Source organism: Lycium barbarum, chromosome 2, assembly GCF_019175385.1.
Source record: "Lycium barbarum isolate Lr01 chromosome 2, ASM1917538v2, whole genome shotgun sequence".
In the NCBI taxonomy this organism is placed as follows: domain Eukaryota; kingdom Viridiplantae; phylum Streptophyta; class Magnoliopsida; order Solanales; family Solanaceae; genus Lycium; species Lycium barbarum.
The window spans coordinates 115,403,594-115,475,682 of record NC_083338.1 but is presented as its reverse complement, the minus strand read 5'-3'; the positions used below and the strand labels follow the sequence as shown (position 1 = coordinate 115,475,682).

The 72,089-nt window shown below is 40.3% G+C and overlaps 1 non-coding gene across 1 annotated transcript; it reads right to left on the bottom strand.

Moving 5' to 3' along the window:
* Positions 1-60,570: 60,570 nt before the first annotated feature.
* LOC132629522 (small nucleolar RNA R71) lies at positions 60,571-60,676 on the bottom strand. The gene has a single exon (XR_009578293.1). It is a non-coding gene; the product is annotated as a small nucleolar RNA R71 (small nucleolar RNA).
* Between the last annotated feature and the right edge of the window lie 11,413 nt (positions 60,677-72,089).

Here is a 72,089-nt window from a genome sequence, read left to right as displayed (position 1 = left end):
GACGGTAATAACTAGCCAAACCCACAAAACTACGAATCTCAGTAACAGTAGTGGGCCTCGCCCAACCCCTCACAACCTCAATCTTCTATGGATAAACCATAAACCCATCTTTAGACACGACATGGCCTAAGAATGCTACAGACTCCAACAAGAGCTCACACTTAGAAAACTTAGCAAACATACTATGTTTCTTCAACAACCTAAGAATAGAACGAAGATGCCTCTCATATTCCTTCCTACTCTTGGAATACACCAAGATGTCATCAATGAACACAATCATAAAGGAATCCAGGAATGGCCTAAAGATGCCATTCATCGAAGTCATAAATGTAGCCGAGGCGCATTGGTAAGCCCAAAAAGACATCACTAAAAACTCATAGTGGCCATATTTCATCCAAAATGCTGTCTTTAGAATATCCTCTGCCCTGATCTTCAACTGGTGATAGCCGAAACGCAAATCAATCTTCAAAAACACTGAAGCACCTTGAAGCTGGTCTAATAGATCATCAATATGAGGCCTACGACACTTGTTCCGAATAGTGAACATGTTCCACTGGCGGTAATCAATATACATCCTCATGGTCCCATCTTTCTTCTTCACAAATAACACAGGAGCACCCCAAGGGGAGACACTCGGTCTAATGAACCCCTTGCTCAACAAATCCTGTAACTACTCCTTAAGCTCCCTCAACTCAGCAAGTGCCATCCGCTATGGCAGAATAGAGATAGGGCGAGTGCCCGGATCCAAGTCAATATAGAAATCAATGTCACTATCGGGTGGCATACCCGGCAGATCCGACGGAAATACCTCCACGAACTAGCTCACAAGAGGGATAGACTCAAGAGGTGGAGATGCAACAATCGTATCACAAACATGAGCTAAATATGCCAAACACCCATTACTTACTAACTTCTTCGCCCGAAGGAAGGAAATGATCTTCTTCGGAGTGAAACTAGAAGTATCCCTCCACTCGAGCCTAGGAATGCCCGGCATGTCTAAGGTGACTGTCTTGGCGTGATAATCCAAGATCGTGTGATAAGAAGAAAGCTAGGACATACCCAATATAACATCAAAGTCCACCATATCGAGAATCATCAAATCTACCCAAGTGTCGTACCCTATAAAAGTAACCAAACAAGATCAGTAAACTCGATCAACAATGACAAAATCTCCAACCGAGGTAGACACATGAATAGGTATATTTATGCTATCACAAGGAAAATCCTAAGCAACGGCATGAAATGCAGATACATACGAATAAGTGGATCCAGGATCAAATAACACAAATGTTGCTCTATGACGGACAAAAATGGTTCCTAAAATCATAGCATCTGAGGCCTCTGCCTCGGGCCTACTTGAAAATGAGTAACAATGGGATCCACCATGCCCAGTATGAGACCCCCGTCTCGTACTTTGAGATCCACCTCTAGCTGGCTGAGAACCACCTCTAGAACCATGAGAAGCACTGCGACCTAACTGAGCACTGCCCCTCTAGAAAGTCCCACCTCGACCACCAGATGATGTCGGAGTCCTCGGCATCTGATAATCCTGCCGGAGTCGGGGACATCTCCTAACAACATGCCCAACCTCTTCACAAGAATAATAGGTAATAGGAGACAAATGCTAATACACAGAAGCTGAAGACCCGAATGAAGTAGCCCTGTCCATTGGTCTGGAGAACGAACTCTCAGGAGCTCTCTGCCTGGATGGATACTAGGGGAAGCCTGTAACGCTAAATGCACCGAACGATCGGAATATGGCTAAGGTTGCCTCGAAAACTGATCGGTGTCCCTCGAACCAGAACCCTCAAAACTGCTAGTCTAACGCTGTCTGTTGTCACTACCACCAAAAGCATGGGCCTTAGCGCCCTCAACCATAGAAGCATGCTCGATAATGGACTACAAGGAAGCTCCCATAGACTCCATCTAAAGACAAGGAATCTATAGAGAGCCCACTAGTCCCCCAACAAAACGCCTGATGCTATCAGCCTCAGTCGGGATCAAAGGAGTAGAATAGCGGGCCAAATATAGAAAGTGGGTCACATAGGACTCCAAAGACATGCCCCTATGCTCAAGATGTACAAAATCCTCCCTATGTTCCCCTCGCAAATGTCGGGGCACATACTTCTCGAGGAAGGCCCCGTAAAACTGAGTCCAAGTAAAAGAAGGGGAACCCTCAGGTCTGCAAGCCACTAAATATCTCCACCATGTCTTCGCGTCCCCGCGAAACTGGTAGGACACATAATCAACCCAGTGGGTCTCCACGATCCCCATACGGTGCAGCAACTCGTGCATATCACAATAAACTCATAAGCATCCTCAGATGAAGTACCAGCAAACCTCGGCGGCTATAACTTGTTGAATCTCCCAATAAGGTCCTGATCAGAAGCAGTTATAACAGCGCCCTCCATGGGCCTAATATCATCACCAAGAGCGGGTATCACATCAATGCCAAGAGCCATAGCTGCGGCGGGATGTGATACCCGCGTAGGCCCTTGCTCAGAGGTCTGCGCCCCTACTTTGGTCTGTGACCCCCCACTGGGAGTAGTAACACTAGCTGCCGCCTGATGGGCATTACGATGAAGTAGAATCCTGGCCATAGTGTCATACATGGCCTGATCAGAAGTAACCTCAAGCCTTATCCGTGCTGGGGCCACACCATCCTCTGCGGTCTGGTCTCGATCTGGCTGATCCCCAGGCTTGGGAGATGGAGACCTCTCTTGCCGCTGTTCCACCACAGAAGCCCTGCCCCTGTACGGGGCAACCCCGATGCCTTTCGCTCTGCCACGCCCTCTGGCTGTCAGTCGCCCTTGAGTGCTAGCCGTAACTACGAACTTTAGCACCTGACCTCGGGTCGTAGCTCGAGTCCTCACCATCTGTGACAGAAGAGATAACTGTCAGATGCCAATTGAAATAAAGTAGCACGAAGGAATGAAAGAAGGTGAGATTTTCTAAATTCCCTATAGCCTCTCGCAAATAAGTACGGAGCTCATCGTACCGATCTACGAGGCTCTACTAGACACGCTCTTGTATTATCGACCGAGTAACCTAGGGCTCTGATACCAACATGTCACGACCTAATTTGCCTTAAGCCATGCGGGCACATACCTCTCCTACCTCTGTAAGGGAAGCCTTAACCCAACAATAACTAAGACATAATAATTAAATCAAGCGATGAAATAGAATAAATACGTAAGTCTTACGATATAAATATATATGTAGTAGCAAAGTGCGGAATAATAATAATACCCCCAGGGTCTAGTCTGAATAATACAAGAGCATCCAAACGGGAAAAGTACAAGTCTGGAATAATAATACATAAAGTGTCTATGTCTCTGAATAGAATAGGGCATAAAGATAGAAAAGCCTTCAGAAAAATCTTCAAGGCAATGAATGGCCATGCTCACCCTGGAAACTCGAAGATAATACTGAAGCGACTATCAGCCACGTGTAACAGAAGTCGATCCGACCTGATACTCTGCATTCACAAAGGAATGGAGCAAGTGCAGGTTAGTATAAAACAACAGTACTGGTAGGCATCATCAGTCGACTAAGCATAGCTAACACAATTCAGATAATAAAGCAGATAAGCAGACAAACCAACAAGTATAAAGCAAAAGTAATCGAATCCAAGTGCACGTCGTCGCCTAAGTAAAGCATCTAATCCCAAACATACCAAGTTTGAACGTATCAAGTTCGAATCCTATAATCACCAGTACAACACCAAAACATCTCAAAATCAAGCCATAATGCAATGCAATGCAATAGTTTATAAATGCAATGCAAATGCTGTGTACACATGTACTCCGGACGAAAATATCGACATCTTGGTAGCACAACCCATCGTGACTCGCGAAGTCTATGTGCCACCCGTCTCGAATATTTGCCTAACAGATAGACGGGACCCCGAATCTTTGCCCACGGGGGATTCTCACCGGCACCACTCTGGGGGACTTGCGGAGTCCATGCACTCACTCAATCAACGATTGCAGAAATAACATTGGATATCGGCCATCTCACGTCACTCAAGTAAAATCGAGCCCAGATCATCAAAGTATTTCATCAAATATCATCTGTATCTCAATAGTTCATGAAATGAGAATGTGTGCAATGCATGTATCAACATCAATAATCATGGTCAATATCACATGTACCAACAAAGGGGTACGCCAACAATATATCCGAGTCATAAGTACCAACAGTGGGTACACCATCAATATCATAATCAAGATGATAAACAAAATCCAATATCTATCAACAACTCATGGTATCAATCCAACACAATAGAAAAATCAATCACAACACAACGGGGTGGCTAGCTCCAAACACACAACAGGGCCTAACCTAAGGCAATATCCAACCCAACTTTATACCCAAAGGTTCACATGCTGTCTCCGACAATATAATCTAAATATGTGTTTCGCTATACGAAGTTTCACCAAAGGTAAGCTATAAGCTACCTGGATAGCCGAACCGTAAACACCAACAACTCACTCCTTCGCCTTGCCTTTCCGCTGAGCCTCAGAACCAAAGTAGTTTAGGCATATTTGAAATCTAGATTAGAAATCATGAAGACTTATACTAATATTGCTACTATTCAATTTAGGTCAATATAACCCCAGAAATTGGGGAAACGGGGCCCACAAGGGCAAAAAGGGAAATTCGGAAGCAAATTATCGAATTAAGCACTAGATGATTATAACCCAACCACTAATTGCTAAATTAACCCATAAATTTACCCAATTTCGAATTGAAGCTAAACCCCTAATTTGGGTGTAAACCCTAACTCTTAGATTTCGAAATTTAACACTAAAAATGGAAGATATATGATTAACAAGCTTAGATTCATCAAAATCTAACATAAATACCATCAATTTCATCATTAATCAGCCTAGGGAAAAAGTTCACCAAAGCCCACTTTCATCTTCCATTACTAAGGAATTATTAAAGGAAAAAGGGGAATCTATGGTGATTAGGATTAATGAAATAGAAGCGGGATAACAAGATTTACCTCCAAGAGTTTTCCCAAAATATCTCCAAGAACAGTCCTCAAAGGCTCTAATTTCGAAAAGGAATTAAATGTGGGTCTAAAGGCTTTTAACACTTCATTATTTATACACACTGCTATCACCCACTTTGGCAACGGAGGGATCACTGCAGCGGTCCCTAGACCGCTTCAGCGGCCAAGCCTAAAATGCTTGGACCTCTCCAGCGGCAGTGTTACCGCTCCAGCAGTACTGCTGCCGCGATGCTGGTGCCGCCAAAGCAGGCACCAGACACTAGAAACTTACCCAAGTTTCACAATTTGATCCAATTTTCTAACTAATTCCTGAGGCCATTTGCTCACATACCATACACATAGACACACATAAAAATGCGCTACGAACTCGCCCGTAGCCTCGGAATTTGCAATGGAGGTCTCGTTGACCGAGTCAACCCTCAATACCTTAATTCGAATTTCACAACCCAAGTCTCAAAATGCATCCAGGTGTATTGGGAACCGAACCAAATACACACATAAGTTTTAAACGAACATCCGGACCTCTCAAAATTGACAGAATTTCAAAAAAGGTCTGTTTACCCAAAAGTCAACTTTGGGTCAATTATTTTTCACTTTAAGCCTATATTTGATAAAAGTTACCCGAATCCGATCTAGACACCTCGAGAAGTGTGCCAACGGTCCCCTTGGATATGAGCTAATCAATGCTCGGAAAAGGGCGAAAATGCCGAATAGAGTATAACGAACAAACGGGTCATTACACGACGATAAGAATTACGGACCATAAAATAGAATTGTCATCCGTGAAAATGCAGCTATCCACTATGAAATTGAATTTCTTCAAAATTTAGGTCTTACTGACCTTTATGGATAGTGAAACAGAAACACGGTCTGTAATTCTCGACTGTAGAACAACTCTTCATGCAGACTTTTTTGTTACAGTTATGTAGTGGAATTCGCGGCCCGTATAATGGTTTACGGTCCATGATTCCTGACCATAATTTCTCTTTTCTTGATCATGTTTCTATTGATGTTTGGAGAGGAAATACGGTCCATACAATTTTTCACGAACCGTATAATGCACAGTGAATCCTCCCTTTTGTCTGCCCTTTCTGAACTTCATCTCCTTGGGCCCTTTTTATGCTATTTTCCACGTACTTGCCATTAAATGACCAGAATACCTACAACAAAGTACTTAACATTAGAAACGACACAAAGTTACTTAAAAACAAGTAAAACTTTACGTAAAATGGCATCAAATGTGTCGTAATTTCACGGCACATCAACAACCCAACTTAAAGTATTTGCTTGTCCTCAAGCAACTTAAAACGACGCTTACGATTCCACGACTAACATTCAAGCTTCACAAGGTTATTATGACTACGATGGTGATAGCAATTAGTTGCAGGCATGTATTCGAGGCAAAACTCCCCTCATGTTTCTTTGAAAAATCTAGTGCATCAACTCAAGGTTAAAAGATTAGCCATGCAATTTCAGTTAGTGAGACAATGCTATTAGCTTGAAGGAAGCGGCCAAGAGTACTAGGTCGAGAAGTGTTTCCTGAGCTAAGTGTTGCAATCTATGCGCCCTCACAAAAAGTAAAGAAAGTCCCAATTCACACACATTTACAATGACGCAAAGGACAAAAGACAAAAGATAAGAGAACAACTCACACTCACAAGGATATACAAGTGCACTAATGCGGTACCATAGGCTCATCGTTCTAGTATTTCTCCAGTAATGTAAACACACTTAATTTGAAATCAATTAGGACTTGCGGGACGTAATGCTAAGGATTCTTGGCTAAGATAGGGTAAAATTTTGGAAATAGTGACTCAAAACCTTCTTAAGCGCTACAAATACAAATTCATAAACCCTTCCTTCATGAATGTTCCAATTTTTACCCTTTTTCTAATTTTTTCATTCCACCCTTTTCCTCTTCCCCTTATTCACTAATTTTTATTCATCCATCCTTCATTTTCTTTCTTTTGGTTGTTTTTGGACATGTCAAGGAAGGTTTAATCTTCATTTTCATTCATTCTTCCTTCCTCAGAGCCATTCTTTTTAGTTTTCGCCCTTTCAGCTTCTCCCACATCACTACTTTCCTAACACCCCAAGCCTAAGTTGTACCTTAAACGCACCTAAGGAGGCAGGGTATCAAAAGATGGATACATGACGAACAAAAGGGGGTAAGGCTTTCAACATGGGTGCCAAAGAAAAGGCTATATGCTCAAATGGGGTTGACTTGGGATACTATGAAAGGGTAGGCAGTTTAGGGCACAAAATAGGGTACAAAGAAAGCTTAACGTCCTTTTTCAAACCAAGTGAAGCGTAGGATTTGTCTTTGAAATATTTTTTGGACAAGTTCTAGACTACACTAATGCACACGACTTAATACAAAACCTTACAACACACGGCACATGGATGACTTCACTAATTCAACATTACTTTCCCACCGAGTACTCACAGCATCACTTCATTACAACTTTGATTTTAATACGCACAATGTCACCAAATGAGTCATGCATGCTATTCATTCACCGCTCAAGTATTTATGCAAAATAATTTTTTTGGAGGGTACAATTTTATTTCCAAAACATAAGTAACACAAAAATATGCCATAAAATAAATAAACCAACACCATTGAAGTCATAACACCTTGCTAAACCTGACTAAACAACACACTATCTAAACATTCCAGGTTTAACAGAAATTAAATGCCCTTGGAAAAAGTACCATGGTAAGAAAAGCCGAGGGGAGTACACTAACACATATGTACATGAGATACAAGCAAAACGAGCTACCCCACCCCAACCAAAAGTCATGCATTGTCCCCAATGCATAATAAAGTAAAGGCAGAGGGTAGGAGCTCCCTGGGGCGCACTAGGCGCTGTGATCATCCCGAGGTGTGCCTACCTCGGGAGTGTAGGCTGCAGCTAAGTCAGCAACTGGATTAGTGTCTCCGATAGATGGGGCTGAATAACTAGGGATAGGCAGATCTGCCTATGGAGTAGGAGTGACACCCAAGTGTGCCGGAGTAAGCAGCTAAGGTCTTCTATATATGCACTGCACTAGTAGAAGCTGTAGTATACTGTGCATCAATCCGAGAGTGTTGGATGGCTCTCCTCAACTGGTCACCCTCGTCAACCTTGTCATTATATGGGTCCTCCTTGGTCCTCTTCCTCTTACCCCTGTCATTCTGGAACGGAGGAGACTCCTCTATTAAATTTATAATGGGTCCCACATCAAGCTCCACCTCCGGTAAAGAAATACTCCCAACAACTTCACTCATATCCCTCGCATGAATTGCCAGCATGTCGAATTTCAACTAGTTCAACTCCTCCCGAAATGCCTTCACATTAGAGGCGGGAACTCTTTTTGCTGCCTCTGCTAATCTCAGCTCGAGCCCATCAATTCTCGAGTGAAGTTTTTAGTATAAAAGCTCAATAGACTCCTTCAATGGTTGCAATGCTTTCTTGATCTCTGAATTCACAGACGACCCCAATTGATTCACTACTCTATCCACCTGTTTGATAGCCCGTTCTGTTTTGGATACATACTCTCTGAAAGTATGAATGCCTTGTGTGATTAACCGACTTGATAGAGGGGATGTCTGTGTGGGTTGAGCTGGAGGTGGTGTCAGGCTGGCTGAGGAGGAAGGGGCCTCAAAACTGGATGGTACCTCAGCGGTGGGCGGTGCCTCTGTGGTATCCCTGCCGATGGACATGCTTCAAGCAGTGGCTCAATTTGAGACTCAGTCCGATCTGGCACAGTTTCAGCTACGAGGTCATCAGTAAGGTGTGTACCCTTAAGTTTCTCATATTTTCTCTTCTATATGTCATACACATGCTCGGCTTTGACGATGTAATCTATGAAAGGAATCCGAGGCACCCTTTCCTTGCGAAGTAGCTGAGTGATGAGGCATGGGAAGATCAATGAAGTCTGTGGTTGTGTTACACACACTCGGATTTCTTCAGCAATTAAGAGCCCTAAGTTGATGTTGTACTTTGACATGATGGCCGCCACGAGTACTGCTCTATCTGGAGCGAGCGTATTATCTGCTTGAGTGGGATAGATGCTGTTGGTTTTGACACTCCACCAAAATTTGGCCTCAAGTGTGAGGTCCCTTTTGAAGATTTAAGCCTTTGGGTCGGTGCTTTATGATGGATCTGCTTGGGCTATCACTGAGACTACCCATGATAACTGAGTTAACTTGTCAGCTGTAACAACCGTAAGTTTATAGTTGAGATCATCTGTGTTTGCTAGTGCATCATAATCTACTCAAAAGTAAAAGGAGTTGATAGCCTCTAGTGAGATGTCAATTTATACCCCTCGAAGCTTAATCTTCTCTAACCACTTGGGTTTCTTTTTGCGTTGAGATTTATTTTGAAACTGAGTCACAATTGCCCCATACGAAGCATAAAACTCACGAACCAACACTTGGCAATACTCTCCCAAAGTGTTATTAAGGAAATCCCAATTATAAAGTTGTAAGATATCTCAGACGTTGGGAAATGCCTCTAAATCATGGAAGCTTAAACACTTTTCTTCCCATATGCTTCTCCGTGCCTTCCCCATGTTTTCATCGGTTCTAAACTATGCTCAAACAACTCCTTCGACCCCTCAACAGAGAACCGGATGGCATTTTTAGATCATTCATTCATTCTCACCTTTTAGCCTCTTAGAGTTTTAGGGCTAGCTGATTGGCCACGAACCAGTTGTGTAGGGAGTTTCGATCGGCAGCTCCACTCTAGTGCAGTGCTTTCACTACTAGCACTGGCGACCAATGAAGATGATTCCTCTTCTTCAGACTGGGAGGGTTCATGAACTGACAATGCCCTTTGTCTTGGTTGGCCTTTCCCCTGCCTACCGACTTATTGTAATGCTCCGTTGTTTATTGGATTCTTTGGAGCCATACCTGTTGAGAACAATCGTTAGAATTGAAGAAAACTATTTTTGGTATTTTCTTATAAGTGAAAATAAGAAAAGAATCTAAAGAAAAGAAAAGAAAAGAAAGGAAAAACTAAAACTCAAAGATTTGTTCTTCGGACTCAGGTGGAGCTATTAGGCCGTTAAACATTTAACGGTCCATGAAAATGTATTACAAACCTTTAATCCCATCGTACATCTTGTAACAAAAATGCAATTTTCAGACTTCAATTAACGGTGAAGTTTTACGGTCGGAATTGGTATATAATTTTTTTTCGATTGCTACAGTGAGAGTTATACTTTGTAAAAGGGTTTTACGACCTATTTTATGGTCACTTACCTACGTGACAAAGGGAAAACGTACGGCTCGCAAAACTTACCATAAAAACTTTTACGGTCCGTAAATATGTTAGTGCAATTTCTAATGAATCAAACTTCACTCTACCATTTTACGGTCCATTTTACTGACCATATAATATTTTACGGTCCGTAAAACGGACAACTGTAGCATGAGTATCTTCTCACCTTCACGCCCCAAACCCGACCCTGGATGTAACAGGCATCCGATGTTGTGAACAACATCGGAAGCACCTTATGAATTAATAACAGTGAGTTGCTACTTAATAATCTTTCATTATTTAAATCCAAACAAGTCATAAATAGTTAGATGAAGTCGTGATCACGCTTGTGAATTAACACAGTAGAAGTCTAATATAGATGTAACATCATAAGAACATAGCAATACTCAATGAGTCAACCGCTGACTTCAACACTACCAACAATAATAACATCTATCTGTGGAGCTTCCAAGAACAATAACTAAATAGTCTAGCTTCGGGACGCAGCCCGAAAAATGAAATATGTAACTGAAAATTAGGTTTCCTACTAAAAAGGGTGTGGGCTCACTAATAAGTCTGAAAGTAGCAAGCACTCCTAGTCCGCACGCGTATCACGAACTTTATCCTCAATGTTACCTGACACACCATAAAAAACAACAATGGTACGCCTGAGTATTGGGTAGTCAATGAGTGTCTAAGGGGCAATAGTTAACAAAAACAAAACACGATAAATAAAATTTGTAAAATGGTATCGGTGAAAGACAGTTCAAATCCAGTGATAGAGTAAGCCAGTAACCTTAAAGAAATATAAGAGAATCCAACAAGAACACATCAAGTTAACTCATTACCATTTACCGTGTCAAGTATTTCACTTACGAACTTAATATCACCACAAGCCACTCACATGCATCAAAAAATCAACCACTTGATACTCCGGGCAAAGAAGCCACGGAGGCTAATCATCCTGTGGACTTGCACAAGAATAGATGCACCGTGCTGCATGCCTCCGAGGTCAATTATCCTCTAGAATGACAAAGCAATACTCGTATCGATACGTTAGGATCCATAACGACTAATCGTCCTCTGGGCTAGCACAGCTTGCCCATACAGGCCCAAACACAAACAATTGCAATCATGGCATATAACCGAATCATTAATCGAGGCTTATAGCCGAATTCACTTCTCAGACCATCTTTTCACGATAGAGGTATTTCATGTCACATTCCATTTAGAAATCATGTTCAAATCACCTATTCAATTTCAGGTTCAAGAACATCCATTGAAGGCAGAACACATTTAAAAATCCAGTCTTTTAGAAATAAATTCAATCATACCATAATGGGCAAAACATGTTCATTATTATTTGTTGAATTTTTTTAAGGTTCGATGCGGGCTTGACCCTACATAGCGCATGACCTTATTCCAAATCATCTTACATTCCAAAAATAAATCCAAAAGAAGCATCCACCAAAACAATAGTTTTCAGTCATGTTGTATTCCAAAGAAGGATTTCAAGACACATGTATTCATCCACACACATAGAACAAGAAGAACATACTTTAATACATTTCAATAAAGTTGTCATGCTTCAAAGAAGATTTTGAAAGCGTAGACATACCTCAAATCCAGCTAAAACATAATTCCCAAGGTTCAAAAATCACACTACAATGGTTTTAGATGAGAAAGATTAGAAATTTAATCGTTTCTTCAAGTTTTCTTGAAATTTCCAAAAATAGGGCTTTTCTAAGCCTTAAATCTTGTTTTGAATATTATGGCAATCATTAGTGGATTGTAACCTCTTAGTTTACTCTATATTAGTTCAAACTTCAATAATAATCTCATTAAAAATTAGAAGTCTTACCTTTTGATGAAATCCTACGCGCCCCTCCCTTCTTCTTTCCTTTAGTTTTCAGGAATCTGTGGTTTGGAAAGATGAACTAGTATTAAAGAGTAGTGATTTTGATATTAGATTGATGTAGCAATAATGAGAATTTATCCAGAACTTACCTTAGATGTTTTGGGGAAGATTTAGGCTTTTTTCCTCTCAAAAGGTCGACCAAAACAATGTGGAATGAAAGAGTTAATGAAAAATCACGTCTTGGGGTTTTTATATAGTTGGGGTCATTCTACGGTTGGTTATGCGTCGCAGATGGCCAAGTGGGGATGCACTTCGAAACGCATGTTCAAGACAGAAAACCTGACAATTTTGGGTGGAAATGCGACCAAGAAATGCATCGCATAACGATAAATGCGACCCTATAATGCGATCCGCAATGCATATCGGTCCAGCGAATTGGTCTGCGACCTTTCAGTAAAACGGTTATAGCTTTTGACTCACCGCTCCATTTGAGCTCCATTTTATATAGTTGGAAAGGTATTTCAAGGATCTAAAATTTTATCAAGGAAGTTTTCCCAAATCTGCAACAAATTTTTACGTGGTTGGCCAAGAATTCAGACCCACAGAAACTTAGACGAGTTTAAGAACTCTTACCAACTTGACTACTTGGTCTTGATCTTAAATCAACTATTTCCATCCAAACTCATCTTGATAGGATTCACATGCCTAAAATGTCACATTAATTCTTATTTAATACATTGACACCTAACCCGGATTCACATAGTGTTACGCCTTACTCCATCTTTTTCCAAGTTTTTCAACATTTTGAGTTATAGCACACAAACAAACATCAAACCAACACGAAAATCAAAATCACGCAACATAAAGGTAAAAAATGGGTTGCCTCCCAAGAAGCGCTTGATTTAATGTCGCAGCACGACGGTTTTTACCTTTTCATGGTTTATTGAGGTAGATCACTTCAATTATCTTCACTTAATTTGGCCAACCCAAGTAATGCTTAACTCTTTGCCCATTAACTTTAATTTGATTTCCACTCTAGCACATGATTTGAATTGCTCCATGAGGAAAACTTGTGTGACTTCAAACGGCCCGGACCACTTGGATTTTAGTTTTCTGCAAAATAACCGGAGTATTGAATTGAACAACAAAACCCAATCCCCGGGGCTAAACTCTCTCTTCAAGATCTTCCTATCGTGGAAGTGCTGCATGCATGCCTTGTCAAGTGAAGAGTTCTCATACACTCTAAGTCGGAATTCATCCAGCTCATTTAATTGTTCCTTCCTCACGTTCGAGGCATCACTCTAATCTAGATTCAACTTTTTCAAGGCCCACATTGCCTTGTGCTCAAGTTTCATCGAGAGATGACAAGCTTTACCAAACACCAACGGGTAACGAGACATGCCAATTGGTGTCTTGTAAGCGGTACGGTAGGCCAATAGTAGATCATCCAACTTCCTTGACCAATCAGTCCTATTTGCATTTACCGTTTTTGAAAGGATGACCTTGACCTCCCTATTTGACACTTTGACTTGTCCACTTGTTTGGGGATGATAGGGTGTCGAAACATTATGTTTGACTCCATATTTTTCAAGAAGAGATGCAAACAACCGGTTGTAAAAGTGGGAACCCCCATCGCTAATGATCGCCCTTGGAGTACCAAACCTTGCGAAGATGTTCTTTTTGAAGAATACAGTGACACTCCTTCCTTCATTATTCGGAAGCACCGCGACCTCAACCCACTTGGATACATATTCAACCACAACACAGATGTACTTGTTGTTGTAGGAACTCAAAAACAGACCCATGAAGTCAATACCTCAAACATCAATTAATTTTACTTCAAGAATTGGTGTCATAGGTAACTTATTCCTTCTTGAGATGCCCCCAGGTCTTTGACATTGATCGTAAGCTTTCACAAAGTCATGGGCATCTTGATAGATAGTTGGCCAATAGAAACCACTTTAAAGAATTTTAGCCGCCGTCCTCGAACTACTATGATGGCCACTAACTACAGAAGAATGACAAGCCTTAATAATAGGCATCATCTCAATTTCGGGAATGCACTGCCTTATGATGTTGTCGACAAAAACCCAGGAAAGATATGGTTCATCCCAATAGAACTTTCGAATAACATTCAAGAACTTCTTCTTTTGGTGAAAGTTCATATCTTCCGGCATGATATCACTAGCATGATAATTTGCAAAGTCGGCACACCACAACACCATATCATGTAAACCCGCCATTACTTGCTCATCCAGAAAATATTCATTAATTTCAAGCTTATCTTTTGGTCTCCCCTCTTCTTCAAGTCGTGAAAAATGGTCCACTACTTGATTCTCACACCCCTTTCTATCTTTGACTTCAAAGTACAATTCTTGCAAGAGAAGTACCCAGCGTATCAACCTTGGCTTAGCATCTTTCTTTACCATGAGATATCGAAGAGACACATGATCGGTGTGGACCATAACATGAGTCCCTAACAAATAAGCTCAGAACTTCTCAAATGCATAAACAATGGCAAGCAACTCTTGTTCGGTGACGGTGTAATTCATTTGAGACCTATTAAGAGTCTTACTTGCATAATAGATGGGGTGAAAATTATTCTCTCGCCTTTTCCCAAGCACGACCCCCATAGCAATAACACTTGCATCACACATAAGTTTAAATGGTTTTGACCAATCTGGAGAAAAAATAATCAGAGCCGAAATGGGCTTTTCTTTCAAACATTCAAATGCCTTGAGGTGTGCATCATCGAACACAAACATGGACTCTTTTTCTAACAACTTGCACAACAGATTTCCCACTTTGGAGAAGTCTTTAATGAACCTTCTGTAGAACCCGAAATGACCCAAGAAGCTTTGAACACCCTTGACGGTAATAGGAGGAGGAAGCTTTGAGATGACTTCAAATTTTGCCTTATCAACCTTTATCCTATTTTTCGAAATCTCGTGACCAAGAATAGTTCCTTTCTTCACCATAAAGTGACATTTTTCCCAATTGAGAACCAAATTTTTTTCTTCAAATCTCCTCAAGATTTGGGCTAGATTTTCCAAGCAATGATCAAAAGAATCTCCAACCACGAAAAAGTCATCCATGAAGATTTCAATGGACTCCTCTACCATGTCAGAAAAAATAGACATCATACAACTTTGAAAAGTTGCAGGTGCATTGGACAAACCAAAGGGCATCCTTTTGAAGGCAAACATCCCATAGGGACAAGACAAAGTGGTATTCTATTCTCTTGATCTTTTGGAGCAATGGTAATTTGGTTGTACCCCGAATAGCCATCTAAGAACTAATAGAAAGCCCTCCTCATAAGCTTATCAAGTATTTGGTCCATGAAAGGCATTGGGAAGTGTTCCCTCTTGGCCCAATGATATAGCTTTTGGTAATCCATGCAAACTCTCCAATTGGTAGCCGTGCATGTTGGAATCAACTCATTTTCTCAATAGGAACCACGGTTATACCTCTTTTTTAGGCATACATTGCACCGGGCTTACCCACGGACTATCCAAAATTGGATAAACCACTCCAGCATCTAACCATTGATAATTTCTTTCTTAACCACCTCTTGCATGGGAGGATTCAACCGCTTTTGCTGTTCAACACTTGGCACACATTCTTCATCAAGTTGAATTTTATGAGTGCAAATATTGGGAGGAATTCCTTGGATATCCGCAATAACCCAACCAATTGTTCTTTTGTACTTGCACAATATAACCAACAATCTCTCAATTTGTGCTTCGATTAACCGGGCGAAAATAATAATGGGCAGGTGTTGTTCGGACCAAAAAACGCATACCTCAAATTTTAAGGAAGAGGTTTGAGATCCAAAGTCCGTGGTTCAATGACAGATGGATTTGTGGGAGGAGTTTCTTGGTTTTTTAAATCAAGATCAAGTTTCTTGGGATTGTAGTTGCAAGATCCCAAGCCAACCAAGGCATTTACCATCTCCTCGAATTCTTCATAATTATCCCCATCATAATTCATCAATATGGCCTCCAATACCTTACCAACATATTTTTGCTCAATGGTAGTCTCTACGGCTTCATCAATAGTATCAACAACACTATGCTCATATCCACCGGTTGCTTCATTGATTTCCACACATAAAAAGTGATTTCCTCATCGTTCATACAGAATTTGAGGTCACCCCTTTCTATATCAATAGGAGCTCGACCCGTGGATAAAAATGGTCTTCCTAAAATGATGGGAACTTCAAAATCCTCTTTACAATCAAAGATAACAAAATCGGCCGGAATATGAATCAGTCCACCTTTACAAGCACATTAAAAAGAATTCCCACCGCCCTATTTACGGTTGGATCCACCATTAATAGCCGCATTGTTCTGGATCGGGGAGTGCCCAAACCCAACTTATTGAATATTTCAAGTGCCATCAACTTGATGTTTGCACCAAGGTCACACAAAGCCTTAGAAAATTTTACATCCCAATGGTACATGTAATAGTAAAGGCCTCGGGTCTTCTTTCTTTTGCACTAAAGCCTTTGTGACAATGGAACTACAATGATGCGACGTCCACCGTCTTGAAGCTAGCTTGTCTCCTCTTGGTACCAAGATCTTTCATAAATTTAGCATAGCCCATCAGGTTCTCAAGGGCTTCCACCAATGGTATGCTGATTGAGAGTTGCTTTAACTTTTTGAAGAACTTGATTAATTTTCCATCATCCGCCTTCTTTGATATCCTTTGAGGAAATGGAGGAGGAGGTTTTGGGATGGGCTTTAAATCTGTTGGTACCTTCTCTAGCACTTTCTTCCTTTTGAAGCTTCAACATTTTCGGACACTTATTCAATAACAATGGGCTTTTTAACATTAGCCCATTTCTTCGTCGGAATAACCTCTTCTTCAATAACTATGGGTTCATCAACAATTTCCTCATCATCAATAACCACATCATCTTTCACCAACTTTTCTTCCTCAAGTGTCTTGACACTCCTAGTAGTAATTGCATGACATTTATGCTCACCATCAGTTGCCAAGTTCGCAACAGTGTCCCTAGCAAGTGTGCCCTTTTGCCTTTGATTTAGAGTAGCCGAGATTTGGCTAAGTTGTGATTCCAATTGCTTAATGGAAGTTGACTGAGAACTCACAAGTTTCCCCATACTATTCATGTCATCCTTCACCTCTTTGATAAAGGTGTCAGTTGACACAACCTTTTTCAACACCCTTGATAGCATGTCTTCCATTTTTGAACTAGCAGGATCACTAGCGGATGGTTGGATTGAAATTTGATGGTTCCCTTTTGGTGGGATACAAGGAGTAAAGTGTCACGACCTCGCTAGAGGCCATGACGGGTACCCAATACTAGCTTACCGAGCACCTCTGATCTAACATTCCTTTCTCACTACTAGGTGGGCCACATGGACAATTTATGAATATCTCACTTAAGATAGTTATCAATAGTTACACTCGCAATCATAAGTCAATAAGCTATACCAAAATATTATACAACTAAAGGGATGGACAAAGTTATGAAACATCTATCCACATACGTCTATCTACGAGCGTCTAAATTAGATACACAAATCCATAAGGACGGGGCAGGATTTCACCATGCCTGAGAATATACACAGGAGTAGTACCGATAGGCTGTAGCTCTGGAACAACTGGAGCATGCTCAAGATGCCGCTGATGGTGCTCCTATGGATCAGACGCGTCAACCTTCTTACCTGCGGGCATGAACGCAGCGTCCATAAAAGAAAGGACGTCAGTACGAACAGAGTACTGAGTATGTAAGACATGTATAACAACATATAAAGAATCGTAGAAAACATAAGAAGAGAGTATCACTGTAACTGCTTGCCCTTTAAGGTAGAATCATGCATGCTCATCTTTACCTTTTACACATATTACCAATTCATACATAAACTATCTGAATCAAATAACATCATTAGCCCACGTCCGGGGTAATCATCTCATGCCGCCCACTAATGGTGCTGCCCGTGCCATATAGACACGGTGTTATTATCAAAATCCATAAGCCGCCCACTACGCCCACCGTAGTGTTGCTGCCCGGCTGTATAGGCACGGTGTAATCATCCATAAGCCGCCTACTACGCTCACCGCAGTGGTGCTGCCCAACCGTATAGGCACGGTGTAATCATCATAACATAAGCATGCATAAGAGCCCAATCAAAAGCTATAACTCCATCGGAGTGACGTAAGGTCGGTATCCTCCAATTGTATTATAAAATAATCATGATCGTCGTGTCTCACCTTGAAGGAACTGGCATTATGAGGTGAGACTATCAATGAAGAATAACATCAAGGGAAAACATAGAGTAATATCATAAATCTCATAAAGCGTCAATTCATACGCTTTGGAATCTTTAGAAATAGAGTCATCATCAATGAATAAAATTAAAGATCAAGAAATAGTTCAGCATTCTCATATTCATATTCACATTGAAACCACAAGCTTGGGACCTTTAAACATGAAATCATCATCGTCATCATAATCCTCATAGAAAACATCTCTTCTTTGGTATCATAAAAAACTTATTAAGAATCATGAACATCTAACTTTTGGAGGTAAGAAGAGGATGGAAACATATATGGAATCATAACTTAGGAATCATGCCTTTTGAAAAAAACAGATGAGCCTTAACATACTTTTTTGGCCTCGTATTAGCTACACTTAGCCGTCCGAACTCGTAAATCTACATTCAATAGAATACACACTTTCGTTAGACTCATGTTATATACTTATGCTAGGTTTTCAAATCAAACAATTATATATCCTGTCGAAAATTGGACAGCATCTCCCCTGTTTATATGTCTAGCCCAAAATCTTAATTCAGTAACCAATAACAACAACAACAATGCCAACATCAACCACAATATTCTCACTACCAAAACAGTTCATAAACATCCCATATGGTGTTTATCCCATATTTCCACCAATAAAATCATTTTACAACTATTTAACAGCTCTCTTCGTAAAGAAACCAAAACTAATATAAATAGGGAGAGATTCATACCTTCTTCTTACTAAAATAGCAATATCTTCCGTGTTCACCTAGAATCCGAATCAAATCCACAGCAAAATGATACTACAATCACGACCACGCGCAATCCAAACCTAAACTAATACCCCGTCTCTTGAAAATCACTCACTTTTAGGTTATCCTCGCTCCTCAACTATTTTTCTAGATATTCCTTGGCAAATCTGATGAAAAAATTGGGGTTTTACCCCTTTATATAGGTGGTCAAAGTCGGTGGAACCAAATTAACCATTCTCGCGAACGCGAGGGACTCTTACGAATGCGATGGTTTGGAAATTTCTGGGCCATCGCGAACACGAGGCTCTATCGCGTACGCGTAGGGAAATTCCGCCCAGTCTGACCAGATTTTCGTTCTTCGCTCGATCCACCTCCAATACTTTTGATACCGCTCTTACATGGTCTTAAACCCACATAACCATAACATAGGCATATATACGTTCATATATCCTCAACAATACCCCATGATCATAGTTGGACGACTAACGCCTAGTGACTTCATAACGTACTAAACTTAGAGGTGTAACATAGAGCTACGGTGATTGTTGTAATTGTTATTATAACCACCTTGATTATTGTCCCTCAATTGTGTGTTTCCTTGATCTTTGTTTCAACCTTTATTCCCTTGACCTTGCCACAAAGGTCCTTAATTAGAACCTTGGTAGTTAGGCCGGGAACCCCAGGCGGGATTGTTAATATAATGGGCTTTCTCATCGCAAATTTGGTCGGACTGGGCTTCATCAGCGGAGTTTTAGGAGTGCTCCATTTGATTCGGAGCTTCAGTCTATTTGTATTACTCTTTTGTGTATATACTTGGGCATGGCGTATACTTGTGCATGGCGTCATCCTGCCCCATCCTTAAGTACTCCTATATTCTATATAGAGGCTCGTAGACAGATGTATGTAGCTAGATGGTCCATAACCTTATCAGTTCATATTGTCGTGTAATAATTTGGCAACCTTGTCGGCTTGTGTTTATGGGGATAGTTGTTGATGATTATATAGAGATGTGCCATTATCTTGTGATATATGCCCTTACAGAGTATGGCGCTCATGAGCTAGCTTTATGGCCCACCTAGAAATGATTATGAGATGTATGTTCAGAGGTGCTCAGGAGGTTAGCTCCGTGTGCCCGTCATGGCCTTCCGGTTGGGTTGTGACAAATATGACCATCGACTGAGTTAAATTGTGGATTAGTGACTCTACCTAGGGACAGAACTTGGACTTGTGATTATCAGGTGAGATTATTAAAACTTGACAGACTTGTGGTTCAAAAGCTTCATCTTAGGCTGTGACTCTGTTATGGAATATTTTGTGACTTGGACTTGAGTATGAAGTGCCTATTTGTTTATTCTGTTGATTTTATACTTTTATGCGTGAACTAATCTTAGTCGGCCTATGATGCTTACTGGTACATAGTGTTTGTACTGATACTACCTTGCTGTACCTTTTTTGAGTGCTGATTGCGTTCCAGAGATTTCATCCAGAACACATCATAAGGTAGGTGCTCGCATGATCGGTAATTTGGGTCGTGACACCGGTAAATGACCTCAAATCACAGACTTTCATCTTTCTTTTACGCTATCCGACGGAAACCTCGGAGGCTACATTCCCTCACTTCCATCATTAGTACAATACCCAGGCAGTATCAATGAATCATGGAAATGAGTATGAATATGATGCAATGTAATATCAATAACCAATTCAATCCAAAATAGTACCACCCAGGGCACACAAGTAACATCAATAATAGGACTACACAATAAGCCACAATGAAATCAATCTCATCTCAATACCGAAACAAGTAAAGTACCATAATATCATAGTCATGATACAACACTAGTCACAATTTCTCAATGTCTCAATGTGGCCACGAGCTAATAAGTAAATAGAACAAGATAAGTAAATCAACACAACGGGTGGCTAGCCCCCAAATCATACAACAAGGCCCAACCTAAGACAATATCCAACCTAACTTCGCACCCGAAGGTTTACATGTATTCTTCGATAATATCATCTAAACATACGCTTTGCTAATCGAAGTCTCACCATAAGGTAAACCATAAACTACCTGGAGAGCCGAATAACAAAGTTTCCAAAATCAAACCTTAGTCTTCCCTTTCCTTTGAGCCTCGAGATAATGGAAGTATAAACATATCCGAATCATGAAACTAGAATCAAGAAGAACATCATTCAAACCTTTCTTCTATTCAAGACCCAAATCCCAACATATGGAATGGGGTTTATAAACTAGAAAGATAGAAATTGGAATCTATAGGTCTCAATATGAAATTAATGTTATAGGTGATAAATTAGCATCAGTAATAAACTAGAAGGCTTAACATATTACTTAATTTCATATTCTAGGCAAACCCCCCAAATTTGGGTATAAACCCTAACTTTAAATCTCACCAAATTTGTCACTAGAAATGAAAGAATCATGTTTATATTGTTAGTACTAAATAATTCCATGCTTAATCAAGCTTAATCTACCGACAATTCAAGGTTTTATAATAAACAACTTGTTTAAGAAAGATACCCAAAAACCCTCTCTTATTTTCTAAGTTCTATGGAGTTACTAGCATGAATTCCTACTTAGGAAAGGTAATGGAAGAGATTGAGATTAGAGAACTTACCTTCAAGAGAAATCTGACAAAACCCTTCTGAAATCGCCTCCACGATGCTAAGAAAATATAATATAAGGAATGGGAGGAAATAAGGGTTTCCAAAGATATTTAAATCAGAAAACTGCCAGTTGGTTGCTTTTGCGGTCAATAGGCCGCTATAGCGCAACCACTGTAGCGTTTACCAACCGCTATAGCGTTTACTAGACACCAAAAAATTCTGGTGTCTTCCAAACTTGAAATCGACACCCGGAACCTTCCGGACACAAACCAAATATGCAAATATATATATATATATATATATATATATATATATATATATATATATATAATTATAAACACGCTACGAATGCACTCATGGCCTCGAAATTCCTAATGGAGATCTAGTTGACCAAGTCAACTCCCCAACGGCCTAAAATCAACTTCCCAACACAAGTCGCAATACACATTCGAGTGCATTGGGAATCGAGTCGAGCCCACCAATCAGTCACAAATGATCATCCGGACCTCTCGAAATTGATAGATTTTTGAAAAAGGTTCATTTACCCAAAAGTCAACTGTGAGTCAAACGATTTTCACTTAAAAGCTAAATTTTCCAAAAACTACATCAAAGCCCAAACCAAAGCCTAGGGAACCATGCCACCTGTCCCATCGGGTCAAATAGTACTAATAAGGCTTGAGGACCGGTTAATAGGGGTAAAATTGTTAAAAACACAACAATGACCGAATGGATCGTTACATCAGATACCAATTAAACAATCGCTCATCCTCGAGCGAAGAAAGAGAGTATGAAGACTGATGACAACTAAGGAATCATTATCAAAATCAGGACGATGCCTCCACGGCACGAAGCATACCACAATCGCAGCTCGCTCACCTTATTAGTTAACACTTCGTTAACTTAGTCAAGGGCCCTATTCTCCATGTTACCATACTCAAAATGCTCTCACAATTGATTCCTGAATAAAATAGCCGCTTTTACCGGAACTATCTGATTCGACATAGCCATGCCTCTGAAGCGATCAATAGGTCTCACATACATCCCTCGAAACAGCACAAACCTTTAGACATAAAAACAATCATAGCCTACTCTGAACCGGTAGAATATTCAGATTCCGTGAACCTTTTCTTCACCCTTCTCAACTCATTCATCGAATCACGATTTCTTAGAAGCACATGAACGCACGTCACAAGCCCAAAACCATGACTTACTCTTATCAGAAATAAACCCTTGCTTCATCTGAGAATTCTACGCAATCCATCAAAACTGATCTTACTCACTACCAACATAGCTAGTTCCAAGTCTTTTTAACCTTTAAATCATAATACAGGAACATACCACTGAATACCTTACCAAACCAAATCCGTAAGAAATCATCGAATCACTGTAAAGACATATCACAACCATTGCACCTACTCAATCATTACCAAGCCCATTGTAATGATATACTACCCGAATAACTGTTCTCAATAACAATATCATCAAATTCACTTGCAAGCCCTGATAAAACTCGATAAACCCTTCATACGTGACATCTGAACCGCAACTCATCGAATCCTTACAGGTGATTTACTGGAAACCCATAGATCCTCTTGGGAAGATAACATAGTCCAATAAGCCTAACTCAAATTTTTTTTACCCTGAATGAATGCACCACCCTTGTATACCACCAATAGCCACTCGAACTGACTCCAAATTTTTGAAACAAATCACAGTTCTACCACACATCTGTGGCAGCCAATTCTAATCTTTTACTTACTGGTAAAAAATCCTGTCTGGCACCCTCGACTCCACAAGTTGAGTTCTATACAAGTTGTCAAATTAGTATCGAAGAACTATACCTTATGATTTAAATCTCCATGTTTCTCAACATTTACCCGATACGCAAATCCGATACAACCCCGAACTTTTTGACGCAAAACCTGAAGCCTCATATAATAATTATACAACCATTGGACCTTTCATTGTATCACCTCGATATATCCATAAAAGTTTTGAAAGTATCCAATCTTATAACTGCCGCTCTAAATCTCACGTAATTACTCCCAAGTCCTTAATAAACAAAAACGCTTGCCCAAGCTGTCCATTCAATATTACTCACCACATAATATATTACCACAAGTAAGGTCTCACCTCGAAAATATAACTCTAGTCCTCACATGATAGGGATTCCACAATCTTTTCTCTTAAAGCATTATAACTCATCCACTGTAGAATGTTACAACACTTTCCAACAGTGTACCCCAAGACAATTCTTATAAACCTCAACATGTCGGTTCACTGAAATATGCTTATCACTAGTTTTCGATCCCGAACCTCACGAAATTTTCCTCATATCACTTAGTCTATTTCAGTAGACTTTCTTTCTTAAGCTCACGCAACAATCACATCTCATCTGAATATGCAAGACAACGATGCCACAATCTTAATAGACTCATGTAATCCCAAGATGTACCTCATTCTTGCCAACTCTTGATCAACTACACCTTTTATGGACTCGTCAATTCCTAATTTCTAATCAATTCACGATCATCGATACCGTAATCAATCCTCGAATCGACTCAATCGAACACTGCATAATCAAAAGTCTCGTACACTAGCTGAATCACACCTGGAGATAATATTAGGCCACACACTCTATTCATTATAGTTTTCCCTTAACTCGCTCAACTCTATACTGAAAACTCTCTCAATCCAGCATATAGCATAATCCCAAGTCCGGCGTATCACATTGCCAGTCTTAATAGTATCCCTATATATCTCACTGAAGCGTCCTTTCCCGTCTTTACCCGAATTGCCTTACTTAATTTCCGAATTGTTATCCCGAACTTAACTCGGTCAACCCATCATTGATCTACCGTTTCAAGTATCTATATTTGCTAATATCTTACTCAAATCCTTAACGTTGCTAGTCCTCGAAGAATCATCTCTTACCTCAATTATCGAGCCTGAACACCTTTAACCACTCGCACGACAATTCAATCACACAAGCTGAGTAATAACACCACTAGTAGCGGGATCTAGTCTATTTTACACAATGAATACAGGTTCCCAACCTTAGTCCGCCATTGACCTCTATTAGTCTACGACATAACCTCACCTACCAACTCATCTTTAAAGCCCCAAGTCCACTCCACACTATACAATCGCCACCAAGCTCTCACATCACTAACTCTTGGTTAAATGATTTACTTTCTGCCATTAACCACAAAGACACCAATTAAACTCATCGGTCACACCCTTTTACTGTACGTCATGATATAACACACCTACAATCCAAACACAACTTAAGTACCCATAGTACTTCACCTCAAGTCTTACGAACCTTAATCCCCTGAACCCGATAGCAAGATGTCTCATTGTAATCCTTCTGTTCTCATATTTCATTTCAAATAACTTTATCACTATCAATAAACAAACACTCAAATTCACTCGATCCTCTAAGCTAATCATCCCTCTTAGCTGAACGAACTACAAACAATATCAATACTTCTCCTCAAATCTAAGGTTAACAACCAGTAACTCCCCAAGTCATTAACTCATCGTGTACAGCCATAATTAAAGTGTAGCGACCCATTTTACCATTACTGTGAATTTTGAGAAAAACCCGCAACTTCGACTCTTTAAAAATGTCTTCGACTCAGTTATAATTCTAAAAATCACTAACTTAATTGAACTCATCATGTACGTTGTATGATAGTATTGAACCTGGGCCACTAGGCCCAGTGGAGCCGCCACAGCGACTAAAATGCCGCTACCATTGGTGGCGCTTAGGGTGGGCTTACTGCCAAAGAGGTAAATGGATTGGCCAAGTTCCTGTACCGCCTTAGACGTGCCGTCGAAGCTTTTCTCAAACCGCTATAGTGGTGACATAAAGTGATTTTCCCTATATAAGAGTTCATTTTGGGATTTGACCTCATTTTCTTAAAACCCAAAAGTTCAGTCGCCCCTCAAGCCTTTTTGGGAGTTCAAATTCAGATCTTCTAGGGAATGGTAATCTTACTAACCTCTTCTTTCACATAGCTAATTGTTCCTAAGGTCTTCACCTAGAAGCTAATGAAAATGAGTATCACCAATTCCTAGACTTAGAAGGTCAAATGGTTAGCATGTCCTTAATATGGATTTTATTGACTTAATCTGTCATGTTCATCACCCTAGAATGGTTACTAACTTAGATTCTCACCTTCTTTCTAAATTTGTAAATGGGATTTCTAAAGAATAGAGTTAAAAATGGTGACTTTAACTAGCTAGTGGTTTAAATGGTCGACTTTATTCATGAATGAGGGTTAATAAATCACTTAGCCTTAATTATAAGTGAGGGAAAGGGATTATTTGGTAATAAAGGTCTAGAAATCTAGAGGTATTCTAAATTCCCAACTTTCTTTACCAATCCGAATCTCTTGTAAATGCTCTAATGTTGATTCCTATTTTTGGGTCTCACGATTTCCTCAAGTTCCTTCATGCGAGTTATGATGTGATGAGCAATTGAAGATCTATGGATGTTCGTCACACTAGCTCTGCCTCGAGGTAGGTTACGGCTTTCTTTTTGGTAGCCTCCTGTTAGATTTACATATTCGTGTATTAGATGGAACAAAAAATGCATGTATAAGAATTGGAGATTGGGATGGATTCTTAGGATGGTACTGTTATATGATTGTGTGTTCGGGCTCATGGCTTGTAGATTTCCTAGGTTCATGTGTTGGTTTTCCTTGAGTATTGGTGGACTTCTTGTGACTTGAAAGTTAGTTGTTCGGTCCTTAGTTTACTATGTCCCTTTGACGAGGAGTTCTCATATGATGTGTATAACTTGTTCTATGCTATTAATAGTGAATCTTAATCGACATTTGTAATGACCCGCCCGGTCGTTATTTAATACTTCGCAAAACCCGTACCCAATCTAGGCCTATGATCTTAATAGTAAGCCCTATGGGGTGCTTAAAGGAAAAATAGTGGGAAAAAACAATTTTGGAAAGAGTTAAAAATCGTGGACCTGGGCAGAAATTGGTCCGCTGCAGTACACATGTCATAGCCGTAGCGGTCTCGCTGTAGAGACCAATGGGCGCGTTTTTCCACACTTAGTTTTATATTTCACCCTCCTTTTTTTATAAAAGATCGTTCAAGGCTGCTATTAGGTTTTATATGTAGAAAACCCTTGATACCAAGAAAAAAAAGGCTCCTCCAACATTCTTCATATCTTCCCCATCAACTATCATCTCTTAGGGATTTCGGATAAAGGCTAGGAGGGTGGATACTTCATGGGGGATCAAATAGCTGCTCGTCATCGAGGTAGGTTACGGTTTACTTGAGTTAGAGTTTGATTAGTGAGCCATATATACACATAGAATTAACGGGAGAAAGCATGATTAGGTCTTCAGACGTGGAGTTCGGATGAATACACATATAGCTTAGGGAAGTTGTATGTGTGTATATATATATATATATATAGTAACTAGGGTAATAATGAGTGTATAAACGAGTAATAAGTTCTAAAATTATTGATGCCTATGTGTTATTGATTGGGAGAGATCACGTGTTATGATTAAGAAAGGTTACCCCGCAGGTTAGCATAATCATTCCGAGGTATATCTAATTTTCGCAATAAATTGTTGGGGTATTGGTAATATTCATATGGCTGTTCGTTCTTGTCAAATAAAAGGGTTGCATTGGCAGAGTTAAAGTAAGGGCATAATAGTGCACGTCCGTCAAGGGCATATTTCATGACATTGATTCATTCATTAGCATCGTTGCATCTAGTTACGTTTGATTATGAAATAATGCATGGAGTGAAAGGTCTGAGTAAGTATCAGTTGTGCTATCCGGTTCTATCGCCGAGTTAGGTTGAATATGAGGTACTACTTGACAGTCGATCAGTAGCAGTGATGTGAAAATAAATATATATATATATATATATATATATATATATATATATATATATATATTTATATATACATATATGAAAAGGCACATTTGATCGGGGGTGAGGATGTGGCCTAGTTGTGAGCTCGTGGTCCGAGGTTAGTTTAAAAATGTGTGGTACATGGACACCATGGGTCCCCTATAGGTCATGACTATTGGGCAAAGACACCAATTAGCATGTATGTACAGTTTGTGTGTTGGGCCCTTTCATTGCATCGCAGTACATATATTCATATTCTCATGTTTGCATGTTGTTATTCTATTATGATTTTATTATGTATCTCTTACATTTGCGTTGGACTGTCTGAGGAGTTCTGATCATGCATAAAGGTGTTGGCGTAAGAATAAATTATTAAGTTTCAGAGTTTCGGTGTTAAATCTAATGGATTTAGAGTCAAAGTGTGTGGTGGACGTGTTATGAGTATGTTCCATGGATGCATTATACCCTAGTGAGTAAATTGGATAGAAAACTCTAAGGCTGATAATCAAGGAGTAGACGTTAGTGTAATCGAGGAGATAAGACTTAATTATTTGGCTCCAAAAGAAATATGAAATAGGGCAACATCTTGTCTAGTTGGGTAATTGGTGTTATTGTGGTAATAAGGGAATCAGAATAGTCAGGAGTAAGAGAGGTGAGTTCGTACATATTGAGAGTCTCGGGGGGCATACGTGGACTTATCTATTTATCTTATTGATTTTATACTGTGTTGCGTGAACTAATCTTAGTCGACCTATGATGCTTACCAATAAGTGTGGTGTACTAATACTACTCTTACTACATCCTTTTGGGTGTAGGTGTGTTGTAGATTATTACTTGAAGATTCTCTTAGTGGATTACCAGACATCTTCCTACAGCCTTGCTTATCTCATTCCTGGAAAAGGTTGTATCGTTTATTTTGGGTTTCATTCTTGTGTAATAGGAGCTCTTGTACCTGTCCAGACTAGATCTCGAAAATTTTTGCAGTCTTTATTGTATTAATAGCAGAGTCATCATAAGTAATTATTTTTAAATTGTGATCATTAATTATACTACTGGTAATCAAACATGTTTAATATTGGGTTGGTTGGTAAGGGTTCGCCTACTAGGTAGTAATTTGGTAGGTGCCCGCATGACCTATAAATTAGGCCGTGACAGCATTGTAACAGCTAAAATGTACCCAAGATTGTGAATTGATTCTAGACTGGATATTAGTAATGCCTTGTAAGTAGAAAGTGCAATCATCATCTATTGAAGTTGTTAGGCAGTAAAGAAATGAGGTGATATGGTTATGTGATTTGATCGTATTAGTTATTGGAGACTATTGATATATCTTGTTCATGACATTACGATATCTTACTTGTTGAAGTTTGATGCTAGGATAGTGTTCTATATGGCTTGTGTAGCCTTTTCATCATATTGATAGCGTATCCATGCTTGGTACTTGTGATATTGAACTGACTTTTGATGTTGAGATCATGCTTACTGCTGAGTTGATTTATATAAGTCTTGATAGGGCTTATAGTGTTGTGGCATTTATTGCATTGATTTAGCATTTATGGATTCATACCTTTCTATATGATGGAGAACTGATTAATGAAAGACTTATGGCATCTATAAGAGAAATATTTTAAATGCCCGATGGGGAATGGTTCCAGGTGGCTTGATATATGTGATTTGATAAAGTTCCTCCATGGGCAAAGATCCGGAACGAGTGGTACATGGACTCAGCGGGTCCCCCATGGGTTGTGCAAACATGATTTGATAATGATCCTCCGTGGAAAAAGATCCGGAAACTCGTTACCATTGGGTAAAGATCCGGAACGAGTGGTACATGGACTTCACGGGTCCCCCATGGGTTGTGCTATCGTGACGTCGATACTTCTGTCTGGAGTACATGTGTACATAGCATTGCATTGCATATACATTTCATACATTATTGCATTGCATTGCACTGCACTTGGCTTCTATTGTAACATTCATGTGATGTACTTGCGTTATATGGATTCAGATTGAGTATATTGAGACTTGAAATAATTGGGCTTAGTTGCTAAAACCATAGATGTCACAACCCAACCAGAGGGCCATGACAAAAGTGGTATCAGAGCAGTTCTGTCCTAGGGTGTGTCTACGAGCCGTGTCCAGTAGAGTCTTGTTTATGGGTGTGAAGCGCGTCACACTTATAAACAAGAGGCTGCGGGGAATTTAGGAACCACAACCGTCTTTCTTCTTCATAGATCGTGCGATAGAGCTATAATAAGAGTATTTACTTCTTCCTAATCGAGTGTTACGTTTTCAGCGATGCCTGAGAAGAGGAAAGCAACAGCCGCCCAGAAGGGCAAGATGGCAGTAGAAAGGCGGACTGAACGGGAGTCACCGATAAATATTGAAGAGGGTGAATCCCATAATGAGGCTCCCTCTTGTACTGCTTACACTCCGCCTACATTAGGGGAGCAAGAAGGAGTCTCCACTCCAGCTCCAGCACCAGCACCCCCAGTTCCCCCACCTAATGCTTTAAGCCAGGAGATGAGACAGGCCATACTTTTGCTGACTCAATTAGTAGCCGCTCAAGCTCAACGGCAGGGTATGAGTCCTGGTGATAGGGGTCACAGGAGGAGGACCAGATCTTCAAGGTTTAACCGTGGGTTTAGAGGTGCCTCAAGGCAGCAGTTCTGTAGGTACCCAGCTCGTTCAACAACAAGTGTACCTCTACAGTTTCCTAGGCCCAGCATTGATACACCCACTTACCTCGGATCAGGTCAGGGCTCTAGACTTTTGGATTCGCAGTATAGAGGTGAATTCAGTCAGATGATACCACCTGCACCATAATATCGCCAGTGTCGTTGACTACATGCGGGGCCATGCCGCTTGGGTTTGGATGTTTGTTATGCCTGTGCTTGGCCAGGTCATTTTATGCGCGAGTGCCCATTTCAAGGTGGCAGAGGTAGGGTTCATCCCACGGAAATGGCAGTTGGCTCTTCATCATTGGTACGCCCTCCGAGGCAAAGGCTGTAGATATCAGCAGGCTGCGATAGAGATCGAGGAGGCATGCCCAGTTCGAGTGGACCCCAACATCATACCTATGTGCTAGCTGGCCGACATGATCTTGAGTCATCCTGTGATATTGTCCCAGGTATATTGTCAGTATTCTCCTATAATGTATATGCATTGATTGATTCAGGTTCTACGTCGTCATATATCGCCCCTTATATTGTTGAATGTATTGGCTTGAAATCGGGGCCAAATCAAACGATTTAAGATGTCTATGCCTGTTGGTGACCTAGTGATAGCCAGAGTCATGAATTATGAGTAAGTATACCTCTACGAAAGGAGTTAATTGACATAATGTGTAGAAATAATGATAATAATAATGGAATTTTAGAAAGAGTGTGCAGGTTTGGGATTGTTATGTTTATAAAGGAAATTCGGCCAAAATTTCTCCGAGAGTTTAAGGGAAATTGTGGGTAAGATTGTGGCGAAGAGAAAGAAAGGGCCCAGCAATGAGTGATTAAAGACGGAGCTAGTAGTTAAATGCGCGATAAATGTAGCAAGTATGTATTAAGCTAAGGGAATGATGAATAGGTTAGGATGAAATAAGGAACATGAGAAGGGAGAATGATGTGCTTGGGGGTAAGAAGAAGTCTTACATACCAAGGGGAATTAAAGAGATAAGCATCCTAAAAAAAGTTGCAAGTTAGAAGAATTTGGTTAGCCCTTTTATGCTTTGAAAGATCGAATTATGGAATGAACTTGATATATATATATATATATATATATATATATATATATATATATATATATATATATGTATGTATAGACCGATGCACGTAACACCAAATCAGATTATTAGGCTAGGCTTTATCCGACGGTTATAGTGGAAAGAAACTTTCATACCACTATGAGCTAGCCTTATTGACCTCGGTGATACCTCAAGGAAAGGGATCAAGAAAGATGTGTTTACAAAAGCTCTTTGCCTGACAACTGGTTAATCTTTTAACCGCAATTATGCTCTGTGGTATAGTTTAAGATGTGTGTGTATATATATATATATATCGAGAAATTTACTCAAATGATTATATAACAGGAGTTATTAATGCTTGGTATAAGTGATGTGTGTAGTGGAAAGCAGAGAAAGAAGAGAGAAGGAAGTATTGGAAACAAAGAAGGAAGGGTAGAAGCGAGCCAAATTGGAGAAAGTTCTACTAGAGCAGTAATTCGACAAACTGAGGGAGGAAGAAAATTAAACCCTATGGAAATTCTAACACTAAGGGAAAAGGCAACAAGGAGTTATGAAGAAGTGAAGTTTTGAATCACGTTGTACGAACGGTGTGGCCTATTAAGTTATGACGAGAATTATGGGACCATTTGTTAAGTAATGTATCTTACATGTAAGGAGCGAGTTTACTCGACATCCATACAAAGACTTTTAAAAGGACTATGTGTTACCCCGTTATTAGTACGTTGGGATAGCAGAGTGAAATACTCCTATGGCAGTGTGAGCGGATCGTAAAAGAGTGTAGAGGGATTGACGTTGAACCTTAAGTTGCACTTTATCAAAAGATAGTGTTCTGAGGGAAAAAAGAAGAAAAGAAAAAGAAGCCAGTGGTATTCTAAAATATGTTTAGAGTTATTGTCCTGTGAATGAAGTCATTTGATAAAAGGATGACGGGTACAATAAAAGGAAAAACAAGGTGTCAGTCTGATTAGATGGGAGTTGTAACTTCTTGTTGAAATAAAGGAATCGAAGGGATAAAATTGTAAATTCCAGGAGACTTGTCTGAAGACCGAGTGTTTATGTAGCGAAGCGAATGGCAGAGAAAGGTGATCGTAGAGGAAAATATATACATATATAGTAAAGAAACCGTGAAGATCCATTTGATGGGAGTTTAGGCCTATCCAGGATTTGTACGTCTATGAGAATATGTGACTCATCACAAATGTTTTCAACCAACCAACTAAATTCCGATGGCGAATAGTCACAACTAAGACTAGTTATAGATTCGCTGAAAGTATGTAATTGCAAGAAAAAGGAGGACTAATGGGACGTTAAATATAGGGTAATGGACCGACACCCTAAGGGGGAAGGTAGAGACGAGTGAGTACGGGATCCGAAGTAGGCCTTGTCAAGAGATGGGAATATGGTGAAAAGAACTAGAAACCACCTCAAAGGGGCATTACACTAATAGGTTGACTGAATGAAAGGACAGTTGACAATAAGCATGACCAGTCAGTTATGTGCATGACCAAGTAGAGATTGAAAAGGAGCATACCAAGGGAGAAATTACATGTAAACTCAAGATAGAAGTGTAATGAGGAGTTCAGAAATAAAGAAGCAAAGAAGGATTGAGCGTGATGGTATTCAAAGTAGATTAGACTAAGGGGAAAGTTGGGTGAAGGAGCTACCGTGAGCTAGTTGTGTGGATACGAAGTCTCAGCATCACAAAACAATTAGAAAACCATGGTACAAGGAAGCCTTAAAGGCAAAAGTATTCAATCCAGAAAATAGTAACATCTTGTCGATAAAAGGAAGTAGAGTTACCGTATGAGAGATACTTAAGTGAAAATGAAATATTCAAAGGAACGCAACAAAGTGATGACATAAATATGTATGATGGTGATATGAAACATTTCTGGCATAAGTATATACGCAGAGAAACCTGAAGAATATAGACTACTCCAGTATTCCTCCTCGCTTTGAGGACTTTTCCGCCTTGAGATAAACGGATGAGTAAAAGACACCTTTCTGACGTTCAAGATATGTCATGAGCATGTTTGTTAGAACCCTAAAGAAAATTTTGGGTAACCAGTTGATATGGATTGAAATTACGTATGGTACCAATCATCACTCCAATGTCCATATGGCTCGGATAAATGTTCTACAAGAGTGAGGGATTACCAGATTGGCTGAAATTCACAAATTCAAAGTTAACAGTTGAGCATTCTGGTAGGGTCGCCAATGGAAGGTGTGATGACATTTGGTAAGGAAGGTAGGCTCAGTCCCCAATTCGTTAGGCCTTACAAGCTATGTGCAAGGAAGACCAAGTAGTTTATGAGTTAGATCTACCCTCAGGATTGAAGACAATTTACTCGGCGTATCGTGTGTTGATGTTTCGTGGATGCATTAGGGATCCTCCCAGAAGTATGCTTGTAAAGGACGTCCAGGTCATAGAACAACTTCCCTATTTAGAAGTACCCATTGCCATTCTAGACAGACAAGTTTGAAGAATGAGGACTAAAAACATAGCTTCAGTTTAAGTCCTTTGAAGAGACAACAATAACTTAGAAGGCTGACAAAGGTGGGAAGGTCAGGACCTATATTTGTTTCCACCTTTAGAAGAAGCTCCGACAAAGACGCCAGCACCCTTAGGCATGTACTAATTTTTTCCTAAAGGATTTTTCGATCATGCGTGGCCAAAATAAATATTGGTGTTGTGGCCTTGTGAGGAATTGTGTATCATGGGACATTGTCACAGGATGATAGTAATCCAATTACAGGGGAAATTCTGATGAAGTTTTTGTGAAATTCTTAAGTGCTTAACATTCGAGGACGAATGTTTTTAAGGGGGAAGGAATGTTACACCTTGTAGTTTCTGTACGTTGAGATTCGTTCGGTGTTAGCTATTCAATTGCAGACATCAGAGTTATTGTCGAGAAGATGCAAGATCATAGGTTCTCCTATTACAATTATATGAGTCTGAGTTCGCGTAACAGGTTATAGAAGGATTGGAAAACAAGTGAACTAATGAGATTAAGCTTCTGAGGCTTTAAAGGAAAGTTGGACAAGGTTTGGTACAGAAATTTTGGTCTAAATGGGAGAAAGAATATCTTTTAGTATATTAAGAGTTTTGAAGTGGAACAAAGTCTACAGTAAAGCTCGGGAAGTCTAGTATCCAACGCAACAAACTGCTCCTCAATAGGATATCGGGGTAAGGAGATATGGACGTTGCAAGTTGGGCTGGAAGACAAAAAAATGGTCTGCGCGAACGCGCTAGGGAGTGGCGCGAATATGCAGGAGGCCAAGGGCCAACACAGCGCGAACGCGCTGAACAATTTTAAGGCCCAGATTCGGGATGAAGATTATGTTATAAGGAGTGTAATAATAATATACATATGACATTTGGAGACCATAAGGTGTAAATCAGGTAGTATGTTGCTTGAGGAAAGCCCTCTTTACTGTAAGCTAAGTGGGGTCCACATGTCGGGGTTTTATAAAGGACATATGAAGAGATATATGAGTAGTACATGGGAAGTTGAGCAAGTCCTAAGAAGGACCCTTAAGCCAAATATGGGCATAGGCCCTCCAAAAGGATGATTTAAGAAAACATTTTCGGATGATCCGATTTGGAGGGGCCAAAACGACATTATAAGTTTGGAATTTGAAAAACACCAAGAATGAAAGTTGTAGATAATTGAAAGAGTTTTGCAACCATAGGTCGTGGGCCCTCACACGATATTGGGATCAAGAGTTATGACCTTTTTACTGAACGAAGGCGCAGGTAAAAAAACTAAGTCAGCGCGAACGCGCTGAAGGAATATTAAGTCGGTCCAGGCAGAACCTGGACCGCTATTTAAAGGGGTTTACCCCTCATTTTCTTCACCAAACACCCCAAATACTCTCTAAAATTCGGGAGAGTTCTCCCTAACCCCCAAGCCAACGTTTTAGCCCAAACCAGGTATAATTTCCAAATTTTGGTCCGGATAGCGTATAGTTATTGTTGCAGAATCATATAGCGACGTGTTGTGGCCTAAACTTAAACGTGGAAAAGTGAAGATACAACAATATTAAAGGGAGAAAGGTATGGATCTCTTCCTGTTTATGTTAATACTGGCTTATTCATGAACATAGAGCGATAAAATGATTGTATAGTGAGTTGAGTAGTTATGGAAGTTGGAAAACAGTGTGTGGGTTGTTTTATATAATACTTTGGTATGGGAAATGATGTTATGGATGTTGGTACTGTTATTGATGTTGTTGGTTGTTGGATTAAGAATTCGGGCTAGGCATATAAACAGGAGAGATGCTGCCCAATTTTTGGCAGAATATAAAATAGTTTAGCTTGAACACTAGGACAAGTGTATGATAATGATTCTAACGTTAGTGTGAATCCTCTCGAATGTAGATTTACGAGCTCGGACGAATAAGCATAGCTAATAGGAGGTTGAATAGGTAAGTTAAGGCTCGTCCCTTTCTTTCAAAGGCATGATTCCTATGTTATGACTTTATAAATGTTTCCATAACTTCTTGTTTTCAAAAGCTAGAAGTCTATGATTCCAAGGCACGATTCCTTTCCCGATAACCTGTAAATGTTTTCCAAAATGTCCGTATTTTTCCAAAACAGATTGTAAGCTCTTATGACAACAATGATGGACATATTTTTATCATGATGACAATGATGCCAAAGAGGAGAATATTTGTATGATGACTATGATGAGAACGGATTTCGTGTTTAAAGGTTCCAAGTTTACGATTTCAATGACGATATAAGAATATTGAGCTATTTCTTGATTTCTCAATTTTATTCATGTATGATGACTATTTTTAAAGATTCCAAAGTATATGAATTGATGTCTTATGAGATTTATGATCCTATTCTATGTTTTCTCTTGATGTTATTCTTCACTGATAGTCTCACCTTATAATAATTGTTCCTTCAAGGTGAGACAAAGCGACCATGATTATTCCATAATATAATCGGAGGTTACCGACCTTACGTCACTGATGTGGCGTGATTTTATGCCACAATCGACGCTTTTTGGCTATAAGTTTTACTTTTGTTTAAGCAAGTCTATGTGATTTTACGTGGTTTTTATTATGATTTAGGTAATGCGAGGTCCTTAGAGCCTAAGTGTGGAAAACAAGCGAAACAGAGGAAAAGAGTTGATCACTGGAAACAACTGGAGGTTCTGGAAATTTTTGTGGAAAAATACTTTGCGCGTTCGCGTAGGTATGTCACGCGTTCGCGCCCACGCGCGTCGGTGACTCTGCGCGTTCGCGCTGAAGTAACAGAGGGATGCTGATGTCATCCACGCGTTCACGCATCCACGTGGCGCGTTCGTGTTGAAGGATTTCCGGCCCAGTCCGAGCAGAACTTGGACTTTGACGATTTTTGCTATTCCAGTTCTTTTAAAAAGCCAACTGAGAGCATTGTAAAATTATCTTTGGCATAAAACTCAAGTTTGGAGGCTAGGGTTCCTACGTAAATATTCTTTCTTTTATTTAATCCTTGTTTATGGAAATTTCTTGGTGACAATTAAGATTGATACTTTTGTTGTGCTTATTTATTCATCGACTTTATTTATATTCAAGTAAGTTCTTTTTATTTTAATTATTCTTGTTCTTCAATGTTTCTCAAGGGAGTAGCTAACCCTAGGACTCACCCATTTATTTTGTTTGAAACTCGGAAGAGGAAAAACGGGATTGGGATAGAATAATTAACATGAATTTGGGGCGTTAACCCTCATCTAATGGAAATTAACCTAGGAATAGGCGATACCACTTGTAGCCATATTCGGGTGTTCTTAATGCTCCTAATTGCTTGAGGGATCTTCAATGGGGTAGTCTAGTTAATCTTCGGGAGAAGTTAATTTAGAGTCATTATCCGAGGCTGAATAACCTAAACTTGCTATTATTTATAATTCGTGAATTATATTGGATCGTTACTTGAGAAGTAGTTTCCTTTATTCCATTCTTGTGGCCAGTGATCCATTTACTTGCTTTCTAGATTAGAACTTATATCTCCGTATCTTATCAAAAACCACAATTGATGCATTCGGTCTAGCTATTGTTAGTGATAATTCCTAATCTGCTTAAATTGCCTACATATTGTTCTCTGTGGGATTCGACCCCAACCTTGTTGGGTTACTATATTTGACAACGTCCGCGTTATACCATTAATAGGTGTAATTTGAGCGTATCAAATTTTGGCGTCGTTGCCGGGGAAAAATTTGCGTATTTTGGCTAATCTAGGAAATAAACTAACTTGCTTTAAACCGAACCTGTGAATATTTGTATAGTTGTTTTCTGTGTTTTATTTTATTTAAAAAAAAATGGTATCTTTCCATGAAAACTTGTTTAGTAGTGATTTTTATTGTGAGCATGGCCAAATTGGTGAGTTCAAACTCATGATGGAGTGCCTGCTAGGTGAGGGTAACGAAAATAAAAAAACCTTGGAAGAATACTTGGAAACTAGTCTCCAACTTGGTTTGATGACAGACGAAGAAAATCCTCCATGGGCGAATCATTATGAACTCCTCAATGCTCAAGATGAAAGGGTAAATCATGAAGATGATTTTATTGGGAATGCCAAAGAAAAAAATAAATTGGAGTCGACCATTGTTGTGAAAAATATGGTTGGTGTTGACTCCAATCTAGGGGAAAAAGAGGATGTCGTAATTCAAGAAGTTCAAGAACCTTATATTTTGCAATTTGAAAATTCAAGAAGGCAACATGACATTCCTCACTTGAAAGCCAAGAAGTGTAAGATGAAAAATATTATGCTTGGTTTGTTCATCTACTTACCACCCCCCGCTGCTCGTGGTCACAAACTTGAATCCAAGTTGGGTGCCCAATTCATAAGCTCCAAATGGCGAGAAAAGCGGTAAAGTTTGTAATTGTCGTGCCGCGACGTTAAATCAAGCGCTTGGTGGGAGGCAACCCATCATTTATAAATTTTTAGAATAGTTTATTTTTGTTATCTTAAGAAAAAAAAAAAGACGATCTGGAAAAATGGGGTTTTATATACCTCTGCGCGAACGCGTATCACTTGGCGCGAACGCGCTGAACAAAAGTAAATGAAAGAGAAAAATTGGTCAGCGCGAACGCGTCATTTGACCACGCGAACGCGCCATCACGACTTTCCCAGGTTACAAAACATAACCAAAGGGAGTATAACCCCTATTTCCCTCACTTTTCTCTCACTTTTCTCTCAAACCCAACTTCAAATTTTAAGAAAAAATCTTCAACTTGCAACCACAAGGTATGTGATTCTCTCATTCTCTTGTTCATAGGGTTGTTTTTATCATCTTTTCATGTTAGAAATTGTGAAAGAAAATTTTGACTTTCACTTGTTTAAGCATAAAAATTTGATGAAATTGTTGAATTTCCTGTCGTGTAAATTGTTGTTAGTTGTTGAATGATGTGAGTTGAGAGTTGGGTGTTGATGTGTGCAAAAGATGGGGCAAATTACATGCTCAGAATCATTAAATTGAAGCTCCAAAATCATGCCCATAATCTGTTCGTGAAAATGCCTTCTGAAAATCTGAACTGACTCAGCGCGATCGCGCTTATACGTTGCGCGAACGCGCAGAGATAATTATTTAAAAGGTCGCGGATGCGCCTCTTTGTGGGGCGAATGCGCTGAAGGAAAACGGGCAGTGCACAAACAGAATGCTCGCACAGAGCTGTTCAAAGCTTTTGTGACCAATTCCTTTGGCCTAATTGCCTCATTATACATTGTTTTAGGTATTCATATCTGTGCTCGACATGTGTGTTCATTTTGTAGGTACTTACGCTTGAAAAATGGCTACAACATCCAATGTTGCCCAAGTGCCCTTGATTGAATACTGCGATACTACCACCTTTCAGTCGGCAAAATGTTCGAAACTCTATGATAGACTGCTGGGAAAGAGCTTCATCGAAGAGAGGGGCATTGTAACCGAAAATTTGGAAGAAAAGATGCCTGAGTTCTATAAAAGGCTAGTAACAAGCAGATGGATACGCTTTGCGGATAAACCAATCAAGGCAAATTATATCTTTGTGCGGGAATTCTATGCAAACGCTGGAGAGGCAGACATTACAGATCGGGTGATTGTCAAAGTCAGAGGCGTAGATGTCCTGTGCAATGCTTCTCGAATCAATGCCTACTACAAACTGCAGGATGGTGATAACAGTGAGATGGCACAGAGGTACGAACAAATGCGGCAACAATGGTTTGTGACCCACCTCTACGGTGGGGAGCAACCAAAGTGGTTGACCACAATGCAAAGAAAGATTGACTCCACAGAGTTCACTGCTGAGGCCAAAACTTGGCTGGATATTGTGACATCCAGGGTGCTGCCTTCTAAACATGATTCAGAGGTGCCTCTTGATAGGTCTAAACTAATTTTTGCTGTGATGGAAGGGTTTCCTGTTGACGTGGGGAGGCTAATTATGCGAGAAATACGAGAGGTGGTGCTTGAAAGGACTAAGAGAGTATTCTTCCCGTTATTGATCACTTATTTGTGCTCCACTGATGGGGTGCCCACAAGGCCATGTGACAAAGAAAAGGGGCCCGACGGATGGATTCATCCATTGAAGAAAAGAGGGCCCAGTAATGCGCAGAAGAAAAGGAAGATAGACGTAGTAGCCCCTTCATTTGGGAAGTTCACCTCTACTGCATCGGTCTCGACTGAAGGGGCGCCTGCTCCTACTCCAGTTATACCAATCTTGCCACCACTTCAAGAGGCCGCCAGGCCTTTTCAGTATATCTCCACCCAGGTCCTCGGGGTAGACACTCGGATTCAACAGCTAGTGGCTAGTCTCCCTTCGGGCCCATCTGGAGAGGGCACATCTATAGCTCCTTCTGGATCTGGTGGTCCGTCATTAGCAGGTGTAGTAGAGGAGCTAAAACATATAAAGGAAAAGCAGGGTAAGATGGAAAGGAGGCTGAAAAAGGCAAGAGAGCATGCCAAAAAGCAAAGAAAGTTTATGAACAAGACGATGAGTATTCTGAGGAGGAGGAAATGAGGAAGATTTTGTCTTGCCAGAGCCCAGCAGTTCCAGCTCCGAGGGTGAGCAGAGATGACTATAGTACTCAGTGCTAGCAAGTATGCCTAAGATTTTTTGTATGCTTATGTGATGCAGTGAGGACACTGCAAATTTTTTAGTTGGGGGTGGCATTCTGGTATTGTTGTATTGTACATATGTATTTAGGACCCCCCTCGGCTTTTCTTTGCCAGAGTTCTTTTCCTGAGGGGTTTTATATTTTTTTTGTTGTTGAAACTAGCATGTTTAGGATGTTGCTTAGGTTGAGTAGAATAATTTTGATTTATTTGGTGTTACTTTGTAACTGATGGCATGTGTTGTGGTTGTTGAAAATTTTGGACCCTCGAAATATTTGAAAAATGCATATTTAGAACAGTTATTGGTTGACATGATTGATTCTTTATATGACATTGTAATTTTTGGGGTATTGTGTGTGATAAATGACTACTTAGGAGGTCACAAGTGTACAAATAATTGTCCTTATGCCAATGTGTGTGTGAATTGTTAGTTTAATTCTGTTTAAGCATGTTTAATCTAGAACTTGCTTGGTTGGTCCTGTTTGATATCCGAAAGTTAGTTTGGTTGTGAAATGATCTTAGGCTTTCTTTGTGTAAAGAGTCACTTTGCCTAAATAAGCCGTACCAAAAGCTGAAAGTATCACTAGTTTCCTTTTTTGAGCCTTTTGACCTTTTTCTTGGCTAGCCGAATGAAACCTCACCCGTTGTGCAATTTATCCATCTTCGCACCCGTTCCCTCCTTGATGCTACTAGATAGATGAGGCAAAACGCCTAAGTTGGGGGTGAATTAAATGTGGAGTAGATGTTAAAAATATAAGTTGGGGGTGGTGGAGTTTGCTAGTGGAGATTCGATGTGGTAGTTGCATATAAAAAATAAAATAAAAATAAAATAAAATAAAAATCAGAAAATTGTCACACAAAAAGAATTGCAAGTTAAGTAGGAATGAAACCACATCGAGGTCGAAAACTTGAAAGAAAATAAAGGGGTGGAAAGAAAAGAGGCGAATTAAGGTGATGAGATGTTGTAGTGTTCAAGGAGGGTGAGTCACTAATATCCAAAAAGTATCCTACCCATCCCTAAGCCTACATTACAAGCCAGAACAAGTCCTAGCGTGATCACAACCGAACGAGCCTAGAATGAGAACAGAGAAAATAAGGGCAAGCCTATGGTATTTGCATGTGTAGATATGAATTTCTTTGTGAGTGTGAGTGTTTTTCTCTTCTCTTTCGTCTTCGTCCCATTCTTGTTGTATATATGTGTGTTGGGACATTCGTTGGTCTATGTGAGGGCATAAGGATGAGAATTGAGCAAAATAAAGTGACCACCTAAAGTAGCGTTTGTGTGCATCATAATATGTTCAATAATGTAATGTCATGCATTGAAGCTTCATTGTTAGTCATAGTGCTCCTGAGTTGTGTATATTGTTTTAAAATAGAAAATGGGGGTGGTCCTTGGAAGAAAAACATGCATGCCGATGGTTCAGAGTCAAAACCAATGTAGACATTGTTATTCTATGATATCTAGGTGTTAGATTGAGTCGTTGTTTTGTATGGCTTGCTTGAGGAAAAGCAAATACTTTAAGTTGGGGGTGTTGATGTGGAGTGATTTTATGCCACAATCGACGCTTTTCGGCTATAAGTTTTACTTGTTTTTAAGCAAGTCTATGTGATTTTACGTGGTTTTTATTATGCTTTAGGTAATACGAGGTCCCTAGAGCCTAAGTGTGGAAAACAAGCGAAACGGAGGAAAAAAGTTGATCACTGGAAACAACTGGAGGTTCTGGAAATTTTCGTGGAAAAATACTCTGTGCGTTCGCGTAGGTATGTCACGCGTTCGCGCCCACGCGCGTCGGTGACTCTGAGCGTTCGCGTTAGAAGCTCACGCGTTCGCGCTGAAGTAACAGAGGGATGCTGACGTCATCCACGCGTTCGTGCATCCACGTGGCGCGTTCGCGTTGAAGGATTTCCGGCCCAGTCCGAGCAGAACTTGGACTTTGATGATTTTTGCTATTCCAGTTCTTTTAAAAAGCCAACTGAGAGCATTGTAAAATTATCTTTGGCATAAAACTAAAGTTTGGAGGCTAGGGTTCCTACGTAAATATTCTTTCTTTTATTTAATCCTTGTTTATGGGAATTTCTTTGTGACAATTAAGATTGATACTTTTGTTGTGCTTATTTATTCATCGACTTTATTTATATTCAAGTAAGTTCTTGTTATTTTAATTATTCTTGTTCTTCAATGTTTCTCAAGGGAGTAGATAACCCTAGGACTCACGCATTTATTTTTTTGAAACTCGGAAGAGGAAAAACGGGATTGGGATAGAATAATTAACATGAATTTGGGGCGTTAACCCTCATCTAATGGAAATTGACCTATGAATAGGCGATACAACTTGTAGCCATATTCGGGTGTTCTTAATGCTCCTAATTGCTTGAGGGATCTTCAATTGGGTAGTCTAGTTAATCTTCGGAAGAAGTTAATTTAGAGTCATTATCCGAGGCTGAATAACATAAACTTGCTATTATTTATAATTCGTGAATTATATTGGATCGTTACTTGAGAAGTAGTTTCCTTTATTCCATTCTTGTGGCCATTGATCCATTTACTTGCTTTCTAGATTAGAATTTATATCTCCGTATCTTATAAAAAACCATAATTGATGCGTTCGGTCTAGCTATTGTTAGTGATAATTCCTAATCTGCTTAAATTTCCTACATATTGTTCTCTGTGGGATTCGACCCCAACCTTGTTGGGTTACTATATTTGATAACGTCCGCGTTATACCATTAATAGGTGTAATTTGAGCGTATCAGTCACTCCGATATAGGCATAGTTTTCTTTGGGCTCTCATGCATGCTGCTTATATGATATATGTATATGTATATGGGGAGTATGGGAAAAAGGGAGTGGCGCTATAGACGCATGACCACCTGATCAGTTGGAGTAATATGATATCATCCCGGACGCGGGACATATGTGGTTAAATGGATCGGGCCGACGTTCCTCGGTATATTTTCTGTATATATGAACAAGAAATGTTTTTCAAAGAAAGCTAAGCATGCATGGCATCCGCCCTAAGAGGCACTCATATGTACAGGTTACTCTTTTATCTTACGATATGCTCTATATTTCCATTTTGTTATTATTTCTACTTGTATCCCTTATTATATTATCGTTCATGCCTTACATACTCGGTGCATTACTCGTACTGACGTCCCTTCTTGCGGACGCTGTGTTCATGCCCACAGGTAGATGGGGAGACCGTACAGATCCCTAGGAGCCTTGTCAGCAGCTTTGCAGAAGCACTCCACTACTCCGGAGTTGCCGCATATCTGTACATTCTTTTGGGTACATATTTTTGGGCACGGCGGGGTCCTGTCCCGTCCTAATGTTCAGTATTCCTGTTAGAGGCTCGTAGATACATATGTGTGGGTAATAGATGTCTCATGATCACCTTAGTATATATTTTTGTATATCACCTTTGACACCTCGAGAGCTTATGTGTATATGTATGTTTTGTGAAGATATTTAGTGACCACTTCACTGCATATCTGTTGGGAACTATGATATCACAGGTTGAGTGATAGATAGTATAATAAGGGGTGCTCTGTAGCTAGTACCGGGTACCTGTCATGGCCCTCTGGTTAGGTCATGACAATAGGCCATGGTTTTGAATTATCTTTGTTGACCGTTCGTTGGCCCATTTGTATGTGTTGGTTTCCTAACATTAGGTGAATAATGAATATTAGAATGACGAGTTGGCTTCTATAATAAGATTGAATAGCGTAATGATATTTGACTTGTGATACTTGTGTGGAATTGCCTAGTGTATATTAGAGGAGATAAAATAATGTATAGTGTAAGTTAGGAAATCAGATTATTAGGGAAGAGTTAATTGAATTAAGAACATTGATGTTACGACGAGCATTAGGTAATGTGCATTGTTGACCTAGTTTTACTTACCATGCTTATTTGTGAACTCTTTTACTGATATGTTCTTCTAACCATTGTCGGCCTATAATGCTTACCAGTACTAGTGTTGTACTGATACTATTCTTGCTACATCCCTTTCGGGGTGTAGAATTTTTCGGGTCATTGATTGTTGAAATTTTTGGAAGATGCACAGTGCCGATCTCGAAGGCCTCCATCCACTTCATTTCGGGATGCAGGTTGCTTCTTAGAGTTATTATTGTATTCCGGATCTACATTAGTCACTCTTGTACTAGTCTAGACCAGGTCATGGGAATAGAAATGAGTCATTGTATTTATATAATTGTTGTAATCACTTCCGTTATTTGGTTTAATATATTGGTTGATTTCCGTTGTTAATTATTCATATCTCGAAGGAATTGAATTTTGTTCTTTACTTGGAAATGTTTTATTTTGATTGAGGGTTCGCCTACCGAGGTGGGAATGGTAGGTGCCTACGCGATCCTAAATTGGGTCGTGACAAGTTGGTATTAGAGCCTAGGTTACCGGTCTCACAAGTACAAGAGCAATGTTTGGTAGAGTCTCGTGGAATGGTACATAGACGTCCGTGCCCATCCATGAGAGGCTATAGGACATTTAGGTAATTTCTCCTCTTTCTTTCTAATCGTGCTACTTCAGTCAAATTGGTATCTCAGTGTGTCCAATTGGTATCTAAGCGTGCAATTATGTGATGTTGCGGATTAGACTTAGTTGGTGTGGTAAATGTTCGATTTAATTCTTAGTTGCGAAAGTTGTTCGGACAAAGTGTGATGCCACTGCCCTGGGAATACGCCACAGCAGTCAGACAGCCACTGTGACGTTACCGCTGCGGCCGATTCTCAACCGCTGTAGCGGTGTCCTCTAATCCCTGTCGACCGCTCCTGCGGTACATCTACCGCCTAAGCGGGACCGCCATAGCTGTCTGAGCGTCGGCAGAAGCGGCGTGCCTGAATCAGGGACCTATAATTTTCCACAGTTTTTGATTACCCTCTCCTGTTCTAGATTCAGCCAAAAACAGAACAACCAGCAAAAGTCTACAAACAACAGTCACGTAAAACAAAGCCCGAAAAGGGCGGAAAACCATTCAAAAACTTAGTACAATCCAAATTATCCAAAAACCAAAAGAAATTGTCCAAGACAGAAGACCAAACCGCAAATCCAAACACAAGGAAACCAACAAAAATTGTTTAAACATCCAAGCCAAAACTAGGCAAACCTAAATTGAATTTTCTGAAAATAGAAAGGCCTACAAGGGCAACCAAAGCATAAACATGAGAGGGAAAGGGGGTCTCTAGGCTGCTAGCCTGCTGGTCATACCATCGTCATCCGAGCTGCCACCAGCATCACCAAATCCACCCGGGCCACCATTACCCCAGGCCACACTCTCGAAGGAATACTGCTCCAAGTTATTATCATCCTCTATTGGGATCGGTTCACTGGGGTGCATACTACTCCACACTCCCTTGATACCCCTCCAAGCTTGGATGTGAAGCTTATCGCGTGACTTATTCTTCATTTTCTCTCTGTCGAAGGCATTGCGAAGCTCACTTTGATTTTTGGCCAATGTGGTATATGCAGTTTTGTAGAGTGGTGAGTGACTCACCCATCTTCTTTTGAGTCTCAAAATAACCCTTCATCTCCTCTTGAGTAGGGTAACCTGTAACAACTCCTGATGAATCGGACCCGTTAGAAGGCATGGACATCATCTAGAACATAGCGATCATCTCATCAAAGAGCGAGTCCATGTGCTCAAAATGGCCCTGGATACGAGAGATCTCAGTCCCAGCCCCATCTCCAGCCTCAGTGTCGGCCCCGACTCCACTCCCTCCCTCACCTGCATTATCCACCTTTCTTTTCTTGTGGCTGTTGACCGCAATTCCTCAATCCTTCACCTGTAGTGGATGAAATAAAGCATCATAATAGACCCAGTCATCATCACCCTCCCGGGGAACCATAGCCCTCTGGCATAAGGAAGTAATCAGAGTTGGGAACATCAAGGTTCCTCCACCAACCCTCAGAAAATCCTTCCACTCCTTAATAATCTGCGACCCCACATTTATTGGTATGTCGGCTAGGATGCAAACAACAACAATAGCAAGGGTAAAGGTCACATTGTGGGTGTTTGATGAAGGACTGATTTGGCAAGAGATAATGTTTAACCATCTCTTCGCCTCAGCAGTAAAATGGTCACTGTATATTTCCCCCTTGCCATGAGCCCAAAGAGTCTTCTCTATATCATCTTCGTGCACCAGTTTGGAGGCCAACCACATGAAATTTTTCTCAGTTGCTTTAATCGCTAAGGGCTCCTCCGGGTGGTCATCCAGCCTATAAACCCGATTAATAGCCATCCACCCCACTTTCACCAGAGTACCCCTTACTATGATCTCCAGATTGGAAGGATCCTAATGAACTGTGGGTAGCGTAGCATAAAACTCCCCCACCCATGATTCATTGCAGTCGCCCGGATCCCTAACCAAACGGGTCCACTTTATCTTTATCATCCCATTCTAGAAATTCGGAGCACGTGTTTCTACATTGGTCATATCAAATCCGCGCTCCAAAAGCAAAGGAATAGACTTCTGACTCAGGTGTAAGCATTGATTTGACGGGTGGAATGTTTTTCATATGTCGGCACCTCCTCGTCTTGAGGTACCTCTTCTTAATTTTGAGCCAACTTTCCTGTAAAAGAATTAGAAATGTTTTAAATTCGTGTCTTCTTAGTTTCATATCGTTCTAATATGAATAACTTGAAAACCCCGATTGAAATCCTTCCTTGTCGCTAGATTGTTCAGCTGCAAAATCTACAGGTGTCACTGTAGCGGTCTGCAAGCGGTGCCGCCCTAACGGGCCTCTGATCTCCATAGCGGTGTTGTACAGAATTCCTAAGGACCGTCAAAGCGGCTGACCAAGCGCCATAGCAGCACCGCTGCAGCGGTCAGCCAACCGCTGTAGCGGTATCATCGTCCCTAGAAAACCCACAAATTTTCCATATTTTCAACACCAATTTTTGATTCAAAATCTTTTTTTTAAACACAGATCGAGCAAGAAACTAGTATGCATGAAGTTCTAACCCTATTGAAGATGCTATTCTAACAACAAACCAACCCGAATTTTGAGAAAATCCAAAAACCTTCTTCAAGAAATTTCCTTTACTAGGTTCTAGTTTTGTGGCCTAAATTGGTGCTATAACTCTGCTACGTTCGATGGAATGATTATTCTAACGATTAACTAGTTCCAATTCCTCTTATGTTCATTCTAGTGGTTCATCAACCAAAACCCAAAATCCAAACTTTGAACTACTAAATTCGGTCTTTCTAAGATTGTTTACTCAAAATTCCTGTTCTAGTATTTAACTATGGGATAAGGGGAACGAATTCTTACCTTTGTTTTGAAGATTTGATAGGCTGGATGAAAGTTGAGATTTTTTCCTTGAACCTTCTCTTTCTTCTTGTGGTCGAGAGCAAATTGTGAGTGGGGAGCCTTGTTTTGTGTTGAGTGGGAAGGTTAAAGGTGTGGGAGAGATTTTTTTTTTTGGGTAGATTAGTAGTGGTTTTTTAAGTGTTGAAGGATGTGGAGACATTTTTTCGTATATGCACGTATTGGGAAGTGAAGGGGAAGAGGCTACTGCCTCTTATATTCCTGCCATAGCAATTGCCGTTACAGCGGCAGCATTGTCGTCGCTGCGGCAGCTGTCTGCCATGCCGCTGTAGCGGCATATTTACAATTTTTTATCACCGTCGCAACGATTATCCTTGTCACCATAGTGCCGCCGCCCCAGCGTTCTGATAGCCGCTGTAGTGGCCTGACCAAAATTTTATCCGTTTCAAAATACTTCGAGCTTTACACCCGCATAGTGGACCTCTAGTTAATTGATCACTATCTTTGGGATCTGCTTGTTATGTTATTTTGGGAACGTATGTGATCCAGCGACTCCTACCTGTTCGTAGTTAGAGTTCAGTTTGTAAGAATCAATTGTAATTCACGAGTATAATATTGGGTATGCTAACTTGGAATGATCTTGTATAAAATCGGTTGATTTCTGTTGATTTATGTCCAATTATGCTAAGTCACAAAAATGTCCGCGACTACATTATTCGTTATATTTCTTTTTCGTTGAGTTCTAGATTCGAAGGTATGGACGTACGATTTATGATCCTGGTTGCGAAATATGTTACCCGTCTGTACCTGTTTGTTCTCTTGCCGTTCGAGGACGAGTGGTAGTTTAATTAGTATCTGATGTAACGACATAGGGCATAGATAAGGTATCACCTTTGGAACTTAGATATACTTACAGAATAGGACATAGTTCATCATAGCTTACTCTTATCAATGTGGAAGGGATTATAGACATGAATACTTCGTGTATCAAACACCTAAGACATGTGTATAAAGTCGCTCTGGACGTGAACAGGGCATTGGTACTTAGAAGCTGAAACATGGACATGGGTATAAAAGCACGATAGATACGTGTGACATGAATATAGTTTTAGCTTTAGATATGAGCATAACCTGATGTGTAAAACATGGAAGAACACTTCTTTTGCATAGATCACTATCCTTATAGAGTCTTCATTCTTGTATCATAAACATGGAGTGTAAAGCGCTAACATGGGAATGATATGGTACGTAAGGTATGAGTAGAGTACATCTAGGCATAAGTACCACCTAGTACGTGAATTACTCCAGAATTAGAAACGTAACATTACTACAAACTTTTTTTCTCGACATTTATCATTATATAGGATACATGATATAACTTGGTACCCTATCGTACCATGTCCCCCTTTGTCGTGTTTCAAAAGCTGACATTCTAAGCCTGTGGATCCTTTAAGTCTAGCAATAAATCGCCATCTGATCATTCTTCTAATTCTGCCTCTAAGACTATCGCCATGAGACTTATCTTTTTATTCCCTTACCTACCTCCTCTATTATCTATCAAAATAATCCTCTTAAGGCAATTCAGTAACATCACATCCTCTAATGCTGCCAAAAACACTTACACAAGTTAGGACTATATCAAGAGACTCGACATCATCTAATCATATCTCCTGTCAACCGCTACCTTCTTTTAACCACATTCCCAGTCACACTGAAGTATGTCTACATCTTTGAGGAAACATTTAAAATACTCTATTATGAACTTTCAATCATGAGATAGTCGCTTCAAACATAGTAAATCAAGGGGCATTACCAGCTCATTCATATCAAGAAGGAAAAACTATCGGCATACCTACGACAATGTTTGGCAGCGCCTCTGAATCCTAATGAACTGCCATATCATGATAACGGGTCTGACCCCTGCCTGATCCTGACACTTCACTCCTACCTGTGCCTTGGCCTGCTGGTGCACGAACGCTATAGGCTGGGAAAGGTGTTGCTGATGCTGCAGTGACTAGTTTAGTGGGTTGAACTTTACCACCACCACCACTGTTGGTACTGCCATTCCGTGCTGAAGGGCCACCTCTTTGCATGTGGCCTCGGAGAGCAAACTTATAACACACGTCCATATTTATACAATACTCTCATGCATGTCTTTTGCTACACTTCCTGCAAGGAGGATGCTGCTGAAGCTCTAAACCTATACTGTCATGAAACTAGGGGCATTCCTTTTGTAGATGCCCCAATCTTTTACAAATAAAGCATTCATAGATATCCTTCTGATAAGGAGCTGACGACACTCCCCACGGTCTAACGTAAGGCACTGGCTCCTCTTGTGACCCCTCTTACCACAATGGTAGCATATTTTTAGTCTCATGTAGCATTCGCCTAAGTGGCGTTTCCCACAGGTGGGGCAATTCAATATGCTGGTAAAAGCAATCCTCTTCATGCAGACTTTTCTGTTACAGTTATACGGTGGAATTCACGACCCATATAATGGTTTTACGATCCGTGATTCCTGACTGTAATTTCTCTTTTCTTGATCATGTTTTTGTTGAATTTTGGAGAGGAAAACGGTCCGTAGAATATTTGACGGACCGTATAATCCACCGTGAATCCTCCCTTCAGTCTGCTCTTTCTGAGCTTCATCTCCTTGGGCCCTTTTTAAGCCATTTTCCATGTACTTTCCATCAAATGAGCGAAATACCTACAAAAAAGTAATTAACATCCGAAATGACACAAAGTTACTTGAAAACAAGCAAAAATTTACATAAAAAGGCATCAAATGTGCTGTAATTTCACAGCACATTACAAGTCTAGGTCCAGAGTTGAGAATATCACTAGCAAGCTAGGTGGTTACATGACCCTAAAAAAGATTATGCAGAAATGACAATTTAAAAAGAAAGATGAAACTACAAAACTAACACCAGAAGCAGTGAGAGCTCCACCCCAACAGGCTATTGTGAAGCCTAAGTAGGCATGTGTTGTTGACAAGCAGACTGCTCAACTCCCTTCTCAGCAGTTGTTGCAACCATTAGACACACCTGGAAATAGTTCTCCAAGATCACAAGCAGAGAAAATAGTTGCTAGACAGAGGATTCAAGAACTCAATAATGTTAAATTCGATAGCTTAAGTGCTAGTTCAGGAGTTCGAGTGTTACCATAGTTAAACAAGTGAATGTCATCAAACCAATCATTCCTAATAAGAAGGATAAACCCTCTCACTAAGTGTATCTTTTGGAACATAATGGGATCAATAATAAATACAAGAAAAGAGCTAAAAAAAATACATGAATATGAAAGACATAAAACTTATTGGATTTATAGAAACACGAGTGAAAGCTCCCAAGAAGAAGAAGGTAATAAAGAATGTAGCAATGGCAGGAGTGCATTCATAACTATCTCTTAGCTACTAATGGAAGAATATAGGTTATGTAAGACACAAACTACTATACAATACAAAAGATCAAGGAAGAAGCTCAAGTACTACATTGTATGGTTCAATGGACACTATAACACTCCGTAAATAAGAGTTATGTGTGAATGTGTTAAATGAGTATTAATGTGACCTTTTATCCAGGTGAAGTCATATCTAGATGAGTTTGGATAGAAATAGTTATTTTAAGATCAAGACAAATAGTGGGGTGCGTAAGATTCGATAGAATCGCCTAAGTTTACGCTAGGCCTGAATTCTAACAATATTTTGTGAAAATCTGTTAGGAATTTGAGAAAACTTAAAACATAAAAGTTATAATCCTTTGAAATACCTTTCCAACCATATAAGTACTAGATCAATTGAAATTGTCTACAAGGAGTTATGACCATTTTACCATCGAGTATTTGTGCAGAATTTCCCAACCATAGCATGACAAAGCTAGAAACTTTCGTTCGTTGGTGGGGCAATGACCAAGGCCCCAAAAAAGTGGAACTTAGCTTTAAGACACAAATTTCGGTGATTTAAGTCTATTTTCACTTCTACAAAACCTTTTGTCGAATTGTTTCTCCTCTCCTCATGTTCCCACACCAAGATAAGGTTACTTCATGTATTTATAACGAATTCTAACACTCCTACATGGATTATTACCATAGATTAACAATAGTTCATCCTTCAAACCTTTAGATTCTTGAAAACCGAAGAAAGAGAAATCGAAGGAGACTTTGGGAAATCTCTTAAAGGTATGACCTTTGATCCTTAATGATGTTATTTAAAGGATTTAAACTAGTATAGAGTATTTGAATGATGAGAGTGCATGGGTGATTCATGAGGGGTGTGGGGGGACTCTTAGAATTTGGTTAAAGTTCTGAACTTTATCGTTAATAATCATGGTAGAACTATTTTTGAACTTGGAGGAATACATTTGCTAGCTTTTAGGGAGAATTGAGGTATGTCTACGTCTTCAAACATTTTGATACATGTATTTATGCTTTGAACATATCGTTTGAAACATGTCTACTTTTAGGAATGTTTTGGAAACATGATTGGTTTTGAGAATTCTCTTTTTTGATTGTTTGAACATGTTGAACCGCTAGTTTGGTGGTTGATCCTTGTTGAAATTATTTTCAAATTAAAGCTGATATATGAAAAAGGTCATGTGTGTGTATAGTTAAACCTGGATTGAACATTATACAAATTATGTTATTTTGATGAACATGTTTTTCCCTAATAAAGATGATTAAGCTTATTTTCTAAATATTGAAGCTTTAAATATGTTTTGTCGTTGAATGGGTTTCTTGAAATTGAATGAATGATTTGAACAAGATTTCTAAATTGATTATGGCTTGCAATACCTCTATTGTGTGAAGATGACTTGAGAAGTGAATTAATTTATAAGACATGATTGATGATTCGGTTAATATGTCATGACATGTATTTGTTTGTGTTTGGGCCCATATGGGCAAGTTGTGCAAGTCCAGAGGATGATTAGCCGTTATAGATCCTAACGTATCACTTTTGAGCATTGTTGTGTCAGTCCAGACGACGATTGACCTCCGTGAAAAAATAACACCAGTGTATCTATTCTTGTGCTAGTGCTGAGGACGATCAGCCTCTGGGGATGGTAACCCCAGTGTATCAAATGGTTATTCGCCGGTGAGTTGGCATGTGTTAATTCTTGGGTTGCCTATAAGTTGACTTGTTGATGATTTCAGGTTCGTAAGTGAAAGACTTAATATGGGAAACATAAATAAGTTGAACTTGATGTATTCTTCATTATTGGTTTCTCACTGATGATTTTTACTAAGTTTGATATTTTACTCTTATCTCTGGATTTCAACTGTTTCATGGATATTGTTTTACTGATTTTGCTATCTTAGTTTGAATTGATAACTATTTCCCCTTTGACACTCACTGAGCACCCAATACTCAGGCATACCATTGTTATTTTTGCTAGTCTGTCAGGTAACATCGACGATCAGGTTTGTGAAACGGGTATGGAGTAGGAGAACTTGCTACTTTCTAGACTATTTTGTGATCCCACATGCTTATTTGTGGGACACCGCTCTATCATTATTTATTTATTTATTTATTTATTTCAGGTTTCGGGATGCGTCAAAGTTAGAAACTTTTTTTTTTATCTATGAAGCTCCATAGATAGTTGTCAGATTGTGGGTAGATGTTGAATGTCTCGTAATACTTTTTGAGGCGTTTTCCACGTTTTATTGGTTGAGTATTCCTATTATAGTTTCGTAAATTTTGATAAGTATGATTATGTTTACATTTAGCTATTTATTACTTTTTCTAAATGAATGTTGAAAGGCTATTGAAAGAGAATAAAAATTTATTGATTTTATAAGGTGCTTCCAGTATTTTTGGTAGCATCGAATGCCTGATGTGCCAGGTTTGAGGTGTGACAAGCTTGGTATCAGAGCCTAGGTTTTAGAAGTGTCCTAGGAATTATCCGTGTCTAGTGGAGTCTTCCTTGTGTAGCCTGATTACCTGCATGATCGAAAGACTACCTAGACATTTATAGGTGTTTCTCATTCTTGATTCTAGATTATGCTATATAGATAAACTTTTTTGTAGGATCTTTCTGACATGTTCGTTACTCGTGCCTTGCATAGATGACTTTAACTCGTATTTTAGATGCTTGACAAGTGAACATTGATGCTATAAGGTGCACATTAATTGTGATTTATAATTTGATGGACGGTATGATGTCTCGTGGAATTCAATGGTAAGTGCTTGATGGATATATGGTAATTGTAGGGTATGGTTGCTGATGTTTTGAGACATGTATGAAAATGGCCTTTGTCCTAATTACAAGAAAAATTCTGCCGGAATTTCGGTAGCACAAAGAGATTTGTTAATATGGATAGGGTTTCCAATGAAATAGACACACTCTTAATTAAGAAAAAAGGTTTACACTCGTCTAATATCAAGTTACGGGTGATGACGTTTTGAGAGAGAGTGCATGTGATATTCATTGTGTCTATGAAAGAAGAGGTTACAAGCTTAAATGAGAGTATGTGATGAGTAGGTGATTGTAGTCCAAGTTGGAGAAACCATTGCTGACTTAATTGAATTAGAAATTGTGAACTTTGATGTGATCATGGGGATAGATTGGCTTTATGAGTGTTACGCAAATTTGGATTGCCGATAAAAAATAGTTTGGCTTGAGTTTCCTGATGAACCTGTTATAAAGTGGGAGAGTGTAATTACTGAGCCTTGAGGTAAGTTTATTTCTTATCTTAAGGCTCATAAAATGATCTCAAAGGAGTGTATTTATCATCTAGTTGTTGTCAACCATACTTAATCTGTAGTGCCCGAATTTGAATCAGTTCCTATAGTTAATGAATTTTCCGAAGTGCTTCCCTAAGATCTTCCAGGTATCCCACCTGATAGATTCATTCACTTTGGGATAGATATTATTCCCGATACTCAACCAATCTCTATTCTGTCGTATTGTATGGCTCCAACAGAGATACGGGAATTAAAGGACTTGTTGCATGAAGATTTTATTACTATACCCTGAACGGGATAACGAGCCTGATTGTATCTATTACTTGTCAATGGGCTTTTGTGATTATAGTGTCAGGTTTCAATTCATTCATCAAAGGGACAAGAATTCGGTAGATTGTTGTTATTTTTATTTTGGAGTAACAAAGGATTGAATCTTTAGGGCTCATTTCCATGTAATTTTGCTAGATCAGTGATTTTCATGTTTTCAATTGGCGTTGTTCTTATGATTAGATGGGTTTCTTGTGGGTATCCCAGACTATTGTTTCTAGATGTGTAAAGTTTTTTTTTGTTGGTCATTTAGAAAGTATATATTTACATGAAATATTCTGTGCAGTTACAATCCTAGATCCACCTCTAGTGATTGCAATTTAAAAGTTCTTTTTTTTTCCAGCTTTGGGGTTGTTGTTTTCAATGTAATATGTGGGAAAGACTTGGAATGTTAACATGAATTGATTATACCAGCCTTATTAAAAATTAACTGGATTTGATACTTTCGGCCTTATCGAAATCAAATATAACAGGCATTGATGGTATCGTATTTTGTGAACTGACGACAGGTTTTTATAGCGATGGGAGCTACTAGAGGAGAATACCCTAAAAGAGTGAGTCAACCTGTTTGCCAGGTAGATTTTCATTACATACAATGCCATCAGTTTTAGAATGTTAGGTGTTTTATTGAATGATCAAATTTAGAAGAATATATGGTTTTTGAATTTGATAGCTAATTATTTGTTGTTCAACAAATAAGTCATTTGAATAGGTTGATTGTTCATCAACTTCAGTGTTTACTTTTCCACTTTAAATTTGATATTACTCATTACAATGTAGTTTAATTTTCATATGAATTAAATCATTTGTACTACTTATTGCGTGGGAGACATGTGCAACACACATGTTCACAATTAGCATATTAAAAAATGCAACGACCCGTTTGGTCGTTATAGCCTTTCCAGTATTTTCGCCCTTTCCCGAGCAGTGATTAGCTTATTTTTTACCCGAGGAAACTGTTGGCACGCTTCCCAAGATGTCTAGATCGGGATTCGGGAAACTTTTGAAATATAGGCTTGAAGTGGAAAGGAGTTGACCCAAAGTTGACTCGGTCCACGAGAGCTCCGTTAGAAATTTCGAGGCCACGGGCGCTTTCGTAGCGGGTTTTTATGTGTGTCTATGTGTATGGTATGTGAGCAGATGACCTCGAGAATTAGTCAGAAAATTGGATCAAATGGTGAAACTTGGGAAATATTTCTGGTGTCTGGTGTCCGATGTAGCAGCACCAGGACCGTTGTAGCGGTGTGGTTACCGCTGCAGCGGTGAATTGATTTCTGGCCTTGACCGTTGTAGCAGTCTGCTCAGCCACTGGGGTAGTCCCGCTAGTGCGGTAAGGGTGACCGCGGGAGCGGTCGACGAGCAGTTTTTATGAGTATAAAACCCAAAATCCTAGTCATATTTCTATTCCGACTTGAGAGCTTTGTGGAGGCGAATTGGAGTGTTTTCAAGTGATTTCTTCCCTAAGGTAACATTCCTACCTTATCATGGTTTCATTAACGTCTCTTAATCGTCTAGCATAAACTGGAATCCATAGAATCTAATGGGTCTTCATATGGGTTCTTGAGTTGAGCTCTAAATCATTTTTGGTTCCTAGAATCTTCCTAAATAGTAAATTTAATGTTTAATATGCTTGAATATGTTGGGAACAAACTTCTAGATTCATAATTTCCATAAAAAGCTTAAGATTAAAAGAAGGGTTTTATGGGTTTTCTTCCTAATGGGTTCTTGGCTTTGAAATCTTGTACCATTGGTTGGGTTAGTTTCATTAAGCATGAATTTGATGATTATAAACTATATAAACATATTTCTTCCATTTTTAGAGGTAAAATTTCATGAATTAAAGTTAGGGTTCTTAGACCCAAATTTGGGGATTTTCATATTAATGATGATTTTGAGAATTAATTGAGCAGTCCTATAATTAAAGTAATGGGTTTTGACATTTTATTATTGAATTTGGTATTTGGTCATGAAATTTCCGTTTTTCCCTTAAAGTGTTGGAATTTTACCCGAATAGAAAGTAGCCAATATGGGTATCATTATTCATGGTATCTTACATAGAATTCATATGTGATAGTGTTTAACTATTTTCATACGCTTCGAAAGACAGGGCAAGATGTGGGTTCGTGGCGCCTGTTCGGCTGCTAGGTAGGTTATGGCTTCCCTTTCGGTAGACTCCGGTTAGTTTCATATATTCGCTTACTAGAAGGAACGGAGAATACATGTGTAGGAAATCGAATCCTAGGATGGTATTGTTGTGTGACTTGTTTATTCGGGCTTATGGCCTGTAGATTCCTTAGGTTGTTTGATGTGGTTGTTCTTGAACATCGGTGAATTTGTGTGACTTGGGAGTCGCAGATAGAACTTATTTTTGTGCCTAATGATGAAAATTTCCCGTAATATGTGATTACTTGTGTTATGCCATTATTAGTGAAATCTAATGGATAAATGGGAGGATAAAATATACCAACGATTGTGACTGAAATCTAAATTAGTTGTGACGAAGGATTTTGAGTGTAAGGTGAGATTCGTGTTCTAAGCTAATAGGCTGATTTAAGGAAGTGGTAATAATATGTATCGATTGATTGACCTGTTGTGTGTTGGGACTAGCCACCCCATTGTGTTGTGCTTGACAGTTCTATTGTGTTGGCTTGATGCCATGAGCTGTTGATAAAGATTAGACCCTGATATTCATCTTGATTTGGATATGTTATCGGCATACTCACTGTTGGTATTGTGATATGATACATTGTTGGCGTACCCCATTATTGGTACTTGTGATATTAAACTTGGTTGTTGATGTTAGTACACACATTGCATACATTCTCACTCATTCATGATGCATGGCTGAAACCGGTAATGATCCAGTATCGTTGATTTTCATAGCCACTGTTGGTATTATGATATGATATAATGTTGTCATACCCACTGTTGGTATTGTGATATGATGCATTGTTGGCGTACCCCATTGTTGGTACTTGTGATGTTAAACTTGGTTGTTGATGTTGATATACGCATTGCATACATTCCCACTTGTTTATATTCATGCATGGCCGATACCCAGTGATAATGCGGTATTTTTGATTGAACGAAATTGATATTTGACAAACTCTTTTATTTGAGTGACTGTGAGGAGACCGATGTCCAATGAGCTATTTCGATCATCGTTGTTGGATGGCCGATTCCAATGTTATCCCGAAATCATTCTTAGTGCATGGACTCCGCGGGTATCCCAGAGTGGTGCCGGTGAGACTCCTTCTGTGAGAAATTATCCAGGGTCTCGTCTGTCTGTTGGGCAATGATCTGGGATGGGTGGCACTTAGACTTCGTGAGTCACACTGGGTTGTGCTACTGAGACGTTGATTTTTTCGTCCGGAGTACATGTGTACACCTCATTTCCTTGGCATGACATTGCATTCATATATCTTGCATTGCATTGCATTATGGCTTGTATGAGATGAATTGGTGTTTACTTATGATGATTGAATTCGGATTGATTTATTCAGACTTGGCACCTTTGGGATTAGATGCTTTACTTAGGCAATGACGTGCACTTGAATCTGGATTCATTGATTGAACTTGTTGAGGTATCCCATAGACCGTCCGTAAGGTTAGTTATATGTTTGGTCTCTATGTGATGTAAGATAACGGGGGTCTTAATGATGAGTTGACTACTAGACTGAAATGGCTGATTTAATGACATGTGAGTTCCGAGATCGTTGTGAGATTTATTGGTGAATTATTAGGGTGAAATTAATGCTTAAAGGCATTGATATACAATGTGTGGTAGATAGATGTATGACTTGATTGGGTTGTTATCATGTTTATCTGTGAATTCTTTTCACACCACAGTCGATACTTTTCATCTATAAGTTTTACTTGTTGTTAAGCAAGTCGTTGTGATTTTACGTGTTTTTTTTTGGTGTTTTTCAGGAAAAGGATCAGATTTGGCATGACAACAGTTAAAGATGCAAAATCAGGGCGTAAACTTGGTTTACGGTCCGTATTCCACAATACGGGCCGTATTCCAGGGTCGTATTAAAGGATTCCAGAAGCAGAAAGTCAAGCTGAGGAAGATGGCAAAATACGAGCTGTGTTTACGGACCGTGTTTCAGTTTACGGCCCGTCTTCCAGCACGTGTTTAACCATTCAAGCACTGGCAGAAGAAAGGCTGAGTTGGCGAAGGTGAAAGACGATCATGCTGTTTACGGACCGTAAACCACTTTACGGTCCGTATTTCAGACAACAACTGAAAAGTTAACTTGGGCGTGAATCGTTTTACGGTCCGTAAAGTGATTTACGGACTGTATTTCATCATGACGGGACTGAAGTGAAAAATCTGTAACTTGTGTATTTTCCAAACCTTATAAATAGTCTTTGTAGGGTTTTTATTAGGTCATTCAGTATATTTTTACCTTTGTCTTAGAACATAAACTTCTCTTTGAAGTTTTGAAGATTCAAACATCAATTCAAGTATTCTCAATTCCTTTTACATTCCAAAGTAAGCACTTATGAATTCTTCAATTTATTTTTGCTTGTTCTTTGTCATGAATAACTAAAATCCCTTACTAGGGTTGTGAACCCAATGATGGGTATTTTGTGATTAGGTTTGTGATTGTTATACAAATAATGGATTATTAGGGTTTAATTATTCTTCATTCTTCATTCATAATTAATGGTTGCAAACATTGATTAAAGCCATAAACCCTAAATTTATTTGGAAAAATAATTAGGGTTGGTAAGAATAATTAACAAGAACTCAAAGCTTTAACCCTTGTTTAATAAATTCACTTAGGAATAAGAGGAATTTACTTGGCATGATTAATCGTTCTTCATAATCACTTTCTTATATTTGGGAAAATCATAGAAAGATATAATCTTTATTTATTGGGAAATAGTAGAGATTCGCCTAGAGATTAAGTGCATTCATATAATGATCCATTATAAGTATATCAAGATCAATACCCATGATCATATGCTCCATCTGACGGGGACACAACCTTAGTTTCTTTTACCATAAATATTTACCAAAGCAATAATTTAGCAACTAGTTATAGAAAAACCAGCTTTTACACAACTTATCGGATTAAGACATTAGATCTAAAACTTAGCATCTACAAGTTTAGTAAACTTTTCACACCCTATTCCCTGTGGGATTCGACCCCAACCTTGTTGGGTTACTATATTTGACAACGTCCGCGTTATACCATTAATAGGTGTAATTTGAGCGTATCAAATTTTGGCGCCGTTGCCGGGGAATGCGGTTTTGAAATTACTAAATAGTGTTTGCTTTGATTGAAGTCTGTTGCTTAATTCGTCACACCTTGTCTGCTACTTGCGTAAATAAGGTGATCATGAATCGACATCAGCAAAATCAACGAGCTGACAACCAAGGAAATATGGTGAACAATCAGGCGAATGAACCAGTTGATGAAAATATTTTAGCTGAATTTGTTCCGGAGGAAGACTATGCATCTCCTATTATTCAGCCTCGATTTGGAGCCACTACTGTGAAAATTGACTCCACTCTATACCAGTTGTTGAAGCTTGAGGGATACTTTCGGAACACTACCGAGAATGACCCCCACCGTCATTTGAAGAATTTTGTGGATGTGTGTGCTAATCACATCCAGAACAATGTTTCACAATATGCTATTCGGTCGAGGTTATTCAAATATTCCCTAGCTGGAGAAGCAAGAACATGGTTTGAGAAGCTGCCCCGGAATTCTATTACTTCATGGGCAGAAATGACAACTGTTTTTCTCACAAAGTGGTATCCCCCTAGCAAAAGAGCTGAAATTCGTGATAAGATATATGAATTTAAGCAGCGACCGGGGGAACAACTATATGAAGCATGGGAGAGATTCAAGGAGTATTTGCAGGACAGCCCGAATCATGGTTTTCTGGATCATATATTGATGGAGAAGTTCTATCGAGGATTAGACCCAGTGTCATAGTCAGTGGCTAATAATGCAGCTGATGGTTGTTTTATGAACAAGACCTTTCAACAAGTGACCACCATACTTAACAGGCTGACAACTCATAATCAGGCTTGGCACTCAAACAATGCCGATGTGGTACCATATGGTAGTGCTATGATCCAAAATATGGTGAGGGAGAATCAAGACACCCAGCAAACATTGGCAACACTTGCTACAAATATTGCCTTGCTGACAAAGAAATTTGATGAAACTCAAATCAAAAAGGTAAATGTTTGTGAAGATAATACAGTCTTGCCGCAAGGGATGTACCATGCTCAAGATGGTCCGTTCCTTGAGGGCCCATCTAGGCAGGTTGAAGATGCCAACTATGTCAACAACCCTCAAGGGGGTCATCAGAGACAGAATTACCAAGGTGGCTATCAGAGTCAAAATCAATGGAGACCGCAGCAAGGCCAAGGCCAAGGTGCTTACAATAATTCTGGTAACTACAACAACAATTTTGGTGGTGGAAATCACAGGAGTTATAACAACAGCAACAATTTTGGGAACAAGAGTACAAATCCTTATATACCACCTAAAAGTGAGTCATCAGAGCAAGGTAGTTCGAAGGTTGAAGCAATGCTTGAGCAGATTCTGGCAAACCAATCTAAGTCCGACAGAACTTTATCTGGGCTGACAGAAACAGTGGGGTCCCATACAGCAGCCATTCAGAAGCTTGAGTCGCAGATGAGGAACATTTCTAGAGAGCAGCACCCTCCTAAAAAGGGAGGACTTCCGAGTGACACTGTTCCAAATCCCAGAAATGGGGGAGGCGGTATAGACCGTGCGTTTGCCATCAGTACTAGGAGTGGTAAAACAATACAAGGGGCTGCGAAGAGAATGATTGATCTTGAGCCGATAAATGAATAAAATGAGGTGCAGCCTGAAGCACCCATTACTGCTGATGAGATTCCTGCTGACAAAAAGGTTCCTGAAATTCCAGAGATAGTGACGGAAGCTGATAACACAAGTAAGCAAGCTGTAAAAGGGGCCCTCCACCCTTTGACACAGCTTTTCAAATCTAAACCCCCGTTTCCTTAGAGGATGGTAAAAAAGAAGGAAGATGCTAAATTTGAAAAATATTACGATCAGCTGAAGCAATTATCTCTAAATTTTCCCTTCTTGGAAGCCGTCAAGGAGATGCCCGGTTTTGCAAAATATTTGAAGGATTTGCTGACCAAGAAGAAGACGGTTCAACATGATACCGTGAGTTTGACTCACACTGTGAGTTCCATCATCTCAACCACACTTGTTCAGAAAAAGGGAGATCCTGGAGCGTTCACCATTCCTTGTTCTATTGGGCACCATGATTTTGCTCGTGCCTTGTGTGATAATGGGGCGAGTATAAATTTGATGCCCCTTGCTATATATAAACAATCAGGTTTGGGGATGCCAAGGCCGACTACAATGAGATTGCAGATGGCTGATAGGTCTATCAAAAGACCAATTGGGGTGGTAGATGATGTAATTGTGCGGGTTGGTGATTTTATGTTGCCCGCTGATTTTGTGATCCTTGATTGTGCTGTTGATCGGGACATTCCTATCATTCTGGGGAGACCTTTCCTTGCAACAGGGAGGGCTCTTATGGATTCGGAGAAAAATGAAATCAAGTTCCGAATCAACAATGAAGAAGTGATTTTTCAAGCTAGCAAAGGGATGAAGTTACCAAGTGCCTATGAGAGCATTTCGGTAATTGATTCAATTGATGTTGTTACTAATGCAGTAGAGTTCAAAATGGAAGAAGAGAACTTGGGTGAGGCATTGGCTGGGATTCTGATGAATTTCGATGCTGAAGATATGAAAGACTATGAGGAAACAATTAATTCACTTGTTGGGTTGGGCTCATACACATACCAACCAAAGAAGCTGAGTCTTGATCTGGAAAGTAGAACAACTCTTCCAGCAAAGCCTTCAATCATTGAGCCACCTAGATTTGTGCTTAAGCAGCTCCCATCACACTTGAGATATGAATTCCTTGGTCCCGACAACACATTACCAGTGATTGTGTCCGTTTCATTGACTGAGGAGCAGATTGTGCAACTTTTGGAGGTATTAAGAGAGTATAGGCGTGCTATTGGTTGGACCATAGCATATATTCGACGTATCCCATCTGGGATCTGTGAGCACAAAATCCAGTTGGAGGATGGCAGCAAACCAAGTGTAGAGCATCAGAGGCGACTAAACGAGAACATGCAAGAGGTTGTCAAGAAAGAGATAATCAAATGGCTAGATGTAGGCGTGGTTTTCCCTATTGCTGATAGTAAATGGGTGAGCCCGGTCCAATGTGTTCCTAAGAAAGGCGGCATCACTGTTGTACCGAATGCTAAGAATGAGTTGATCCCGACCAGAACTGTCACAGGTTGGAGAGTTTGCATGGATTATCACAAGCTCAACACAGCCACGAGCAAAGACCATTTCCCTATGCCCTTCATTGATCAGATGTTGGATAGACTAGCAGGGCGTTCTTATTATTGTTTCCTCTATGGTTATTCAGGTTACAATCAGATCAACATTGCTCTGGAAGATCAGGAGAAAACCACGTTCACTTGTCCTTATGGGACATTTGCATTCAGTCGGATGCCTTTTGGTTTGTGTAATGCACCAGCGACTTTTCAGAGGTGCATGATGTCAATCTTCTCCGACTTGGTGGAGGATTTCTTGGAGGTGTTCATGGATGATTTTTCCGTGGTGGGTGACGCATTCGATGATTGTGTTGGCCATCTGGGTCAAGTGCTAAAAAGGTGCGAAGAGACAAATCTGGTGCTGAACTGGGAGAAATGCCATTTTATGGTGAAGGAAGGAATCGTCCTCGGTCACAAAATCTCTGAAAGGGGAATCGAGGTCGATCAAGCAAAAATTGATGTGATTTCCAAACTTCCTCCACCTATCTCAGTAAAAGGTGTTCGCAGTTTCTTGGGGCATGCTGGGTTCTACAGGCGCTTCATCAAAGATTTCTCTAAGGTTGCACATCCTTTGTGCAAGCTTCTTTAAAAAGAGGCTAAATTTGTGTTTGATGAGAAGTGCCAGAAGGCGTTTGAAGAGTTAAAAGTGCGTCTCACTACTGCACCTATTATTATTTCTCCTGACTGGTCCTTACCATTCAAACTGATGTGTGATACTAGTGGTTTAGCAATAGGTGCTGTGCTTGGGCAGAGGCACAATAAAATTATGCACCCGTTCTATTATGCTAGTAGAACGCTGAATGCTGCACAGATGAATTACACAGTGACGGAGCAAGAGCTGCTTGCCATTGTGTTTGCTTTCGAAAAATTTCGGGCCTACTTGTTGGGGTCCAAAGTTGTGGTTTATACTGATCATGAAGCCTTGAGATACCTCATGGCAAAGAAGGAAGAAAAGCCGCGACTGATCAGATGGGTGCTACTGCTGCAAGAGTTCGATTTTGAGGTAAAAGACCGAAAGGGCACTGAAAACCAGGTGGCTGACCAACTCTCTCGGCTTGAAGAAGTTGAGAAACCGTCTGATGAGCTTGATATAGATGATGCGTTTCCAGATGAGAGGGTGTTGGCAGTGTCAAAGGAGGTAGCACCATGGTATGCTGATTTTGCAAACTATTTGGTAACAGGTATAGTTCCCGATGATATCAAAACTTACCAAAAGAAGAAATTCTTGCGGGATGCATGGCAGTATTATTGGGACGAGCCTTATTTGTTCCGCACATGCGCTGATAACTTCATTCGGCGTTGTGTCTCAGAAAGTGAAGTGATGGATATTCTAAAGGCATGCCATGACTCTCCTGTTGGGGGTCATCATAGCGGAAACCGGACTGCAGCCAAGGTACTTGAGAGCGGCTATTACTGGACGACTATTTTTCATGATGCTAATCTGTTGGTGCGGTCCTGTGATCAGTGTCAAAGGCAAGGGAATATAGGCAGAAGGCAAGAGATGCCTATGAATTTTGTTTTGGAGGTGGAAGTGTTCGATTGCTGGGGAATCGACTTTATGGGACCGTTTGTGAGTTCTGGTGGAATGAAATACATCTTGGTAGTTGTGGATTATGTGTCCAAATGGGTTGAGGTGGTGGCTTTACCCAATAATGAGGCCAAAAGTGTTATGGGGATCCTTAAGAAAAACATATTTACTCGTTTTGGTACTCCGAGGGCGATAATCAGCGATGGTGGATTCCACTTTTGCAATAAAGCGTTTGCGGCACTGATGGAGAAATATGGTGTGAAGCATAGGGTGGCAACGCCTTATCACCCTCAGACAAGTGGACAGGTTGAAGTGTCCAATAGGGAAATTAAAAGTATTCTAGCAAAGACAGCGAATGCCAATAGAACTGATTGGGCCCGAAAGCTCGATGACACTCTATGGGCATACCGGACTGCTTTCAAGACTCCAATTGGGACTTCACCCTTCAAGCTTGTATTCGGGAAAGCTTGTCATTTGCCGGGTGAACTCGAACACAAGGCTATGTGGGCGCTAAAGAAGCTGAACATGAACTGGGAGGAAGCAACCAAGCTGCGGTTGTTTCAATTGAATGAGATGGATGAATTTCGCTACCAGGATTATGAGAGTGCAGCCCTTTATAAAGAAAGGATGAAGCAGTACCATGACAACAAAATTCTGAAGCGAGAGTTCTACAAGGGTGACTCTGTATTACTGTTTAACTCTCGACTGAAGTTGCTACCGGGTAAACTCAAATCCAGGTGGTCTGGTCCGTTTGAGGTGGTAGATACCTCACCCCATGGCGCGGTTGAATTGAAGTCCGGAGATGGTACTCGGACATTTAAGGTAAATGGGCAGAGATTGAAGCACTACCACGGAATGGTCTCGGAAGGTAGGATTGTTGATCGCTACAGGTTGAAACACCTGGGAACAAACAATGAGCTGGTGTACCAAGACAAGGAGTGATTGGTCACCACCGTCGTGCCGCGACGCTAAATCAAGCGCTTCTTGGGAGGCAACCCAAGTGTAATGTTTATTTTTTTCGTTATTGTTATTCGTACATATAGGGTAATGGTTGTTTTGGTGCAGGAAGATATGACAGAAAAATTGTGCTGAATTGCAGGTAAGTCCAGTTGTCAAACACTGTTCCGCAACAGTGCAAAAGACGCCTGAAGTTTACGGACCGTATTTCATAATACGTCTCGTAAACCAGGTCGTCTTTAACAATGCTGCAAAACAGTGAGCAAGGTAATGAACATGTTGGTTTACGATCAGATTTACGGACCGTATTATGAAATACAGTCCGTCCTACATGGTCGTAAACCAACATCAGACACTGCAGTGTACTGTCCACCATAATACCTCTAAAGACGGGACGTAAATCCATTTACGGACCGTATTTAGAACAAAAAAAAAAATTAATAACGCAACAGTTAAATAAAACGGACACACCTATTCAAATGCCCTCCATTATTTCCTCCTACACCACGATCCCCCTCCATCTTACGCTTTTTCTTTTTAGTTTATTCCATCCCCACAACTTCCCATCACCTTCCATTCTCCTCACCACCATAATTACACCAACCCCATTCACCAACTGATCATCTCACACCCATTCATATCCCTTTCTGCCCTGCCCTAGGTTTTAATTTTGTTGGGGATTCAAGTGCTTTCTCTAAAAATCTGTGCATACAGTAGTCACGTTGTTCTTCATCAAAAAGGTATGATTGGTTTTCCTTATTCTTCTACATCTGTGATTTTGAACTTAGTGCTAAGTGATTGTTTAGACTGGGTTTGTGAAATTCTGCATTTAATACCTTGGTTCATGATCTTGTGGGGGATAAATAGGTTTAATCCTTTCCAATTTTTGTGGGTCAGTGTTAATTACACCCATATGGGTTGGAGGGCATTCCATACTTCGAATTCAAAATTTGTAGTTTTGGTCTGCCAACCAATGGCTTGACTCTGTGAGAATTATGCGAATTGGTAGAAAATAGGTGAAGTCTGAGTAACCTAAGCCCCGAACACAATGTGAAACCAAGATGAGCAATGAAAGTTTGAAATTAAAAAAAAAGTGTCTGTCTGTGGTGCGTAACACGACCTCACTTTACGGACCGTATTACAAATTACGGTCCGTATTTGAGCGTGTCTAAATGAACAGCATGTTGTCACAAGAAAAGAGCAGTTTACGACCACACTTTACGGACCGTATTTCAATTTACGGTCCGTATTTAAGGTTAACAGGAACAGAATGTTATCGACAAAACTGCCCAGTTTACGATCACACTTTACGGACCGTAAACTGGTTTACGGTCCGTCTTTTGTGTTTACGCCCACTGACAGCACAAATATTTGGAACAATCTAATGATCTTACTTTTGTATTTTTTAGGAATGGGTCACAAAAGGAAAGCAATGAAAGAGGGGGCACACAGCACGGGCAACAGGAAGAAGGCGTGCTCGGGTTCCAGATTAATAAATGAATCTTCCGATTCGGAAGGGGAACATTCGGGGTCCGAGTACGCCGAGGTTATACCTCCACCCAAAGTCAGGGGGGCCCCCGCCCAAGCTACAGTGGCAATCACATCTACGCTGCCCCCAACTATGACCCCGTCTAAATCTACATCGGAAGCCTCTCAGTCTGAGGGGGGGAATTCGGACGCGGAAGCATCAAGCAGGGGAGCTGCCACCCAAAACTACACTAGAGAGTGACTCAGCAGGGTTTAATGAGGACAGTGATTCAGTTGCTGATACGCCGCCTGAGGGTCGCAAGCTGGTCGTCAGGACAAACCAATTAGATGAAGAGAAGCTGCGGTTCTCAATAAATGGGTCGAAGGAGTTATATGATAAATGGATGGCCGGGACAGGGCCTAGTGGACAGCCGCTGCGGAAAATATTTGAAGAACGGCGGCTGATTTTCGATGGTATTTCAGCTCATCCACAGCTGGATGAAACCATCAAAGGGTACAAGTTAGATGCATTCACTCATGAGCCGGGAGAGTATGCTCCGCATATTGTTCGGGAGTTCTATGCTTCATATGGGGCTGTCCTAATGTCAATGAAGAAGCGGAATCATGCTTGGCATCAGATTCCCATGCTGGAAAATGTGACGATCCGGAACTCCCTCGTCGATATTTCCTCCACCGCCATCAACAAGGTCCTGTTTGGTGATGATTTTGTGGCTCCTACTGATCTGAGCTTGTTTTTAGACAAACGAGACAGGAAGGACAAGAAATCCATCAGGGAATGGACTACGGTGCTTATTACATCTGAGTCACATGAGCAAAAATGGACTAATGATGGCAAGGTCAAGATCACTAAAAGCTGTTTGTCCACCGAGGCTAAATTTTGGTGGACCTTGATGCGGTACAGGATCACCCCCACTCAGGCAGATAATACTCTGTCCACTAGTCAGGCAGTCACTATTGCGTCTTTCATGTCCAGGTACCCGATGAATATTGGGGAGATGATAGCTGAGGAGCTGCATATGCGGGCACACAAGCCCAATCAGAACATGGTATTTCCTTGTCTTATCACAGCATTGTGTCGCTAGGCCAAGATAATTCCGCTTCCAGTGTGGGACGATACCCTCCCAGCTGTGCATGTAGGGGATTGGAGGAAAAACAAGGTGATAAGCAAGAGAGATTGGGAGGCAGATCTGTCCGGTGAGGACGACGACACTCAGCTGGAGTTGAGTCCGAACCGTGCTTATGGGACTGATCCAGTAGGGGTCGAGTTTGATGCTGCTACTACTAGGCCTGAGGCTCCCATGACAGCGATTCCAGAGACAGTCTTTTCACAGGCTGATGCAGCCACCGTGGGTATTTCTGAGGCACGACCTCCTCCACCACATCCGGCTACACAAGGTCCTCCTTCGGGGTCTGCCACTGCTGCGGCGACAGCCGAGCTGGCTGATCCAGAACTGGCACTGCTTCACTTCAGCCCTGCTAACTACAGCCAGATTGCAGTCAAAGCAGTGCAGACTGAAAGGCAAGTAGACAAAATCTTGAAACAGTTCCGGCCGAAAGTGGTGAAAATAGTGCAGCAACTGGTCGCTGAGGCAACCACAAAGATCCGTGCGGAGTTTGAGAAAAATCACGACGTGTATCAGGCTCGACTAGACAGCTTTGAGGCGAGATTGATCACTCGAGAGCAGACCGCACCCGGTGGGGAGTCTAGTTCTTTGAGGAGTGAGTTGGAGAAGCTGAAAAAGGAGCTTGAAACACTCAAGATGCACGGGATGGTAGCCCCACCAGCACCACAGGCTATTTTTCCTAGTACGTTTAAGGTGCTGGATTTGCTTGATTCTGAGGAGGAGACGGAGGCGGCGGAACCTTTTGTTCGTAGTACTGGAAAGAGGGTCAGTGAGTCATCTGAGGACCCGGAGGAGTTGGCCCGGAGATTAAAAAGGAATGAAAAGAAGGATCTGCAGCAGGCAATCTTTCAGTCATTGGTTGAGCCGCAGCGCCAACCTGGAGAGTCATCAACTCAGCCGTCGGATGTAGCGGGCCGGCCATGAGAAATTCATGGTATTCAGGTACTTTCTTGCTCCCTTGTTCTTATATTTGAAGCACTGAGGCAGTGCTTGATTTTTTCGTTGGGGGTGGGACTTATTGATAGTAGGGTAGTGTAAATATGTGTTTAGGAACCCCTTCGGTTTGTCTTTGCCAGAATTCTTTTCCTGAGGGGTTTTATTTGTGTTGAAACTGGCATGTTTAGGATGTTACTTAGATTGATTAGAGTAATTTTGTTTTATTTGGTACTACTTGGTAACTAATGGCATGTATGGTGGCTTGTGGTAAATTTTGGACCTCCCCCTCAAAAATTTGAAAAATGCATACTTAGAATAGGATTGAGTAACATGATTGATTCTTTTTATGACATGATCGTTGTTGGGGTATTGTGTGTGATAAGTGACTACTTGGGAGGTCACATGTGTAAAAATAATTGTCCTTATGCCAATGTGTGTGTGAGCCGTTAGTATGACTCTGTTTATGCATGTATAATCTAGAACTTGCCCGGTTGGTCTTGTATGAAATCCGAAAGTTAGTTTGGGTGTGAGATGATCTTAGGCCTTCTTTGTGAAATAGTCACTTTGCCTAAACAAGCCTTACCAAAAGCTTAAATACCCCTAGTTTCCCTTTTTGAGCCTTTTGACCTTTTTCTTGGCTAGCCAATTATGAAACCTTACCCTTTTTGCAATTAATTCATCTTCGCACCCGTTCCCTCCTTGATGCTACTAGTTAGAAGAGGCAAAATGCCTAAGTTGGGGGTGAATTAAAATGTGGAGTAGATGTTAAAAAAAAATAAGTTGGAGGCATGCCATGACTCTCCTGTTGGGGGTCATTATAGGGGAAACCGGACTGCAGCCAAGGTACTTGAGTGCGGCTATTACTGGCCGACTATTTTTCATGATGCTAATCTGTTGGTGCGGTCCTGTGATTAGTGTTAAAGGCAAGGGAATATAGGCAGAAGGCAAGAGATGCCTATGAATTTTGTTTTGGAGGTGGAAGTGTTCGATTGCTGGGGAATCGACTTTATGGGACCGTTTGTGAGTTCTGGTGGAATGAAATACATCTTGGTAGCTGTGGATTATGTGTCCAAATGGGTTGAGGCGGTGGCTTTACCCAATAATGAGGCTAAAGGTGTTATGGGGTTCCTTAAGAAAAACATATTTACTCGTTTTGGTACTCCGAGAGCAATAATTAGCGATGGTGGATCCCACTTTTGCAATAAAGCGTTTGCGACACTGATGGAGAAATATGGTGTGAAGCATAGGGTGGCAACGCCTTATCACCCTCAGACAAGTGGACAGGTTGAAGTGTCCAATAGGGAAATTAAAAGTATTCTAGAAAGACAGTGAATGCCAATAGAACTGATTGGGCCCGAAAGCTCGATGACGCTCTATGGGCATACCGGACTGCTTTCAAGACTCCAATTGGGACTTCACCCTTCAAGCTTGTATTCGGGAAAGCTTGTCATTTGCCGGTTGAACTCGAACACAAGGCTATGTGGGCGCTAAAGAAGCTGAACATGAACTTGGAGGAAGCAACCAAGCTGCGGTTGTTTCAATTGAATGAGATGGATGAATTTCGCTACCAGGCTTATGAGAGTGCAACCCTTTATAAAGAAAGGATGAAGCAGTACCATGACAAGAAAATTCTGAAGCGAGAGTTCTATAAGGGTGACTCTGTATTACTGTTTAACTCTCGACTGAAGTTGCTACCGGGTAAACTCAAATCCAGGTGGTCTGGTCCGTTTGAGGTGGTAGATACCTCACCCCATGGCGCGGTTGAATTGAAGTCCGGAGATGGTACTCGGACATTTAAGGTAAATGGGCAGAGATTGAAGCACTACCACAGAATGGTCTCGGAAGGTAGGATTGTTGATCGCTACAGGTTGAAACACCTGGGAACAAACAATGAGCTGGTGTACCAAGACAAGGAGTGATTGGTCACCACCGTCGTGCCGCGACGTTAAATCAAGCGCTTCTTGGGAGGCAACCCAAGTGTAATGTTTATTTTTTTCGTTATTGTTATTCGTACATATAGGGTAATGGTTGTTTTGGTGCAGGAAGATATGACAGAACAATTGTGCTGAATTACAGGTAAGTCCAGTTGTCAAACACTGTTCCGCAACAGTGCAAAAGACGCCTGAAGTTTACGGACCGTATTTCATAATACGGCTCGTAAACCAGGTCGTCTTTAACAATGCTGCAAAACAGTGAGCAAGGTAATGAACATGTTGTTTTACGATCAGATTTACGGACCGTATTATGAAATACGGTCCGTCTTACATGGTCGTAAACCAACATCAGACACTACAGTGTACTGTCCACCATAATACCTCTAAAGACGGGACGTAAATCCATTTACGGACCGTATTTAGAACAAAAAAAAAATAACGCAGCAGTTTAATAAAACGGACACACCTATTCAAATGCCCTCCATTATTTCCTCCTACACCACGATCCCCCTCCATCTTACGCTTTTTCTTTTTAGTTTCTTCCATCCCCACAACTTCCCATCACCTTCCATTCTCCTCACCACCATAATTACACCAACCCCATTCACCAACTGATCATCTCACACCCATTCATATCCCTTTCTGCCCTGCCCTAGGTTTTAATTTTGTTGGGGATTCAAGTGCTTTCTCTCAAAATCTGTGCATACAGTAGTCACGTAGTTCTTCATAAAAAAGGTATGATTGGTTTTCCTTATTCTTCTACATCTGTGATTTTGAACTTAGTGGTAAGTGATTGTTTAGACTGGGTTTGTAAAATTCTGCATTTAATACCTTGGTTCATGATCTTGTGGGGGATAAATAGGTTTAATCCTTTCCAATTTTTGTGGGTCAGTGTTAATTACACCCATATGGGTTGGAGGGCATTCCATACTTCGAATTCAAAATTTGTAGTTTTGGTCTGCCCA